The sequence below is a fragment of the Glycine max genome, chromosome 3 (genome assembly GCF_000004515.6).
Source record: "Glycine max cultivar Williams 82 chromosome 3, Glycine_max_v4.0, whole genome shotgun sequence".
NCBI classification, from domain to species: domain Eukaryota; kingdom Viridiplantae; phylum Streptophyta; class Magnoliopsida; order Fabales; family Fabaceae; genus Glycine; species Glycine max.
In genome coordinates, this window is record NC_016090.4 from 13,859,650 (window position 1) to 13,922,440 (window position 62,791).

A 62,791-nucleotide genomic window follows, 5' to 3' on the forward strand; every position below is an offset into this window, starting at 1 on the left:
CTGGACTGATCCATTTGCTTCCAAAGTTTCATGGCCTTGTAGGTGAAGACCCGCACAAACATCTGAAAGAATTTCATATTGTCTGCACCACCATGAAACCCCCAGATGTCCAGGAGGATCACATATTTCTGAAGGCTTTTCCTCATTCTTTAGAGGGAGTGGCAAAGGACTGACTATATTACCTTGCTCCAAGGTCCATCACGAGCTAGGATGACCTCAAGAGAGTATTCTTAGAAAACAATTTCCCTGCTTCTAGGACCACGACCATCAAAAAGGATATTTCAGGCATTAGGCAACTCAGTGGAGAGAGCCTATATGAATACTGGGAGAGATTTAAAAAACTATGTGCCAGTTGCCCTCACCACCAGATTTCTGAGCAACTTCTCCTCTAATATTTTTATGAAGGACTCAGTAACATGGAGAGAAATATGATAGATGCTGCCAATGGTGGAGCCCTTGGAGACATGACCCCTGCTGAAGCCAGAAATTTAATTGAGAAGATGGCTTCCAACTCCCAACAATTTAGTGCCAGAAATGATGCTATTGTCATTAGAGGAGTGCATGAAGTAGCCACGAATTTATCTTCATCAGCCGAGGCTAAGAAGCTTGAAGGTAAACTAGATGCCTTGGTTAACTTGGTAACCCAGCTGGCCTTGAATAAAAAATCTGCAACTGTCGCCAGACTCTATGGTTTATGCTCCTCTGCTGACCACCACACAGACCTTTGCCCTTTTGTGCAACCTTCTGAAGCAATTGAATAGCTTGAAGCTTATGCTGCAAACATCTACAATAGACCTCCTCAACCTCAGCAGCAAAATCAGCCACAACAGAACAATTATGACCTCTCCAACAACAGGTACAATCCCGGGTGGAGGAATCATCCCAACCTTAGATGGTTGAATCCTTCACAACAGCAGCAACAACAACAACAACAACCTTATTTTCAAAATGTTGCTGGCCCAAGCAGACCATACGTTCCTCCACCAATCCAGCATCAACAACAGCAACAGCCCCAGAAACAGCAAACAGTTAAGGCTCCTCCGCAACCTTCCCTTGAAGAACTTGTGAGGCAAATGACTATGCAAAACATGCAGTTTCAACAAAAGACCAAAGTCTCCATTCAGAGCTTAACTAATCAGATGGGACAATTGGCTACATAGTTAAATCAACAACAGTCCCATAATTCTGACAGATTACCTTCTCAATTTGTCCAGAATCCCAAAAATGTGAGTGCCATTACATTGAGGTCGGGAAAGCAGTGTGAAGGACCTCAACCAGCAACATCTTCCTCATCCGCAAATGAACCTACCCAACTTCACTCTACTCCAGAAAAAGATGATGACAAAAATTTAAAGAGTAAGTTACCTAACAATTTATATGCAGGTGAATCTTCCACTGATAATTCTGATTTACAGAAGCAACATATCCCTCTTCCATTCCCTCCAAGAGCAATTTCCAACAACAAAATGGAAGAGGCAGAGAAGGAGATATTGGAAACATTTAGAAAAGTAGAGGTAAACATACCTCTGCTGGATGCAATAAAGCAAATTCCAAGATATGCTAAATTCTTGAAGGAGCTGTGCACTAATAAGCGGAAGCTTAAAGGAAGTGAAAGAATTAGCATGGGCAGAAATGTCTCCGCATTGATTGGAAGTACACATACCTCTAACTTTCTTTACGAGGTACAAGCTAAGAAACCATCTCTTTCTACCATTATCCAGCCGCCCACACCAGAATTGAAGCCTCTGTCATCAAATTTAAAATATGCTTACTTGGATGATAGCAAAAGTTTTCCAGTAATTATATCTGCCTCCCTTGCTGATGAGCAAGAGGAGAAGCTGTTATCAGTTCTCAAGAAGCATAAGAAGGCTATAGGTTGGACCCTGACGGACATTCCTGGTATTAGCCCATCCACATGTATGCATCGAATAAATATAGAGGATGGGGCTAAACCAGTAAGACAGCCACAAAGAAGACTCAACCCGGTGATTCTTGATGTAGTGAAGAAGGAGGTAACCAAGATTTTGTAAGCCGGAATCATTTATCCTATCTCTGGCAGCCAAGGGGTGAGTCCCGTCTAGGTAGTCCTGAGAAAACCGGCCTCACCGTGATAAAAAAAATGAGAAGGAGGAGCTGATTCCTACTCGGGTGCAGAACAGTTGGAGAGTCTGCATCGACTATAGGAGGCTGAACCAGTTTACCAAAAAGGACCATTTTCCCCTGCCATTCATTGACCAGATGCTTGAACGCCTGACAGGTAAATCTCACAACTGTTTCCTTAATGGTTTTTCTGGTTATATGCAAATCACTATTGCTCATGAGGATCAGGAAAAAACCACATTCACCTGCCCCTTCGACACTTTTTCCTATAGGAGGATGCCTTTCGGCTTATGCAATGCCCCTGGTACCTTCCAGCTATGCATGATTAGTATTTTTAGTGATTTTTTAGAAAATTGCATAGAGGTTTTTATGGATGATTTCACTGTATATGGATCCTCTTTTGATGATTGTTTGGATAGTCTGGAAAAGGTTTTGAATAGATGCATTGAAACTAACCTTGTTCTAAATTTAAAAAAAATGTAATTTTATGGTTGAGCAAGGTATAGTTTTAGGCCACATTATTTCCAATAAGGGCATTGAAGTAGATCCTAAAAAAATTCTGTTATTTCACAATTGCCTTACCCCTCTTGCGTGCGAGAGGTGCTATCTTTTCTTGGTCATGCAGGATTCTACAGGTGCTTTATAAGAGATTTTAGCAAAGTAGCCCTTCCACTATCTAACTTGTTGCAAAAGGAGGTGGAGTTTTACTTTAATTATAAATGCAAAGAGGCTTTTGATTGCCTCAAAAGAGCAATGACTACTGTCGCAACCTACCCTTCGGCGGGAGGGCGACGCGAGACTCGCGGGATGCGTGTTCCACGAAAGGAATACGCGCGGAGTCGCCACCAACGTTTATTTGAGGAAAACGTCGGAAAAACCGGAAAAGACGCGATCTACGAACTTTTAAGTGAAAAGGTTCGGGAGTTGTATTTACGCACGGGGAAGGTATTAGCACCCCACACGTCCGTCCCAAGGGACGGCAGCCTTTAATCGAAGGTGCAAACATGACTTTGATTTTTATGTTCCCTTTTATGTCCTTATATCCTTTATATCCTTTTTATATTTTTTTTTTCTTTTTGTGATCGACAAGGGTGTTTCCCTTTGCTCCTACGTATTCCTCAATTTGCGATGAGAAAATCAGACCTACGTAGTTCTTTCGGAACAAAGTGTTTGGTTAAGTTATTTTTGTCTTTTTTGTAAAATATGTTTTTATTGAACAAAAGATCATTTAAGGTGTTGGACCATTAAACGGTCTTTTGATTTTGAAAGGAGAGAAACGTTAAGGCGTTGGACCATTAACGATCTCTTGTTTTTGAAAGGAGAGAAACGTTAAGGCATTGGACCATTAACGATCTTTTGGGGCGGTCGACAAAAGCGGGGCTTTTGCTCCTACGTATCCTCAATTGCGATGAGGAAATCAGACCTACGTAGTTCTTGCAAAAGCGGTAAAGTTACATGTTGATTTTATGCTTTTGAACGGTCCATGTTAACCGATAAAAGCAAAGAGGACCGTTTAAGGCGTTGGACCTTAAAACGGTTTTTAGTGATTTTCGGACAAAACTTGATTTGTGAGTCTATTTTAGTCTTAGTTTCACTTTGGTTATTAATCAATTCATTCAAGGAAACTTCCAAAGAAAAACGTCCGATTGATTTTTTTAATTTATTTTATTCAAAGATATTTTGATTATTTTATTATTATTTTTCAAGATATTTTGATTATTTTATTATTATTTTACTTTTTTTGGTTTAACCGAGGTTATAGCGTGAACGATCGGTTAGATTTCATTTTAAAAGTGATTAAATGAGATTACAACACAAATGATCGGTTGAAATTCATTTTATCATTTATTAGATGAGAAAACGGCTTAAATAAACGGTAAAAGCGCGTTAAAGACGGAAGAAAAGAAATCGAAAATAAAGATGAAAGCTTAAAAAAAAACAAGAAATGAATTGAAAGTCTCAGATTCGAAAACTTACCCGTTGAAGAACGAAGAACGGATGAAGAACGATGAAGAACGGACGAAAACCTTCACGGATTTGCTTACGGAAACATCTCAGAAGCGTTACGGAAGCACCTCGGCTTGGATTTTCTTCACGGAAACAATTTTTTTCACCCAAAACAGCTGAAATACATAGCCAGGGGGCTCAAGGATCCTTAGAACAGCCCCCTTCAGCCTTTTTATAGGAAAAAGGGGGAGGAGGTTGCCGCCCAGCTCGCCCAGGAAGCAACCCAGCTTCAAAAAACGTTCTGGAAGGCCCAATTCAAAATTTCGAAATTGCTATTTGCACCCCCAAATTTTGATAAGTTCACCCCCCTTCTTTCATAATTTACGGAAAAGTTACGGAAGCCTTACGGAAGCATATAGGACTTGATTTTCTTCTTTTTTTCTCTTCCGTCTCACCCGTATTAAGTTAATTATGCTTATTTAGAGTTATGGGAATTTTACGGAAGCATTACGGGTGTCCCGGAAGCCCCGGAATCCCATTTTTCAACAAAACGGGGGGTGTGGTGGCCATCTAGCTCGCCCAGGCGAGCTCAGCTCACCCAGGCGAGCTAGGTTACTTCAACCTTAAGCAAGAAATTGCCCAGAAACCTCTAGAAGGGCCCTGATTCGAAAATTACTGTTTGCACCCCCCATTTTACTAAATACACCCCCTTTGGTTTTTTTTTGTGATTCTTTTTTCGTAAAGTTACGAAAACTTACGAATTTCGTAACGATACTTGTTTTCTTTCCGTAATGTTACGGAACCTTGCGGATTACATAATCATCCCCTTTTTGACTTACGGAATGTTACGGAACCTCACTAACTACGCAACGATGCTTCCATTTGATTTCCGGTGTGTCACGGAACCTTACGAATTGTGCATCAATATTTTCTTTTCTTTTTCGGCATGTCCCGGAATTTCACAAATTGCCTAATGATGGGTGCCAAGCACCTCACAAGGACCAAAGAAAAGTCGCATGTCATCAAGCAAAGGTCCCCGGACGAAATTAGGGTATGACAACTACCACCCCCATCATCCAGGCACCCGACTGGACAACCCCTTTTGAGCTTATGTGTGATGCATCAAAGTATGTATTGGGGGCTGTCCTTGCTCAGAAAATTGATAAATTGCCTAGGGTGATATATTATGCTTCTAAGACTTTAGATGTTGCCCAAGCAAATTATACTACTACTGAGAAAGAGCTACTAGCCATAGTTTTTGCTCTCGAAAAATTTCGTTCTTATCTGTTTGGTACTCGCATTATTGTTTATACTGACCGTGTAGCTTTAAAGTACTTGTTGAAGAAGGCTGATTCAAAGCCTAGGTTGATCCGATGGATGCTCTGGTTCCAAGAATTTGACTTAGAGATCCGTGATAGGAGCGGAGCACAAAATGTAGTTGCTGATCATTTGAGTCGGATCGAACGTGTGTCTGATGAGGACTCACCCATTCGGGATGATTTCTCGGATGATCATTTATATATACTGTCTAGTATTTCTGATTCTCTTTCTACTCCTTGGTTTGCTAACATTGTCAATTATTTAGTTGCTTTTGTTTTTCCTCCCTTAGCATCTAAAGCTCAAAAAGATAAAATTAAAAGTGATGCTAAGCATTTTATTTGGGATGACCCCTACTTGTGGAAATTGTGCAGTGATCAGGTCATTAGACGATGCATTCCAGATCATGAGACTGACTCAGTCCTGCAATTCTGTCATTCTTCCGCACCGGGAGGTCATCTGGGTGTTCAAAGGACAGCTCGCTAAGTGCTTGACTGTGGCTTTTATTGGCCCACCATCTTTAAAGATGCGTGGAAGATCTGTAGCACTTGTGAGCAGTGTGAGAGAGCAGGAAGTGCACTTACATGGCGACAACAAATGCCTCAGCAACCTATGCTATTCTGTTAGGTGTTTGATGTATGGGGCATAGATTTCATAGGCCCTTTTCTTGTCTCTTTTGGTTATGTTTACATTCTCCTTGCAGTTGATTATGTTTCAAAATGGGTGGAAGCCAAGCCCACTAGAACTAATGATGCTAAGGTTTTTGTAGATTTTGTCATATCTAATCTGTTTTGCAGGTTTAGAGTACCTAAAGCAATCGTTGGTGATCAAGGAACCCATTTTTGCAACAAATCAATGCATGTCTTGCTTAAAAAGTATAGGGTTGTACACAGGGTATCCACACCATACCACCCCCAAACCAATGGACAGGCAAAAATTTCTAACAGGGAGATCAAGAGAATTTTAGAGAAGATTGTGCAGCCAAGCAGGAAAGATTAGAGTACCAGGCTTGATGATGCTCTTTGGGCACATAGGACTGCCTACAAAGCACCCATAGGAATGTTTCCTTATCGGGTTGTCTTTGGAAAGGCATGTCATCTTCCAGTGGAGATTGAGCATAAAACATACTGGGCAGTGAAGACCTGTAACTTCTCTATGGATCAAGCTGGTGAGGAAAGAAAGTTGCAACTGAGTGAGTTAGATGAGATCCGCCTAGTAGCGTATGAGAATGCCAAGTTCTACAAAGAAAAGACCAAGAAGTTCCATGATAGCATGATAATTAAGAAGGACTTCAGGGTTGGGCAAAAAGTGTTATTGTATAATTCTAAGCTCGGACTCATGAGTGGTAAGTTGAGGTCTAAGTGGATTGGTCCTTTTGTTGTTACTAATGCTTTTCCTTATGGTATAGTTGAGATCAAAAGCGACTCCACAAACAAGAGCTTCAAGGTCAATGGACACCGACTTAAACCATTCCTCACAAACCCTTCTTTAGTGGACGTAGTGGTGGAAGAGACTTCCTTACTCCACCCTACTCTTCCTCCACCATGACTTAGGGAGTCTTTCTTTTCCTATCTCCTTCTTTACTTTTATTACATTTGTCTGACTCTATTTGATGGTTTAATTGCTTTTAATCTTTTAATTGTTCTACATTGTGGACAATGTGTTGTTTAAGTGTGGGGGGGGGGGGGGGGGGGGTTCTTTGATTTTTCTAGTTTTGTTAAATTTGTAAATTTTGTTAGTTTTGTTGGGTTTCTAGTTTCATATTTTAGGTCAATTTTGTTTGCATGTACAACTTTGCATATTTTTCTTTGAATTATAGGATATGTTCAAGAAATGGGTAATTGTTCTGAAAATAAAAGTCTCTTGACATTTTGTGATTTGAAATCCTTATTTTTCCTCTACATGTCATGATAGTTTTGAAAGCTCAATTTGGAAGTGATAAGTTTACCTTTGTGAGAATTTGAGCCATCCATCATCATAATCTATTGGTGTGTTTTTCCCCATTGATTGCTTGCACAATAGCCTTGGCTTGATTCTTGTTGATGCTTCCTAATTCACATGCATATTTGGAAATGATTTAGGCAATTTTGTTCTTATAAGCCTCTAGCCAAATGGACTTACCTTGAATTAATTCCTTTGATAGCCCTTTTGAGCCTTGTTTCCCTTTCCTTGTTTTGAAGCTCATTACAAGCCTTAAGTGAAAAACTATGATCTCACCTTAACCTTAAGGAATTTTGGAGCTTTGGAATTGTTTTGGGAATAAGTGTGGGGGGTTAATCACCTTAACCTTTCCTTGTGAGGCTTTATCACTTTTCATTCTTGAGCTGATTAACTATTTTGCCATGATTGGGTTGCTTGGATGATTTTCACAAATGTCTTGACTCTTTGGATCTCTTCATGTTAGATGTTACCCATTCCTTTCATTCCTTGATGTTCATTGAGAAATATGTAAATGTTTTTGTTTGTCTCTCTTTGATATTCTTGGATTTTGTTCTTTGTTTCATTTTGCCTAGGAGTGCAAAAGGCTAAGTATGGGGGGTTTTGATGTGCCATTATTTTCTCATATTTCTTAACCCTTTTTGCACCATTTTAATTACTGATTAGACTTAATTGTCAAATTAATTATGCAGTTTTATCATTTGGGCCTATTGGACTAATTTTGTGTTTTTAATTTAATTTCAGGAGAATTATAAGCAATTGGGCTTGAATCCAGAATTGTGTTTGGACTTGAAGAGAGCAGACAATTTTATCAAATCTTATCTTATCTAGATCAAATCTTATCTTATCTAGATTTTATCTAATCTAGATATTATTTCATCTAGATCTTATCTTATCTTATTTAGATTTTATTTCATCTAGATTTTATTTTATCTTATCTTATCTTGTCTAGATTTTATTTTATTTATGGGCTAGGACTTAAAACAAATTTGTAAGCTTTGGGGCTGAAAACTATATAACAGCACCAAGGTTCTAGTTTAGGCTCTCTCCTCTTTTGTTTTTAGTTTTAGGCTTCTCTTTTTCTTTTAGACACTTTTTCGTTTTGCAATTCTAGTTTTAGTGACTTTTCGTTTTAGCAATAAAATTTCATTCTTCAATCTATAATTTCGTTCTCTATTGATTAATGGAAGGCTAAGTCTCTAGCGTTGTTTTCTCTTAAGGATCAAGCACAGTTCTCTTTGAGGTTCTATTACTACTATTAAATTCTGATAAGTTTTTCCTCTTCACTAATTACTCTGTATTTATTGCTATTAATTCATGCATGCTTAGTGCTTGATTAATTGTCTCTGCGCTTAATTTACGTTCATGCTTAATGATCGTTTATGATTAATTGGTGTATGTGTTGCTTAATCACATAATGAATGTCTTATGTTAAATTTCACTTAGTAATTTAATTTAGGGTTGGATTAAGTGGTTGAACTAATAAAGGACAAACTCTCGTAACCTAGGATAAGAGACTTTCTTGTAAATCAAGGGGAAGCAACGTGTTTTAATTATGATATTTTCTAATTCACATCTATTCGCTGTTTAATTTACAAAAGCAAACACCCCCCCCATTTGTTACTATTTTCCTACTATCTATTATGAACATTTGGTTTATCATTGCTCGTTGGGAAATGGCCTAGGATCACTTCCTAGTTACTGCATTTTAATGTTTATTTGATTCCGGTACAGCCTCAATCATGGCATAAACTTGAAAATCCTGATGAGTCATTAGAGACATCTAACAACAGCTTTCAAAATTGCCCCATGTGTGGTGTCGCTTGTCAATGTTAGGATTCACAAGCGATTCTCCTCATGTTTCAGCCAGCCCGCATCAATTAGACCTTGCACCTTATGCTTCAGGGCCCTACAATGCTCAATGGAATGCCCCGAGGCTCCTCCATGATAATCACACGTTGCGTTCGAGTCGTATCCTCGGAGAAATAGAGGTTGAGGAACCTTGGCTGGGGTTATGGCTACCATTGAATTATCGAGTAGATATGGGAGCAAGTCAGCATAGGACACCGGAATTGAGATGAATTCTACAGGCTTTTTCGCTACAAAATTCATTTCTTGGTTGGTGTTTTGGTTTGTGCTAAAGGTGGTGTTCATCATTGGAAGTGCGGTAGATAGGCTTTGTGGTTCATTTTGGGATGGCCTTTGTGGATGACTGGGTGATGGGTAATGAGAAGGGTCGATATTGGCTGAGTAATGATGTTTGTTGAGTTGGTGGGGGATTTTCCATTTAGGAACGGCAGTCGCAGCATGGGTTTCTCCTTCATTCTCACCCTCTTCATTTGCCCCAGTTTTCTCATTCGTCCAAGCAGGATGATTAAATTTGCCTCTTTTTAGACCCATTTCGATCCTTTCGTCAGTGAAAACTAAATCAGCAAAGCTTGAAGGTGTGTAGCCCACCATCTTTTCATAGTAGAACACTGGTAATGTGTCTACTATCACGGTTATCATCTCCCTTTTCGTTATTGGGGGTGCCACCTAGGCTGCCAGATCCCTCCACCTTTGGGTGTATTTTTTGAAGGATTCATGCTCCTTTTTGCACATGTTCTATAGTTGCATCCTATCTAGAGCCATATCAGAATTGTACTGACACTGCCTAACGAAGTCAACCATTAGGTCCTTCCAAGAATGGACTCGGGAAGGATCCAAGTTAGTGTACCAGGTAACAACTACCCCAGTAAGACTTTCTTGGAAGAAATGTATTAGCAGTTCCTCATCTTTTGCATATGCCCCCCCATCTTCCGACAATACATCTTTAGATGGTTCTTGGGGCAAGTAGTCCCCTTGTACTTGTCAAAGTCCAGCACCTTGAACTTGGGAGGGATGATGATATTGGGTACTAGGAACAACTCTTCTAGGTTAGCAAAGGCATAATCTTCGCCTCCTTCAATGGCCCTGAGCCTTTCCTCTAGATGATCCAACTTTCCCATTTCTGCCATAGCATGAGGGTTTTTACCTGCTGTGGAATGCAAGAGTTGTTGTTGGGGGCGAAATTGAGGGCCCTCCAAAGTGTTTTGCAGGGGTATACCACCAACTGCTTGCCCTTCGGTGGCATATCCGAGGCAAGGCTCAAAGTCGGCTAGATTGTGGTAGGGAATTTCATGTGTCTCCCCCATGGTTTTAGAGCTATGTGCATGATCAGTTTGAGGTTGTCGGCTTTCAATGAGTATGGGAGTGGAGTTATTGACATCCTCACTGGGAGTGTATGCCACATTGGGTGGTGTATAGTTGGGAGGCAAGCCATATGGTGGGAATGCATGCTTGTTTTTCGCATTAAATGAGGGCCGCCCGTACCTCCCAACTCTTTGCCTTCCAAACCTACCATATATGAGGTTGGATGACTTATTTGATTGAGGCCAGATGGGTGATTCGGGTCCACCTCAGCAATGCAGCCGCATTGACCTCCATTATCTCCTTCATGCTCATATTGGCCTCCATCATTGTGGCCATTTTCTCTTTCATGGCCTCCATGTCAGCCTTGATTTGTTCTTGTACCTCCTCTACTTCACCCATTACTCTAGCTCTAGCACGCATTTGGTAAGGGCGTCGTAAAGCGCATTCTTTCGGTTTGATTACAATGATTACTGTTTGGTTTTCAAGGAAAGAATGCAATGAACAATGCAATGAATGAAAAGCATGGATGTATGTGAATGATGCATTGTTGAAGTATTGCGATTTTAGACAGGACATGGGGTTGAATCAATTTAGATTTTCATTAAAACAACACGGTCCATTGCGTCTTGTCAAAGTGAAATTGGAAAAACATTGACATCAATAGTCCTCAAGTTTTTTTAATTGGCATAACCATGTGTTGGCAGTAGACAAAGAACTGATGTAACCCGATCCATTTTTTTCCCCAATTTGCAAGTTGGTTACTTCCATACTTCAACTTGACTTGATGAACCTTTTCGTAAAAGCATGAGCCTGGTTCAACCCTATAATCCAAGGAATGGCAATTCTGATCGCCAATACTTCGACAACATTTCATAGAGATAAAAGACTCGGGAATACGTATGCTATGCATGGAAAATGTAATTATGAAATTGAGATGCCCGAAGAAACATCTTTTCTTAGTTAACCATGCATTAGGTACCATGTTCAATCATTTTGTTTTTAAGCGAAACGGGTTTATGATCCCAACATGGTTGGCTCATGGTACCGAACATATGCAACTAAGAATGCAACGTGAATTTTCATGCTTCCTTTTTTTGTTTTTGTTTTGTAGAGGAAAATGCAAGGATCATGCATGAGTAAACATGAAAACAAATGGTATGCAAAAAACATGTTAGATGCAGATGCATGGTGATGAAACGACTTATGCAAAATGCAATGCATGAATATGGTAAGTGACAAATGCAGGAACGATATGTCCATTACGATGCCATGAAGAGATGCTTATGTGATGCATGATATGAATGCATTTACAGACACGAGAGCCTGGAAAATCATCTCTTCTTACTTGCGCATTCGGGGGCGCAATGCCCCATGTGTGCAGTTAAGAATGTGATATGGACCTTTCGGCTTCCCATGAAAAAAGACGAGACCAACATACAACGCATGCATGACGACATGATGCAGATGCGCAAAAGCGCAACAAGGGGATGTACACAGCATGGCAATATCCTTAGATAATCATACAACAAAGGCGTACATGACATTTAGGTTATATGCATGGCAGTGTTTAAAAGGCACGCAACGTGTTCGCTTTGTGCCCCTATTTTAGGGACCTAAACGGGAGGAACTAAAAGGCTTTTAGTGATAATTCCCAAGGTGGTCATATCTTTCTTGATGGTTTCTAGAGGTATCATCCCCTTCGAAAAAAACATATTGCGGCAGTAGGGACTACAAACAACAACATGTTATCAAAGAGAAAAACTCTAGAAGAGGGTTCACTATTATCAAGCAAGTCGGAGACCCAGCATGACCACAGATTCACCTCCACTCCTTATTTTCCCATGGACCTGGGTATAGGGCCCCCCTTTTCAACTCAATGTGTGTATAAATAGTGTTGGTGTTTTTGTGCATCAAATGAATAAATATCTATCTCATGCATACATTTCAAAAACACTCTAAAAGCATCAAAGAGTTATATACAAGAACGTAAGAGAAATAAAAGGAAACTGACAAAAAAGGAAGTCATGATATTGCACGAGATTAGAAGGCCTAACTCTCTAAAAACAATCCCCAGTGGAGTCGCCAACTATCGCAACCTACCCTTCGGCGGGAAGGCGACGCGAGGCTCACAGGTGCATCTTCCAAGGGAGGAAGGCGCGCAGAGTCGCCACCAACGTTTATTTGAGAAAAACGTCAGAAAAACCGGAAAGGTGTGGTCTACGAACTTTAATCGTGAAAGATTCTGAAGTTGTTTTTACGCACGGGGAAGGTATTAGCACCCCACGTGTCCGTCACAAGGGACGGCAGCCTTTAACCAAGTGTGCAATATCATGTCTTCGATTTGTTTTATTTTCCCTTTTTTATGTTTTTATGTCTTTTTATGCTTTTTGTATTTTTTATCTTTTTGTGGTCGACAAGGGTGTTTCCCTCGCTCCTGCGTACCCTCAATTACGATGAGGAAATTAGACCTACATAGTTCTTTGAGAACTAAACGTTGGTTAAGTTGTTTTGATCTTTTTCCGCAAGATCGATTTTAACCACACAAAAGTCGTTTAAGGCGTTGGACCATTAAACGATCTTTTGATTATTTTAAAAGGAGAGAAACGTTAAGGTGTTGGACCATTAACGATCTCTTGTTTTTGAAAGGAGAGAAACGTTAAGGCGTTGGACCATTAACGATCTCTTGGTTTTTTGAAAGGAGAGAAACGTTAAGGCGTTGGACCATTAACGATTGATCGAGGCCATACCCGAATCAAATAAACATTAAAATGCAGTAACTAGGAAGTGATCCTAGGTCGTATCCCAACGAGCAATGATAAACCTATTGTTCATAATATACTAGCAGTAACAGTAACAATGGGGGGGTTGTTTGTTGTTTGTATGTGATTAAGCAACACATACACCAATTAACCCCTTGTTCATTAAGCACGAACGTAATTTAAGCACAGAGGCAATTAATCAAACATGAAGCGTGCACAGATTAACAGAACGCATGTGGGTTAATTGGTGAAGGAAAAACTGCCAGGAAGCCACATTATAAACAGAACCTCGAAGAGAGTTAAGCTTCGTCATCAAAAGGAAACAACACCAGAAAATTTAGCCTTCCATAATTTCAACCAAAAACAGAAAATGCAATTGAAGCTAAAGGCAGAAATGTAAATGAAATTGGAAATAGAAACGGGAATGAAACTAAAGCAGAAACGTAAATGAAACTAAAGGCAGAAGAAGAAATAAAAACAAAATTGCAATTAGAAGCAGAGAATGGAAAAGTGCATTACGTGAACAGTATCAATAAGCTCAGAAAATGTAAAACCCTAAACCCTATGCTCTGAATAATAGCCTAACAGAATAGCCTTTACACGAATCGCAAGGCTACTATTTATAAGGGTCACTCAGAGTCATTGGGCTCTATTACATTATTCTGGCCCAAAACGAAATAAACATTGAACAACATAAAATAAAATTGCAATCTCCTAATTAAAAATTAACTAAGGTAAACGTTGCTTTATTTTCCCTCTTTAAGTCCACGACCAAAATCCGGATTAAACCCAATGCTTCATTAATTCCTGAAATTAGATTGAAAACATCAAATTAGCTGAATGAGCCCAAGTAATAAAACTGCCTAATTAATTTGACAATTAAGACTAATCAGTAATTAAAATGGTGCAAAAAAGGTTAAGAATTAGGAGAAAATAATGGCACATCAAAACCCCCCATACTTAGCCTTTTGCACTCCTGGGCAAAATGAAACAAAGAACAAAATCCAAGGATATCAAAGAAAGACAAACAAAAACATTCACATATTTCTCAATGACCATCAAGGAATAGGTAACATCTAACATCTAACATGAAGAGATCCGAAAAGTCAAGACATTCATGAAAATCATCCAAGCAACCCAATCATGGCAAAATAATTAATCAGCTCAAGAATGAAAAGTGATAAAGCCTCACAAGATATCCACTTTATCTCTCAAGTGTCTAGGCTACTATTTACCCTCAAAACACCCATGAAAACCAACACCACATAAACTTGGCATGATTCTAAAATTGACAATCAACCCATAAACACAAGCGCATGAGGATCAAAAGGTCTTTTAAGGTTGTAATGGGGCCAAGGACAAGGTAGGGAAAAATATGGAATAAGTGGCTAAATCCCAAAGGAATAAAGGACCAATGGGGAATAAGTGCATATTAGGAAAAAATAAGAAGACCTAAAGATAAAATTTAAACATAAAGAGTAGAACCAAGAGTCTCGTCATTCTTTTTCCATTTAAGATATTATTCACTCAACTTTATTGCTTTTCTTTTTCTTTTTCGAATTGATTCAAATAAGTTTTTTTTTTTTTGCTCTATAGCATTTGAGAAACAACATCTCATTCAGCACGTCCAACATTTAACCAATATACAATGTACCTCAAGTATGGCCCAAAATACATTATGAAGCATAGCCAACAAAACATGTTATCCAATGAAACAAAACCCCCCACACTTATTCCCAAAACAATTTCAAAGCTCCAAAATTCCTTAAGGGTAAGGTGATATCATGGTTTTTCACTTAAGGCTTGTAATGAGCTTCAAAACAAGGAACGGGAAACAAGGCTCAAAAGGGCTAACAAAGGAATTAATTCAAGGTAAGTCCATTTGGCTAGAGGCTTATAAGAACAAAATTGCCTAAATCATTTCCAAATATGCATGTGAATTAAGAAGCATCAACAAGAATCAAGCCAAGGCTATTGTGCAAACAATCAATGGGGCAAAACACACCAAATGATTATGATGAGGGATGGCTCAAATTCTCACAAATGTAAACTTATCACTTTCGAATTGAGCTTTCAAAACTATCATGACATGTAGAGGAAAATCAAGGATTTCAAATCACAAAATGTCAAGAGACTCTTATTTTCAAAACAATTACCCATTTCTTAAACATATCCTATAGTTCAAAGAAAAACATGCAAAGTTGTACATGCAAAAAGAATTGACCTAAAATATAAAACTAGAAACCCAACAAAACTAACAAAATTAACAAATTTAACACAACTAACAAAATTAACAAAACCGACAAAACTAGCAAAACCAAAGAACACGCCCCCCCCCCCATACTTAAACGACACATTGTCCTCAATGTAGCACAATTAAAAGATTAAAAGCAATTAAACCATCAAATAGAATCGGACAAGTGTAATAAAAGCAAAGAAGGAGATAGGAAAAGAAGAACTCCCTAAGTCATGGTGGAGGAAGAGTAGGGTGGAGTTTGGAAGTCTCTTCCACCACTACGTCCACTAAAGAAGGGTTTGTGAGGAATGGCTTAAGTCGGTGTCTGTTGACCTTGAAGCTCTTGATTGTGGAGTCGCTTTTGATCTCAACTGTACCATAAGGAAAAACATTAGTAACAACAAAAGGACCAATCCACTTAGACCTCAACTTACCACTCATGAGTCCAAGCCTAGAATTATACAATAACACTTTTTGCCCAACCGTGAAGTCTTTCTTAATTATCATGCTATCATGGAACTTCCTGGTCTATTCTTTGTAGAACTTGGCATTCTCGTAGGCTTCTAGGCGGATCTCATCTAACTCACTCAGTTGCAACTTTCTTTCCTCACCAGCTTGATCCATAGATAAGTTGCAGGTCTTTACTGCCCATTATACTTTGTGCTCAATCTCCACTGGAAGATGACATGCCTTTCCAAAGACAACCCGATAAGGAGACATTCCTATGGGTGCTTTGTAGGCAGTCCGATGTGCCCAAAGAGCATCATCAAGCCTGGTACTCCAATCTTTCCTGGTTGGCTGCACAATCTTCTCTAAAATTCTCTTGATCTCCCTGTTAGAAATTTCTACCTGTCCATTGGTTTGGGGGTGGTATGGTGTGGATACTCTGTGTACAACCCCGTACTTTTTAAGCAAGGCATGCATTGATTTGATGCAAAAATGGGTTCCTTGATCACTAACGATTGCTTTAGGAACTCCAAACCTGCAAAACAGATTAGATCTAACAAAATCTGCAACAGCCTTAGCATCATTAGTTCTAGTGGGCATGGCTTCCACCCATTTTGAAACATAATCAACTACAAGGAGAATGTAAACATAACCAAAAGAGACAAAAAAAGGGCCCATGAAATCTATGCCCCAGACATCAAACACCTCACAGAATAGCATAGGTTGTTGAGGCATTTGTTGTCGCCATGTAAGTGCACTTCCTGCTCTCTGACACTGCTCACAAGTGCTACAAATCTTCCACGCATCTTTAAAGATGGTGGGCCAATAAAAGCCATAGTCAAGCACTTTGTGAGCTATCCTTTGAACACCCAGATGACCTCCCGGTGAGGAAGAATGATAGAACTGCAAGACTGAGTCAGTCTCATGATCTGGAATGCATCGTCTAATGGCCTGATCACTGCACAATTTCCACAAGTAGGGGTCATCCCAAATAAAATGCTTAGCATCACTTTTAATTTTATCTTTTTGAGCCTTAGATGATAAGGGAGGAAAAATAGAAGCAACTAAATAATTGACAATGTTAGCAAACCAGGGAGTAGAAGAAGAATCAGAAATACTATACAATATATATAAATTATCATCCGGGAAATCATCCCGAATGGGTGAATCCTCATCATACACACGTTCGATCTGACTCAAATGATCAGCAACTAAATTTTGTGCTCCACTCCTATCACGGATCTCCTAGTCAAACTCTTGGAGCCAGAGCATCCATCGGATCAACCTAGGCTTAGAATCAGCCTTCTTTAACAAGTACTTTAGAGCTGCATGGTCAGTATAAACAATAATGCGAGTACCAAGCAAATAAGAACGGAATTTTTCAAGAGCAAAAACTATGGCTAGTAGCTCTTTCTCAGTAGTAGTATAATACGCTTGGGCAACATCTAAAGTCCTAGAAGCATAATATATCACCCTGGGCAATTTATCAATTTTCTGAGCAAGGACAGCCCCTAATGCATAATTTGATGCATCACACATAAGCTCAAAAGGGGTCCAGTTAGGTGCCTGGATGATGGGGGTGGTAGTCAGTGCTCTTTTGAGGCAATCAAAAGCCTCTTTGCATTTATCATTAAAGTCAAACTCCACCTCCTTTTGCAACAAGTTGGACAGTGGAAGGGCTACTTTGCTAAAATCTCTTATATAGTGCCTGTAGAATCCTACATGACCAAGAAAAGATCGTACCTCTCGCACACAAGAGGGGTAAGGAAATTGTGATATAACATAAATTTTTGCAGGATCTACTTCAATGCCCTTATTGGAAATAATGTGGCCTAAAACTATACCTTGCTCAACCATAAAATGACATTTTTCAAAATTTAGAACAAGTTAGTTTCAATGCATCCATTCAAAACCTTTTACAGACTATCCAAACAAACATCAAAAGAGGATCCATATACAGTGAAATCATCCATAAACACCTCTATGCAATTTTCTAAAAAATCACTGAAAATACTGATCATGCACCGCTGGAAGGTACTAGGGGCATTGCACAGGCCGAAAGGCATCCTCTTATAGGCAAAAGTGCCGAAGGCGCAGGTGAATGTGGTTTTTTCCTGATCCTCAGGAGCAATAGTGATTTGCATATAACCAGAAAAACCATCAAGGAAATAGTAGTGAGATTTACCTGCCAGGCGTTCAAGCATCTGGTCAATGAATGGCAGGGGAAAATGGTCCTTTTTGGTAACCTGGTTCAGCCTCCTATAGTCGATGCAGACTCTCCAACTGTTCTGCACCCGAGTAGGAATAAGCTCCTCCTTCTCATTTTTTATCACGGTGAGGTCAGTTTTCTTCGGGACTACCTGGACGGGACTCACCCATTGGCTGTCAGAGATAGGATAAATGATTCCAGCTTGCAAAAGCTTGGTTATCTCCTTCTTCACTACATCAAGAATTACCGGGTTGAGTCTTCTCTGTGGTTGTCTTACTGGTTTAGCCCCATCCTCTAAATTTATTCGATGCATACATGTGGATGGGCTAATACCAGGAATGTCTGCCTGGGTCCAGCCTATAGCCTTCTTATGCTTCCTGAGAACAAATAACAGCTTCTCATCTTGCTCTTCAGCAAGGGAGGTAGATATAATTACTGGAAAACTTTTGCTATCATCCAAGTAAGCATATTTTAAATTTGATGGTAGAGGCTTCAATTCTGGTGTGGCCGACTGATAGTGGTAGAAAGAGATGGTTTCTCAGCCTGTACCTCATAAAGAAAGTCAGAGGTATGTGTACTTCCTGAAACATGGTTAGTTCTATCTGACTCTATAAAATCAATCTCAAGAGGTAAAACATCACCAGACATGTAATCAACATCAATTTCAGATTCACTCTCAGCATCAAATTCAGACATATGATCAAGTACAATTTCAAACTCAATGCATGAAGAGTGATAGGCATCCAGATTAGAATAAAGATCAGTCATGTATTCATCAACAACATGGTCAATTAGTTTAGCACGAAATATAGAAAGATCTTCAAATGGGTGTTTCATAGCATCAAGAATATTAAAATGAACAGTTATATCACCAAACTCCATAGATAGTTCACCTGCATATACATCTATCTTAGTTCTAGCAGTTTTCATAAAGGATCTGCCTAGAATGATGGGAACTGATCCTTGAGAAAATCCCTCCTCCATATTCAAAATATAAAAATCAACAGGGAAAATCAGTTCACCAACTCTAACTAAGACATCCTCTATGAAACCAGCAGGATAGGCAACACTTCTATTAGCTAAATGAATCACCACATCAGTTGACTGCAAAGGACCAAGAGATAGAGAATTTAAAATAGACAGAGGCATAACACTAACAGAAGCTCCTAAATCTAGCATGGCATTGTCAAACTTATTGTTCCCTATAATACAAGGTATGCTGAATGTAACTGGATCTTTACATTTTTCAGCGATTTAGTGGACAGATTTACCAATCAATGTGGAGACATTTCTGCCCATGCTAATTCTTTCACTTCCTTTAAGCTTCCGCTTATTAGTGCATAGCTCCTTCAAGAATTTAGCATATCTTGGAATTTGCTTTATTGCATCCAACAGAGGTATGTTTACCTCTACTTTTCTAAATATTTCCAAGATCTCCTTCTCTGCCTCTTCCATTTTTTTGTTAGGAACTGCTCTTGGAGGGAATGGAAGAGGGATATGCTACTTCTGCAAATCAGAATTACCAGTGGAAGATTCACCTGCACATAAATTGTTAGGTAACTTACTCTTTAAATTTTTGTCATCATCTTTTTCTGGAGTAGAGTGAAGTTGGGCAGGTTCATTTGCGGATGAGGAAGGTGCTACTGGTTGAGGTCCTTGACACTGCTTTCTCGACCTCAATGAAATGGCACTCACATTTTTGGGATTCTGAATAGATTGAGAAGGCAGGTTGTCAGAATTTTGGGACTGTTGTTGATTTAACTGTGTAGCCAATTGTCCCATCTGATTAGTAAAGCTCTGAATGGAGGCTCTGGCCTCTTGTTGAAACTGCATGTTTTGCATAGTCATTTGCCTCACAAGTTCTTCAAGGGAAGGTTGCGGAGGAGCCTCAACTATTTGTTGTTTCTGGGGCTGTTGCTGTTGTTGGATTGGTGGAGGAATGTATGGTCTACTTGGGCCAGCAACATTTTGGAAGGAAGGAGCAGGTTGTTGTTGTTGTTGTTGTTGTTGTTGTTGTTGTTGTTGAGGGCTAGACCATCTAAGATTAGGGTGATTCCTCCATCCAGGATTGTATCTGTTGCTGGAGAGGTCATAATTGTTCTGTTGTGGTTGATTTTGCTGCTGAGCTTGAGGAGGTCTATTGTAAATGTTTGCAGCATAAGCTTCAGGCTGCTCAATTGCTCCAGGTTGCTGCATAGAAGGGCAAAGGTCTGTATTTTGGTCAGCAGATGAGCATAAATCACAGACTCTTGCGACAGGTACAGATTTTTGATTCAAGGCCAGCTGGGTTACCAGGTTAACCAAGGCATCTAGTTTACCTTCAAGCTTCTTAGTTTCAGCTGATGAAGATGAATTCGTGGCTACTTCATGCACTCCTCTAATGACAATAGCATCATTTCTAGTACTAAATTGTTGGGAGTTGGAAGTCATCTTCTCAATTAAATTCTTGGCTTCAGTAGGGGTCATGTCTCCTAGGGCTCCACCACTGGCAGCATCTATCATGCTTCTCTCCATGTTACCAAGTCCTTCATAAAAATATTGGAGAAAAAGCTGCTCCGAAATCTGGTGGTGAGGGCAACTGGCACATAGTTTTTTTGAATCTCTCCCAGTATTCATATAGGCTCTCTCCACTGAGTTTCCTAATGCTTGAAATATCCTTTCTGATGGTCGTGGTCCTAGAAGCAGGAAAGAATTTTTCTAAGAATACTCTCTTGAGGTCATCCCAGCTGGTGATGGACCGTGGAGCAAGGTAATAAAGCCAGTCCTTTGCCACTCCCTCTAAAGAATGAGGAAAGGCCTTTAGAAATATGTGATCCTCTTGGACATCTGGGGGTTTCATGGTGGAGTAGACAATATGGAATTCTTTCAAATGTTTGTGTGGGTCTTCACCTGCAAGGCCATGAAACTTTGGAAGCAAATGGATCAGTTCAGTTTTAAGAACATATGGGACATCCTCATCAGGGTACTAGATGCACAGGCTTTCATAGGTGAAATTAGGTGCAGCCATTTCCCTTAGAGTCCTCTCACGGGGTGGAGGTTGTGCCATGTTCTCAGAATGTTCATAATCAAAATGTTCAAAATTATAATGCTCAAAATCAGGATGTTCAAAATCACCGATAACAGAATGCACAGACTCTCCAGTAACAGAATGCTCAGGATGCTCAAAAGGTATAAAATGATGTCTAACTAAGGGTTGTAAGTCAGAAGGATTGCCTCTAGTCATACACTACATTCAACATGCACACAACTAGTTGCCTTCTTATGCAAGTAACAGTGTAGGTTTGAACTACAACTACCATTAAATGATATCCAAATGACTTGAAATTTTGAGAGCAACCTTATAAAATGATGAGAAGATAGCACAAAAAAATTCAAACGAAAATTCAAAGTCTAACTATAGAAGCTAAAAATGATAAGTTAAGAAAAATACGGGAATAATACTTGGAAAATAAAAAACTTTTGACAGAATCACAATTTTTGGAAGAAGGAGACCTCAACCAGCCTATGGCAGGCTTCCACAGCATGGGAAATTTTTTTCTACCCCAAATACGTATATAGTAATAGCAATTCTGATAATCGGAGCAAAAGTTATGGCCGTTTGATGTTTTGACAAAAATCAAATTTGCTACTTTTTCGGAACTTTCAAATCTAACCAAACTAAGGGCTCCAGCTATTTTTCCCACAAAATATGGATAAAAAGAAGTGACCGCAAGAAAATTCAGCCAAAAATAACAACAATAGCTACCAAAACAAAAAATCCCAATTAATTCAGCAAGGGTGGTCTCTAAAATTTGTCGCTAAAGGATTTCCACTACTACCCTATTTCCCAATTCAACAAAAGTGGTCGCTAAATCCGTCGCAAAGCACTATTCATAGCAAAACACAAAAATTGAAACAGGGGAAGCGCTGAACAGAAAAACTAAAACAAAACACCACACTAAACAAAATAACGAGACTCTAAACAACACTGACACAACACTAACACAACACGAAAGCATAAAACAACTAAACATAAAGCACGAATTATGAAACTTTGGACACTGCTCTCCGGCAACGGCGCCAAATTTGATCGAGGTCGTACCCGAATCAAATAAACATTAAAATGCAGTAACTAGGAAGTGATCTTAGGTCGTATCCCAACGAGCAATGATAAACCAATTGTTCATAATATACTAGCAGTAACAGTAACAATGGGGGGTTGTTTGTTGTGTGAATTAAAGAACAAGCGAACTGAAATACGAAATTAATAATAGTAAAAACGTGTTGTTTCCTCTGATTCAGAAGCCATTCTCTTGTCCTAGGTTATGAAGAATTCGTCCCTAACAGTTAACCACTTAATCCAATCCTATTTTAATTTACTAAGAAAAGATCAATTTAGGGCTGTCAATATGTGATTAAGCAACACATACACCAATTAACCCCTTGTTCATTAAGCACGAACGTAATTTAAGCACAGAGGCAATTAATCAAACACGAAGCGTGCACAGATCAATAGAACGCATGTGGGTTAATTGGTGAAGGGAAAACTGCCAGGAAGCCACATTATAAACAGAACCTCGAAGAGAGTTAAGCTTCGTCCTCAGAAGGAAACAACACCAGAAAATTTAGCCTTCCATAATTTCAACCAAAAATAGAAAACGCAATTGAAGCTAAAGGCAGAAATGTAAATGAAACTGGAAATAGGAACGAGAATGAAACTAAAGCAGAAACGTAAATGAAACTAAAGGCAGAAGAAGAAATAAAAACGAAATTGCAATTAGAAGCAGAGAATGGAAAAGTGCATTATGTGAACAGTAACAATAAGCTCAGAAAACGTAAAACCCTAAACCCAATGCTCTGAATAACAGCCTAACAGAATAGCCTTTACACGAATCCCAAGGCTACTATTTATAAGGGTCACTCAGAGTCACTGGGCCCTATTACATTATTCTGTCCCAAAACAAAATAAACACTGAACAACATAAAATAAAATTGCAATCTCCTAATTAAAAATTAACTAAGGTAAACGTTGCTTTATTTGCCCTCTTTAAGTCCACGACCAAAATCCGGATTAAGCCCAATGCTTCATTAATTCCTGAAATTAGATTGAAAACATCAAAATAGATGAATGAGCCCAAGTAATAAAACTGCCTAATTAATTTGACAATTAAGACTAATCAGTAATTAAAATGGTGCAAAAAGGGTTAAGAATTAGGAGAAAATAATGGCACATCAACGATCTCTTGGGGTGGTCGACAAAAGCGGAGCTTTTGCTCCTACTTATCCTCAATTGCGATGTGGAAATCAGACCTACGTAATTCTTGCAAAAGTGGTAAAGTTACATGTTAATTTTATGCTTTTGAACGGTCCATGTTAACCGATAAAAGCAAAGAGGATCGTTTAAGGCGTTAGACCTTAAAACAGTTTTTAGTGATTTTGCGGACAAAGCTTGATTTGTGAGTTGATTTCAGCCTTAGTTTCACTTTGATTATTAGTCAATCTATTCAAGGAAAATTCCAAAGAAAAACGTCCGATTGATTTTTTTGATTATTGTATTCACAGATATTTTGATTATTTTATTATTATTTTGCCTTTTTTTGGTTTAACCGTGGTTACAGTGTGACCGATCGGTTAGATTTTGCTATAACAGTGATTAAACGAGATTACAATGCAAATGATCGGTTGAAATTCATTTTATCACTTATTAGGCGAGATAACGACTTAAACGATCGGTTAAAGCTCGTTAAAAACGGAAGAAAAGAAAACCGAAAGTGAACGAAATAAAGATGAAAGCCAACAAAACATGAAATGAATTGAAAGTCTCGGATTCGAAAACTTACCGGTTGAAGAACGAAGAACGGATGAAGAACGGTGAAGAACGACGGAAAATCTTCACGAAATTGCTCACGGAAACGTCTCAGAAGCGTTACGGAAGCGGCTTGGATTTTCTTCACGGAAACAATTTTTTTCACCCAAAACAACAGAAATGCATAGCCAAGGGGGTTAGGGACCCTTTGGAACAACCCCTCTTCACCTATTTATAGGAAAAGGGGGAAGAGGTTGCCGCCCAGCTCGCCCAGGCGAGCTAGGTTGCTTCCTCCATAAGCAACCCCGCTTCCAAAATGTTCTGGAAGGGCCTAGTGGCACCCCCAATGATGGAAAAGGAGATGATAACCATGATAGTAGACACATTGTCAGTGTTTTACTATGAAAAAAATGGTGGGGTACGCACCTTCAAGCTTTGCGAATTTGGTCTTCGCCGGTGAAAGGATCGAAGCGGGTCTGGAAAGAGACAAATTTGATCATCCTGCTTTGATGAATGAGAAAACTGTGGCAAATGAAGAGTATGAGAATGAGGGAGAAACCCTTGCTGTGACTGTCATTCCTACATGGCCAAATTTCCCATCAATCCAACAATGTCATTACTCAGCCAATAACACCCTCTCTCATTACCCACCACCCAATCATCCATAAAGACCATCCGCAAATCAGCCGCAAGGCCTACCTGTCGCATGACCAATGCCAAACACCACCTTTAGCACAAACCAAAACTTCAACCAAGAAATGAATTTTGCAGCGAAAAAGCCTGTAGAATTCACCCCAATTTTGGTGTCCTATGCTAACTTGCTCCTATATCTACTCGATAATTCAATGGTTGCCTGAACCCCAGCCAAGGTTCCTCAACCTCCATTTTTCCGAGGATATGACTCTAACGCAACATGTGCTTATCATGGAGGGGCCCCGGGGCATTCCATTGAGCATTATAGGACCCTGAAGCATAAGGTGCAAGGTCTAATTGATGTGGGTTGGCTGAAATTTGAGGAGAATCGCTTCTGAATCCTAACATTGACAAGAAATGCCACACATGGGGCAATTTGAAGGTTGTTGCTAGATGTCTCTAATGACTAATTAGGATTATCAAGTTTATGCCATTATTGTAAACCACAATTACAATGCTAAATAATATGGATAAATTTGACATCCTTGTCTCTCTCATCCTCTCACAATTATATCTTTGCTTATTCAACTTCCACCGGAATGTGAGTGTAAGCCATTGGTTTGTTTGCTCAAGCGACCTGCGCTCCTGAGTTTTTGACTTCCAAGACCATTCAATCAGAGATTACTCGTCCTGCACATTGGTGGGGGTGCCATAAAAGGACGAGTAAAGTTCAAAACAATAAGTTTCAGAATAAGAAAAGAGAAAAAAACATTTGATTGACTATGTTTTCAAGTAAAAATTCATATGACCTCATTTTATCATTCCTAAAAGTTGTTGGATCAAGTGGCCTCAGAATAATTAAGAAGGGGGGTTCAATTAATTATTAATGAACCTTGGTTAATTAAAACATATCCTTCTTAATGTTACTATATTTAATTAGGCTTTTACTACCAAGTTAAGAAAGTAAAGAACAGTAATTGAAACTTAACCACAAGTAAAAGCGATAATTAAAAGTGCACAGCGGAAATTAAAAGTGTAGGGAAGAAGAAGACAAACACAAGAGTTTTATACTGGTTCGGCAACAACCCGTGCCTACATCCAATCCCCAAGCAACCTACGGTCCTTGAGATTTCTTTTCAACCTTGTAAAAACCTTTACAAGCAAAGATCCACAAGGGATGTACCCTCCCTTGTTCTCTTTGAACAACCAAGTGGATGTACCCTCCACTTGAACTGATCCACAAGAGATGTACCCTCTCTTGTTCTCAGTTACAACAACCCAAGTAGATGTACCCTCTACTTGTATCACAAAGGATGTACCCTCCAATGTGTTAAGACAAAGTTCTCAGGCGATTAGTCCTTTGAAACTTTGTAAAGGGGAAACAAAAGATATCTCAGGCGGTTAGTCCTTTGAAATCTTTTGTTTAAGGGAAAGGGAAGAATCAAAATAATTCTCAGACTGTGTCTTATTGAATTCTTTGAAAAGGGAAAAGGGAGACACAAAATAATTCTGGCGGTTAGTCCTTTGTTCTTTTGGAAAAGGGAGAAGAGAGACACAAAAAGAATTCAGGCGATTAGTCCTTGTCGAATTCTTTTTGGCAAAGGGAGAAGATAATGAAAAGATATAGCACACTTTTGTTTTCGGTGGAAGAACAAGGTTTGGAAACCAGAAAACTCATAAAGTTTTTGGCAAAGGAAGAAGAAGAAGAAGAAGTTCAAAAAGATGTTCAAAAGTTGTGTGAAAAAGTTAAAAACATTATTGAAATGCAAGAAAAGGTCTTGCTTTTATAGACTCTTCATGTCTGGTCAAGAAAACCATTGGAAGAGTTATAACCTTGAGAAAAACCTGAAAACCATTGGAAGAGTTACATCTCTTGACTTTTTATTCAAAACTTGTCATTGGTAATCGATTACCAAAACCATATAATCGATTACACAAAGCATTTTATGAAAAGATGTGACTCTTCACAATTGAATTTGAATTTCAACGTTCAGATACACTGGTAATTGATTACCAATATATTGTAATCGATTACACCATTTAAAAATCAATTGGAACGTTGCAAATTCAGTTAAAAGCTTTTGAAATCAAACTTTGCCACTGGTAATCGATTACAGGTAATTGGTAATCGATTACCAGAGAGTAAAAACTCTGGTAACTTAGAAAATTTTGAGAAAAACTCTTTTGAAAAACAAAACTGTGCTATGTTTGATTTTTGAAAAATCTTTTCAATACTTCCCTTGTGAAGTCTTCTTGATTTCTTCTCTTGAATCTTGAATTCATCTTCTCTTGAATCTTGAAATCAAACTTCTCTTGATTCTTGAATCTTGTTGACTCAATCTTGAAATCATTCTCTTGGGCTTTTGTCATCATCTTTGTTATCATCAAAACTACTTGAATCAACTTGATTCATCATCATGAAACTTGCTTCTACAAAAGTTTGTCTTTTTGAGAGAGAAGTGAGTTATCAAGAATAGGAGTCATTTGACTAAATCCATCAACTGAAAAAATCCTTCAACTATTTCTCATCCTTGAAAAATTCTTTTTGCAAGAATCAACCGCTTCTTTCATTCTTCCTTGCTACAAGGTTGTGAAAACAAAACAACGATGGATACCTCAGAGCCCTACACTTGGGCAATGAAAGGCACCATGCATAAACCTCAAGCGAACCTAGGGGCAGATTAAAAGTTCTCACCCAATAGGTTCCCTGCTACAAGATCATGATGAAAGACAACGATTAGTACCTTAAAGCCCTACACTAGGGCAATGAGGGGCACCGTGCATGAGCCTCAAGCGAACCTAGGGGCAGATCAAAAGTTCTCACCCGTCGATGTTTTTAAACAAAAAAAAAGGGCGACAAATGTGACACCCTCTACCCCGACATATATATAAATAAACAAAATATATAAACATATCGGTAACCAAATTCACACGGGTAAAAGGTTCACATTCACTTCACTATTATCAATTAAAACTTATTAAAACATATTCGACTCAAAATAAGACCGTCAGAATTTACATAGATATTTTATTAAATCAGTGAAATAAAATAAAATAGACTAACATCATGCAATTAATATAAAAACTTATGTCCCACTGTCACATTCTATCAGAGCATTCTGTCTCGACGTCCTTCAGCATAATGTTCCTTAAAGCAATTCACCTAGTCATCTGCTCCCCCAAACACAAAGTTCAAGATCATCACAGGATCCAAACACAAACAACACACGGGGAGTGAGTTATCACATTCCTAACTAATAGAGAAACAAGACAACTAGATATACATATCATATAAACCAAATAAAACTTACTTACACGTAATTCACGTAATTCCACCACTTTGTCATTCAAAGTTCACTTTTCATCCATCAATCACACTTTTCAGTCATCAATCACATTACACAAGAATCACACGCTCTGATCAAGACATAATAACACATCAATTTCATAATAAACAATTAGCAAGCGCATGAAACAGTTATGCTAAGACTCAAGCCTATATGCAATGTGGTACCATGTCAGTGAAAAACCTCGTCGGGCGCCTAGGAGTACATGACAAGACAAACCACACACTAGCAAGTCAAGTCACTCTCACTAGGTAATATCATAGGGAGACCAGTCAGGGTCACAGTGTTTTGCGAGAATGCTCCAACCATATGGGATCAACATAGGCTTAAAGGAGCACTCAAACCGTGTGACCCCCAAGGCCTATACTCTGAAGAGTCCGTCAGGGCCTCTCCCTCCTGATTCAGGTCCAACCCAGAAAATATTTTAGCATACAAACTCTATCTATGAACTGTACAAAATACACGACTCCTCAATTGTTCTCAAAATAATTTTAACTCGTCGCCCTTTAAGGGTCTTATCATTAACTCGTCGCCCTTAAAGGAACTTAACATTAATTCGTCGCCCAAAAAGGGACTTAGCATCAACTCGTTGCCCTAAAAGGAACTTAGCATCAACTCGTCGCCCTAAAAGGGACTTAGCATCAACTCGTCGCCCTAAAAGGGACTTAGCATTAACTCGTCGCCCTTGAAGGGACTTATGATCGTGTGATTGTACAATTCATAGTTCACAACTCAATGCACATATATATCTCAATCATATACCATACTCAATTTATCACATACACTTAATCCCAATCACAATGGTATAATCTCAATTTAACATGTTATCACACCTCATGAATCATATACACTTTACCTATGAACTATGCAATACACACATTTACTCAATTGTTTTCAAAATCATTTTAACTCGTCGGGTTCCCACAGTGGATCCCATCACAATACTCGTCGCCCTTAAAGGGTCTTACAATTGTGTGATTGCACAGTTCATAGTTCACAACTCAATACACACATCTCATCTCAATACACATGTATTTCATCATCCGTCACATATTCAATTTATCACATACTCACAGTTTGAATCATCATTTCATAACCTCAACATAACAATTTATACAAAAGATTTTATCACAACATGGGATGTAAAACCTCTGAAATAGTTTATCACAATTGTATCAAAATCAATTAATCAAAATCATGGGTCAAACACAAAGACATCAAGAACACTCAAGTTTATCAATCAATTCTCATCAGGACATCAATTGGTACATAGAACACAATAATATTGTATTCATAATCATAAAGAAAAATTTTAATTCAATAAAATCCCAAAATAAACCCAAATTTAGTTCTCTAAGGATCCCTACACATGTTCTCACTAATCCCCAATTGTGAATAACTCATCCCTTACCTCTAAGCGGACTCGCGTGTTTTCCGACAACGATAGCGGCATCTCTAGCGGTTCCCTGAGATTCCTCCAGTTTTTCCTCCGACTGCTCCAATAGAATTCTCGAACGTCAGAGAGACGGAGAAGAGATTGAAGCCTCCACTTGTACTGTCTTCATGCGATTCCTTTTTCTCCCTCCGCAAATATTATCTCGCAAATCCCAACGGTGAAAGTGTGCGAAACTAAATTTCGAACAACATATCCCAATTTCATGAAAATCCAACGGTTAGCGAAACCGAGATCATAGTTTTACCGAGACAGTTTTGGGTTTCTGCGGGAAAATAAAAGGCTACAATGCAAAGGGTTTTCCTCTAAGCTCACACATGATTTTAGAATTCCCAACGGTGAGAATGTTCGGAATTGGATTGCGAACTCGCTGCTAAAATTTCACAATGATCCAACGGGAAATGAGTCCGAGATTGTCGCTTTTCTGAGACAAGTTTGGTGGACTGCGGGAAAAAGAAAGGGTTTTGAGTGGAGAAAAGAGAAAAACGAAAATGAGGGGAAGAGGAGGCACCTGACTTAACATAACTATTTATACCTAGGGTACTCAGCCTATTATTTGCTCTATATTTATTTATTTATTTACTAAAAAGCTTTTTAAATTTATTTATGAAAAATTGGGATGTTACAACAAACCCTGGGATTTAAATGGATTGATTAAACGTCAAACGACTCCATTGTTGTCACTCCAAAATGGTCAAGTGACTAAATCAAACAGAACATACACTCTGAGGGAGTTCCCGGAGAGATTTGCAAAAGATAGGATAAGGTTGCATGAATTATCACCTCTTTCAAAAGGACAATCAATCTGTGTTTTCCAAAAAAACTCAAATCAAAATCACAAAATAGGGAAAGAATGTCATGAACATTGTACAACATTCCATTACATTCAATTGCTGCATACGAAGTCCGCATTTCAAGACAAAGGTTGCATGCATCTGCATCCCTAAAAATCATGTTAACTGCATAGATTTCCTTCATCTAATGTCCAATCTTTTGAATTTGGGATGACCGACCCTCTCAATGCGTCGTCTCTTGCTTTCTCATAAGGGTGGACCCTTGGGTACTAGTACCATCACCTTTAAAGGACTGCACGTCCTCGCCTTCAGAGGACTACACGTTCTCACCTTCAGAGAACAACACGTCCTCGTCTTTAGAGGGCTACACGCACTCGCCTTCAGAGGACTACATGTCCTCACCTTCAGAGGACTACACGTACTCACCTTTAGAGGACTACACGTCCTCTCCTTTAGAGGGCTACACACCCTCGCCTTCATAGGGATGCACGCCCTCGCCTTCATAGGGCTACACGCCCTCACCTTCAGAGGACTATACATCATCACCTTCAGAGGACTACACGTCCTCACCTTCAAAAGGATACACGCCCCTACCTTCATAGGGCTACACGCCCTCGCCTTCATAGGGCTACATGCCCTCACCTTCAGAGGACTACATGTCCTCGCCTTCAGAGGACTACATGTCCTCGCCTTCAGAGGACTACATGTCCTCGCCTTCAGAGGGCTACATGTCCTCGCTTTCATAGGGCTACACGCCCTTGCTTTCATAGGGCTGCATGCCCTCGTCTTCATAGGGCTACATGCCCTCACCTTTAGAGGACTACACGTCCTCGCCTTCAGAGGACTACACGTCCTTGCCTTCAGAGGACTAGGATAAGAGCCTAGGATTTTCTTCATCAATGGATTCCTTTGCTTCTTGGACTAGGATAAATTTATTTCCAACGACACACATCAAATATTAACTTAGTGCATGTGAAATTACAAAACTACCCCTAATACAAAAACTAGTCTAGGTGCCCTAAAATACAAGGGCTGAAAAATCCTATATTTCTAGGGTAGCTTACCTACATTATGGAGCCCTAAATACAAAGACCAAAATTAATGAAACCTTAATCTAATATGTACAAAGATAAGTGGGCTCATACTTAGCCTATGGGCCCGAAATCTACCCTAAGGCTCATGAGAACCCTAGGGCCTTCTCTTGCATCTTTGGCTCAATCTTCTTGGAGTCTTCTATCCAATGTCCTTGAGGGGTAGGATTTCCTCGCCTTCATAGGACTACACGCCCTCACATTCAGAGGGTTGCACGTCCTCGCCTTCAGAGGGTTGCACGTCCTCGCCTTCAGAGGGTTACACACCCTCGTCTTCAGAGGGCTACACGCCCTCGCTTTCAAAGGGCTACACGGCCTCACCTTCATAAAGCTACACGCCCTCACCTTAAGAGGACTACACGTCCTCACCTTCAGAGGACTACCCGTCCTCGCCTTCAAAGGGCTACACGTCCTCGCCTTCAGAGGGTTGCACGCCCTTGTCTTCATACGGATACACATTCTCACCTTCAGAGGGCTACATGTTCTCACCTTCAAAGGACTACACGTCCTCACCTTCACAGGACTACATGTCCTCGCCCTCAAAGGGCTACACACCCTCGCCTTCATAGGGTTGCACACCCTCGCATTCATAGGGCTACACGCCCTCACCTTCAAAGGACTACAGGTCATCACCTTTAGATGACTACACGTCCTCGCCTTTAGAGAGATACAAACCCCTACCTTCATAGGTCTACACATCGTCACTTTCATGGGTTGCACGCCCTCACCTTCATAGGGCTACACGCCCTCACCTTAAGAGGACTACACGTCCTTGCCTGGAGAGGACTACATGTCCTCGCCTTTAAAGGACTACACGTCCTCACCTTCGGAGGACTACACTTCCTCACCTTCAAAGGGCTACACGTCATCGCCTTCAGAGGGTTGCACGCCCTCGCCTTCGTAGGGCTACACGTTCTCACCTTCAGAGGGCTACACGCCCTCGTCTTCAGAGGGCTAGATGTCCTCGCCTTCAGAGGGCTACACATCCTCACTTTCAGAGGGTTATACGTCCTCGCCTTCAAAGGGCTACACGTCCTCGCCTTCAAAGGGCGACACGTCCTTGCCTTTAGAGAGCCACACGTCCTCGCCTTCAGAGGGCTGCATGCCCTCACCTTTAGAGGATTACATGTGCTCGCCTTCAGAGGACTACCCATGAAAGCAAACACCACATAAACTTGGCAAGATTCTAAAATTGACAATCAACCCATAAACACAAGCACATGAGGATCAAAAGGTCTTTTAAGGTTGTAATGGGGCCAAGGACAAGGTATGGAGAAATATGGAATAAGTGGCTAAATCCCAAAGGAATAGAGGAGCAAAGGGGAATAAGTGCATATTAAGAAAAAAATAAAAAGAAGTAAAGATAAAAATTAAACATGAAGAGTAGAACCAAGAGTTTCATCATTCTTGTGCCATTTAAGATCTTATTCACTCAACTTTATTGCTTTTCTTTTTTTTTTCGAATTTTTTTTTTTTCGAATTTTTTTTTTTTTTTACTCTTTAGCCTTTGAGAAACAACATTTCATTCAGCATGTCCAACATTTAACCAATATACAATGTACATCAAGTATGGCCCAAAATACATCATGAAGCATAGCCAACAAAACAAGTTGTCCAATGAAACAAAAACCCCCCACACTTATTCCCAAAACAATTCCAAAGCTCCAAAATTCCTTAAGGATATGGTAATATCATGGTTTTTCACTTAAGGCTTGTAGTGAGTTTCAAAACAAGGAAAGGGAAACAAGGCTCAAAAGGGCTATCAAAGGAATTAATTCAAGGTAAGTCCATTTGGCTAGAAGCTTTTAAGAACAAAATTGTCTTAATCATTTCCAAATATGCATGTGAATTAGGACGCATCAACAAGAATCAAGCCAAGGCTATTGTGCAAGCAATCAATGGGGCAAAACACACCAAATGATTATAATGATGGATGGCTCAAATTCTCACAAAGGTAAAATCATCACTTTCAAATTGAGCTTTCAAAACTATCATGACATGTAGAGAAGAATCAAGGATTTCAAGTCACAAAATGTCAAGAACTTTTATTTTCAAAACAATTACCCATTTCTTGAACATATCCTATAATTCAAAGAAAAACATGCAAAGTCGTACGTGCACATGAAATTGACCCAAAATATTAAACTGAAAATCCGATGAAACTAACAACATTAACAAATTAACACAACTAACAAATTAACAAAACCAACAAAACTAGCAAAACCAAAGAACACTCCCCCCCCCCCATACTTAAACAACACATTGTCCTCAATGTAGCACAATTAAAAGATTAAAAACAATTAAATCATCAAAGAGAATCAGACAAGTGTAATAAAAGCAAAGAAGGAGATAGGAAAAGAAAAACTCCCTAAGTCATGGTGGAGGAAGAGTAGGGTGGAGTAAGGCAGTCTCTTCCACCACTACGTCCACTAAAGAAGGGTTCGTGAGGAATGGCTTAAGTCGATGTCCATTGACCTTGAAGCTCTTGTTTGTGGAGTCGCTTTTGATCTCAACTATACCATAAGGAAAAACATTAGTAACAACAAAAGGACCAATCCACTTAGACCTCAACTTACCACTCATGAGTCCAAGCCTAGAATTATACAATAACACTTTTTGCCCAACCACGAAGTCTTTTTTAACTATCATGCTATCATGGAACTTCTTGGTCTTTTCTTTGTAGAACTTGGCATTCTCGTAGGCTTCTAGGCGGATTTCATCTAACTCACTCAGTTGCAACTTCCTTTCCTCGCCAGCTTGATTCATAGAGAAGTTGCAAGTCTTCACTGTCCAGTATGCTTTGTGCTCAATTTCCACTGGAAGATGACATGCCTTTCCAAAGACAACCCGATAAGGAGACATTCCTATGGGTGCTTTGTAGGCAGTCCGATGTGCCCAGAGAGCATCATCAAGCCTGGTACTCCAATCTTTCCTGCTTGGCTGCACAATCTTCTCTAGAATTCTCTTGATTTCCCTGTTAGAAATTTCTGCCTGTCCATTAGTCTGGGGGTGGTATGGTGTGGATACCCTGTGTACCACCCCGTACTTTTTAAGCAGGGCATGCATTGTCCTGTTGCAAAAATGGGTTCCTTGATCACTAACAATTGCTTTAGGTACTCCAAACCTGCAAAACAGATTAGACCTGACAAAGTCTGCGACAACTTTAGCATCATTAGTTCTAGTGGGCTTGGCTTCCACCCATTTTGAAACATAATCAACTGCAAGGAGAATATAAACATAACCAAAAGAGACAAGAAAAGGACCCATGAAATCTATACCCCAGACATCAAACACCTCACAGAATAGCATAGGTTGCTGAGGCATTTGTTGTTGCCATGTAAGTGTATTTCCTGCTCTCTGACACTGCTCACAAGTGCTGCAGATCTTCCACGCATCTTTAAAGATGGTGGGCCAATAAAAACCACAATCAAGCACTTTGCGAGCTGTCCTTTGAACACCCAGATGACCTCCCGGTGTGGAAGAATGACAGAACTGCAGGACTGAGTCAGTCACATGATCTGGAATGCACCGTCTAATGACCTGATCACTGCATAATTTCCACAAGTAGGGGTCATCCCAAATAAAATGCTTAGCATCACTTTTAATCTTATCTTTTTGGGCCTTAGATGCTAAGGGAGGAAAAACAGAGGCAACTAAATAATTAACAATGTTAGCAAACCAGGGAGTAGAAAGAGAGTCAGAAATACTGTACAATATATACAAATGATCATCCGGGAAATCATCCCGAATAGGTGAATCTGCATCAGAGACACGTTCGATCCGACTCAAATGATCAACAACTAGAATTTGTGCTCCGCTCCTATCACGGATCTCCAAGTCAAACTCTTGGAGCCAGAGCATCCATCGGATCAACCTAGGCTTAGAATCAGCCTTCTTCAACAAGTACTTTAGAGCTGCATGGTCAGTATAAACAATAATGCGAGTACCAAGCAAATAAGATCGAAATTTTTCAAGAGCAAAAACTATGGCTAGAAGCTCTTTGTCAGTAGTAGTATAATTTGCTTGGGCAGCATCTAAAGTCCTAGAAGCATAATATATCACCCTGGGCAATTTATCAATTTTATGAGCAAGGACAGCCCCCAATGCATAATTTGATGCATCACACATAAGCTCAAAAGGGGCTGTCCAATCGGGTGCCTGGATGATGGGGGTGGTAGTCAACGCTCTTTTGAGGCAATCAAAAGCCTCTTTGCATCTGTCATTAAAGTCAAACTCCACCTCCTTTTGCAACAAGTTGGACAGTGGAAAGGCTACTTTGCTAAAATCCCTTATAAAGCGCCTGTAGAATCCTGCATGACCAAGAAAAGATCGCACCTCTCGCACACAAGAGGGGTAAGGCAATTGTGAAATAACAGAAATTTTTGCAGGATCTACTTCAATGCCCTTATTGGAAATCATGTGGCCTAAAACTATACCTTGCTCAACCATAAAATGACATTTTTCAAAATTTAGAACAAGGTTAGTTTCAATGCATCTATTCAAAACTTTTTCCAAACTATTCAAACAACCATCAAAAGAGGATCCATATACAGTGAAATCATCCATAAACACCTCTATGCAATTTTCTAAAAAATCACTGAAAATACTAATCATGCACCGCTGGAAGGTACCAGGGGCATTGCACAGGCCGAAAGGCATCCTCCTATAAGCAAAAGTGCCGAAGGGGCAGGTGAATGTGGTCTTTTCCTGATCCTCATGAGCAATAGTAATTTGCATATAACCAGAAAAACCATCAAGGAAACAGTAGTGGGATTTACCTGCCAGGCATTCAAGCATCTGGTCAATAAATGGCAGGGGAAAATGGTCCTTTTTGGTAACCTGGTTCAGCCTCCTATAGTCAATGCAGACTCTCCAACTGTTCTGCACCCGAGTAGGAATCAGCTCCTCCTTCTCATTTCTGATCACTGTGAGGCCAGTCTTTTTCGGGACTACCTGGACGGGACTCACCCATTGGCTGTCGGAGATAGGATAAATGATTCCAGCTTGCAAAAGCTTGGTTATCTCCTTCTTCACTACATCAAGAATCACCGGGTTGAGTCTTCTCTGTGGCTGTCTTACTGGTTTAGCTCCATCCTCTAAATTTATTCGATGCATACATGTGGATGGGCTAATACCAGGAATGTCTGCCAGGGTCCAGCCTATAGCCTTCTTATGCTTCTTGAGAACTGACAACAACTTCTCCTCTTGCTCATCAGCAAGGGAGGCAGATATAATCACTGGAAAACTCTTGCTATCATCCAAGTAAGCGTATTTTAAATTTGATGACAGAGGCTTCAATTCTGGTGTTGTCGGCTGGACAGTGGTAGAAGGAGATGGTTTCTCAGCCTTTACCTCATAAAGAAAGTCAGAGGTATGTGTACTTCCTGAAACATGGTTAGTCCTATCTGACTCTATAAAATCAATCTCAAGAGGTAAAACACCACCACCAGGCATGCAATCAATATCACTCTCAGATTCACTCTCAGCATCAAATTCAGACATATGATCAAGTACAATTTCAGACTCAATGCATGAAGAGTGAGAGGCATGCAGATTAGAATAAAGATCAGTCATGTATTCATCAACAACATGGTCAATTATTTCAGCACGAAATACAGACAGATCTTCAGATGGGTATTTCATAGCATCCAGAATATTAAAATGAACAGTTATATCACCAAACTCCATGGACAGTGTGCCTGCATAAACATCTATCTTAGTTCTAGCAGTTTTCATAAAGGGTCTGCCTAGAATGATGGGAACTGAGCCTTGAGAAAATCCATCTTCCATATTCAAGATATAAAAATCAACAGGGAAAATCAGTTCACCAACTCTAACTAAGACATCTTCTATGAAACCAACAGGATAGGCAACACTTCTATTAGCTAAATGAATTACCACATCAATTGACTGCAAGGGACCTAGAGATAGAGAATTAAAAATCGACAGAGGCATAACACTAACAGAGGCTCCTAAATCTAGCATGGCATTGTCAAACTTACTATTCCCTATAATACAAGGTATGCTGAATGTACCTGGATCTTTGCATTTTTCAGGAATTTGAGGAACAGATTTACCAATCAATGCGGAGACATTTCTGCCCATGCTAATTCGTTCACTTCCTTTAAGCTTCCGCTTATTAGTGCACAGCTCCTTCAAGAATTTGGCATATCTTGGAATTTGCTTTATTGCATCCAACAAAGGTATGTTTACCTCTACTTTTCTAAACGTTTCCAAGATCTCTTTCTCTGCCTCTTCCATTTTTTTGTTGGAAACTGCTCTTGGAGGGAATGGAAGAGGGGGAATGTGCTGCTTCAGCAAATCAGAATTACCTGTGGAAGAAGATTCACCTGCACAGAAATTGTTAGGTAGATTTTTGTCATCACCTTTTTCTGGAATAGAGTGAAGTTTGGCAGGTTCATTTGCAGATGAGGAAGGTGCTACGGGTTGAGGTCCTTGACACTGCTTTCCCGACCTCAATGAAATGGCACTGACATTTTTGGGGTTTTGGACAGCTTGAGAAGGCAGCTTGTCAGAATTCTGGGACTGTTGTTGATTCAATTGAGTAGCTAATTGTCCCATCTGATTGGTTAAGCTCTAAATGGAGGCTCTGGTCTTTTGCTGAAACTGCATGTTCTGCATAGTCATTTGCCTCACAAGTTCTTCGAGGGAAGGTTGTGGAGGGGCCTCAACTGTTGGTTGTTTCTGGGGTTGTTGCTGTTGTTGGATTGGTGGAGGAATGTATGGTCTGCTTGGGCCAGCAGCATTTTGGAAGGAAGGAGCAGGCTGCTGTTGTTGTTGCTGAGGGCTGGACCATCTGAGGTTAGGGTGATTCCTCCATCCAGGGTTGTATCTGTTGCTGGAAAGGTCATAATTGCTCTGCTGTGGTTGATTTTGCTGCTGAGGTTGAGGAGGTCTATTGTAAATATTTGCAGCATAAGCTTCAGGCTGCTCAATTGCTCCAGGTTGCTGCATGGAAGGGCAAAGGTCTGTATGGTGGTCAGCAGAGGAGCACAAACCACAAACCCTTGCGACAGGTACAGATTTCTGATTCAAGGCCAGCTGGGTTACCAAGTTGACCAACGCATCCAGTTTGCCTTCAAGCTTCTTAGTTTCAGATGATGCAGATGGGTTTGTAGCTACCTCATGCACTCCTCTAATGACTATGGCATCATTTCTGGCGCTAAACTGCTGGGAGTTGAAGGCCATCTTCTCAATTAAATTTTTGGCTTCAGCAGGAGTCATGTCTCCAAGGGCTCCACCACTGGCAGCATCTATTATACTTCTCTCCATATTACTGAGTCCTTCATAAAAATATTGGAGAAGAAGTTGTTCTGAAATCTGATGGTGGGGGCAACTGGCACATAGTTTCTTAAATCTCTCCCAGTACTCATACAGGCTCTCTCCACTGAGTTGTCTAATACCTGAGATATCCTTCCTGATGGCTGTGGTCCTGGAAGCAGGGAAAAATTTTTCTAAGAATACTCTCTTAAGGTCATCCCAGCTCGTGATGGACCTTGGAGCAAGGTAATACAGCCAGTCCTTTGCCACTCCCTCTAATGAATGAGGAAAAGCCTTCAGAAATATGTGATCCTCTTGGACATCTGGGGGTTTCATGGTGGAGCAGACAATGTGAAATTCTTTCAAATGTTTGTGCGGGTCTTCACCTGCAAGGCCATGAAACTTTGGAAGCAAATGAATCAGTCCAGTCTTAAGAACATATGGGACATCCTCATCAGGGTATTGGATGCACAAGCTTTCATAGGTGAAATCAGGTGCAGCCATTTCCCTTAGAGTCCTCTCACGAGGTGGAGGTTGTGCCATATTCTCAGAATGTGCAAAATCAGAATGCTCAGAATCAGAATGCTCAAAATTATAATGCTCAAGATCAGGATGTTCAAAATCACCAATAACAGAATGCACAGATTCACCAGTTATGGAATGCTCAGAATGATCAAAAGGTATAAAATAATGCCTAACTAATCTATGAAATGTCCTATCTATCTCAGGATCAAAGGGTTGTAAGTCAGATGGATTGCCTCTAGTCATACACTACATTCAGCATGCACACAACTAGTTGCCTTGTCATGTAAATAAAGGTGTAGGTTTGAACTACAGCTACCCTCAAATGATATCCAAATGACTTGAAATTTTGTGAGCAACCTTATAAAATGATGAGAAGTTAGCACAAAAAATTTCAGACAAAAATTCAAAGTCTAACTATGAAGCTAAAATTGGTAGGTTAAGAAAAATAAGTGAATAAAACTTGAAAAATAAAAAACTTTTGACAGAATCGCTTTTTTTGGATGATGGAGACCTCAGCTGGCCTACGGCAGGCTGCCACGGCGTAGGAAATTTTTTTCTACCCCAAATGCATATATAATAATTGTGATTCTGATAACCGAAGCAAAAGTTATGGCCGTTTGAAGTTTTGACAAACACAAAATTTGCTAGTTTTTTGGAACTTTCAAATCTGACCAAACTAAAGGCTCTAGCTATTTTTCCCACAAAATATGGATTAAAAGAAGTTACCACAAAAAAATTCAGCCAAAAATAACAACCCTAGCTACTAAAACAAAAAATCCCAATTAATTCAGCATGGGTGGTCGCTAAAAACCGTCTCTAATTGATTTCTACTACTACTCTGTTTTTCCGCAAGCTGATTTCTACTACTACTCTGTTTTTCCGCAAGCTGATTTCTACTACTACTCTGTTTTCAAGCACAATCTTCACATCAAAACACCCAAGACTGAAACAGGGGAAACGCTTAATGGTAAAACTGAAACAGAACACACATTAAACAAAATACCAGGACACTAATCAATACTAACACACATACTAACACAATACTAACAATTAAACATAAAACATGAAAGGATTAAACACACAACACTAGCTAGCTATTATAAACCTTTGGACACTGCTCCCCGGCAACGGCGCCAAATTTGATCGAGGTCGTACCCGAATCAAATAAACATGAAAATGCAGTAACTAGGAAGTGATCCTAGGTCGTTTCCCAACGAGCAGTGACAAGCCAAATGTTCATAATATACTTGCAGTAACAGTAACGATGGGGGGGGGGGGGGTTTGGTTGTTTGGTAATTAAAGAGCAGAACAAATAAAATGGAATACGAAACTACTAATATTAAAAACGGGTTGTTTCCTCTGATTCAGAAGCCACTCTCTTATCCTGGGCTGTGGAGAATTCGTCCCTAACAGTCAACCACTTAATCCAACCCTATTTCAATTTACTAAGCGAAAATCAACTTAGGGTTTTCAATACGTGATTAGGCACCACATACACCAGTTAGCCCTTCGTCCATTAAGCATGAACGCAAGTTAGGCTCAGAGGCAATTAATCGAACACGAAGCGTGCACTGATTAATATTCACGAAATTGGGATAACTGGTGAAGGGAAAACTGCCAGGAAACCACATTACAAACGAAACCTCAAAGAGAGTTGGGCTTCGTCCTCAAAAGGAAACAACACCAGAAAATCTAGCCTTCCATGGATTCAAACAGAAAACGCAAATGAAACATGAAACAGAAACGTAAATGAACAGAAACGTAAATGAACAGAAACGTAAATGAATAGAAACGTAAATGAAAGTAGAAGAAGAAGCAAGAATGAACTCGTAATTAGAAGCAGAAAATGGAAATTTGCATTAAGAACGAAAACTGTAACAAGGGCACAGAAAAACGTGAAAACCTAAAACCAAAGCTCTGAATAATGAAAATAGCATAGCAGAATAGAATGCCCTGCACGAATCCCAATGCAGCTATTTAAAAAGAGTCACTCAAAGTCACTGGGCCCTATTACAATACTCTGGCCCAAAACGAAATAAACACTGAACAACATAAAATAAAATTGCGAAATTTCCTAATTAGAAATTAACTAAGGTAAGCGCTGCTTTATTTGCCCTCTTCAAGTCCACAACCAAAATCCGGATTAAGCCCAATGTTTCATTAATTCCTGAAATTAGATTAAAAACATCAAATTAGCTAAATGAGCCCAAATAATAAAACTGCCTAATTAATTGACAATTAAGACCAATCAATAATTAAAATGGTGCAAAAAGGGTTTAGAAAATAGAAGAAAATGATGGCACATCACACGCCGTCGCCTTCGTAGGGCTACACGTTCTCGCCATCAGAGGGCTACACGCCCTCGTCTTCAGAGGGCTAGACGTCCTCGCCTTCAGAGGGCTACACATCCTCACCTTCAGAGGGTTACACGTCCTCGCCTTCAAAGGGCTACACGTCCTCGCCTTCAGAGGGCGACACGTCCTTGCCTTTAGAGAGCCACACGTCCTCGCCTTCAGAGGGCTGCATGCCCTCACCTTTAGAGGACTACATGTGCTCGCCTTCAGAGGACTACACGTCCTCACCTTTAGAGGGCTACACGCACTCGCCTTCAGATGACTACATGTCCTCACCTTCAGAGGACTACACATCCTCACCTTTAGAGGACTACACGTCCTCGCCTACAGAGGCCTACACACCCTCGCCTTCATAAGGTTGCACACCCTCGCCTTCATAGGGCTACACGCCGTCACCTTCAGTGGACTACACGTCATCACCTTCAGAGGACTACACGTCCTCGCCTTCAGAGGGATACAAACCCCTACCTTCATAGGGCTGTACGCCCTCGCCTTCATAGGGCTACACGCCCTCACCTTCAAAGGACAACATGTCCTCGCCTTCAGAGGACTACACGTCCTCGCCTTCAGAGGGCTACACGCCCTCGCTTTCATAGGGATGCACGCCCTCGCCTTCATAGGGCTACACGCCCTCACCTTTAGAGGACTACACGTCCTCGCCTTCAGAGGACTACACGTCCTCGCCTACAGAGGGCCACACGTCCTCGCCTTCAGAGGACTACATGTCCTCGCCTTCAGAGGGCCACACGTCCTCGCCTTCAGAGGACCACACGTCCTCGCCTTCAGAGGACTACACGTCCTCGCCTTCAGAGGGCCACACGTCCTCGCCTTCAGAGGGCTACACGCCCTCGCCTTCAGAGGACTACACGTCCTCATCTTCACAGGACTACACGCCCTTACCTTTAGAGGACTACACGTCCTCACCTTCATAGGACTACACGTCCTCGCCTTCGTAGGGGTACACGCCATCACCTTCATAGGACTGCACGCCCTCACCTTCATAGGGCTATACACCCTCACCTTCATAGGGCTGCACTTCCTCACCTTCAGAGGGTTGCACGTCCTCGCCTTCAGAGGATTACACACCCTCGCCTTTAGAGGGCAAAACGCCCTCGCTTTTATAGGGCTGCACGCCCTCACCTTAATAGGGCTACACGCCCTCACCTTAAGAGGACGACACGTCCTCTCCTTCAAAGGACTACACGTCCTTGCCTTTAAAGGACTACACTTTCTCACCTTTAGAGGACTACACGTCCTCGCCTTCAAAGGGCTACACGTCGTCGCATTCAGGGGCTGCACGCCCTCGCCTTCATAGGGCTACACGTTCTCACCTTCAGAGGGCTGCACGCCTTCGCCTTAAGAGGACTACACATCCTCGCCTTCAGAGGGCTACACACCCTCGCCTTCAGAGGACTACACGTCCTCGCCTTCAGAGGGCTACGCCCTCGCCGTAAGATGGCTACACATCCTCGCTTTCTGAAGGCTCCACATCCGCACCTTTAGAGAACTCAAGGTCCTCTACCCTTAATGCTTAATCGAGATTTGCGCTCCCGGGTGAGGGGCCAGTAGTTTCCTTTACTAGTTCTTGGGCGACCCCCCTGATCGTGGAGGAGGGCCAAGTATGCGAGCACAACCAGAGGAGGAGGCAGGTCTCCAGCTTCGACGAGGAGGCTATCGCACAACTACTATGCATATTGGGGCAAGATTTCGCCCAGACCGTTGCATGGAGATGAGTGCGGATCATGCGTGCCACCACAACTCTGATCTCCCCCTTCCAAAGAGTCAGTTGGTTTATGCCAGCATGACATAGGTAAGTATGCACGTGGCTTAACTGATTTTTGATGCCAACTACTGTTTGCAGGGATCGTGCCCACAAGACACTCTGTGGGCCCGGAGAAGTCCAACAGGGTCCTGGGGTTTCCAGCTCTGGTGACAAGCCTCTGTCAGTTCTACAGAGTGCCCGTCGCCCCCAGCAAGGTCAGCGAGCCCATATTAACAGGGCTTTCATCTAGAAGTATTGTGCCCCCAGGTAGGCGCCGGGCGAGGCATCATAGTAGCGGGCAACAGACGCACCGCCACCACCTCCAGAGCCCCTCAACTCATCTACAAAGGCTGGAGCGTTGCCTACGACACGTGGCCAACTAGCAGGTAGCCAACCACCGGGGCAGGTACGAGCAGGTACTGGACCTGTGATCGACAAATCGTCATCACGCGTCTGGCTCAAGACGTTAAAGAAGCGCTACTAGGAGGCAACCTAGTACCTTTTAAATTTTTGCTTGTTATTTTGTTCACCTATGTTTCTTAAGTCACGGTTGAACTTGCCTAGTTGCTCGTAATCCTAGGAATTTAAATAAACAAGCACAAACCGGGAAGGTAGTCATACCTCACAAAATATATATGTGTGTGTTTAGGTAGCAAAAATACCTTGGATATGCATATATATATATATATATATATATATATATATATATATATATATATATATATATATATATATATATATATATATATATGTTTAGGTAGCAGAATACCTCATGAAAAAAAATAATATTGATTAACTAAAAAACCAACATGCTTTTGAAAAGAGATAGACTCCAGCTTTTGTTTACAAAGAGTCACCAATCAAAACGCCAGGATTTTTGAGAAAAATGTGTCTACACCTGAAGGGTGAATGCTGTGAAAATTTTCCCGAACACCCAAAATGGACTCGGATGAATGCATGAATTGATAAAAGAACATATTTTGGAAACAATGGGTTGACTTAAATAGGAAAAATGAATCCTAAGCCCTAGTGTCACATGACCATAAAAAACTTGATGCTTGAGTGTCCACATGGGTGCATTCATGACCAGTTTTGCATAAAATTCTAAATCATCATTGTTGAATGTGTGTCATGGAAATAATGTGGGACATTCCTTTATCCCTGAACCGCTGGCCAAACCAACGCCCTGACATATATCATGTCCAGCCGTTCTACAAGCCTTGAGCCAAAATCCCAACTCACCATAAACCTTGACCTAGGGTGAGAATGTCCATCCTCGCCCTTGGAAGAAAACAAAAAAAAAAGAAAAAAGAAAGTTCCCGATCAAAGATTGGAAGAAAGCAAAAAAAGAAAATTCCCAATCAAGGATTGGAAGAAACCAAAAAAGAAAAAAAAATTCTCGATCAAAGATCGGAAGAAAATAAAAGAAATATACAAAAAGGTCTTTGGACCAGACAATATTTGAACAATACAAAATTGTCACAAGCAAATAAGAAAAGAAAGGAAACCACAACTTGAAGTGGTCCTCTCCCTTTGATTACCAACAAAAATCTTGTGCATCGGCGGCTTTCTCGCCCCACACTAAACAAAAACAGAAAAGGAAAATGTCAAAACACTCAGAGCCAAATTTCCCACCAAAAACACTATTCCCAAAGAAGTCTTATTGATCCATGATCATGCATGTAATCTTTGATTTGATAGGAAATAATTTGCAAAATCAAGTCATGACATATCTATGGTTCAGAATTAGGATAAAACACTTGCCTGTGTGAGGTTTATACACTCTGAGTGATTTTCTTCTATTTTTAGTTGGACCCGGTGTTTCCTCTAAATGGTCATTTAGAAACGAAATGCTAACATCCAAAATCTCGTTTGTGGTTACAAGCAAAATTTATATGTTGCTCTGATTAGTTGGAGGTTTTGTTTCTTTACTAAAGTATGTTCGCATTTTAGTGAAAGAACACCGAGACTATTTTAGTCTCACACTAGAGCAAGAACTACATAGGTCTGAGTTCCTCATCACAAATTGAGGATATGTAGGAGCAAAAGCCCCGCTTTTGTCGACCACCCCACCTTTTGCTATCGTGACCTGTGAGTCCGGTGGCATGCAAAGACACTCGATGGTTATCTGCCCACACACTTTTGCTATCCAGCGACCTGAGAGTCCGTACAAAGACAACATCTGTTGATCCTGACCCATGCATCAGGTGGCAGGCGGAAATACCCCAAATGGTTATTTGTACAAACACAAAATCTGTTAATCCTGACCCATGCGTCAAGTGGCAGGCGGAAATACCCCAAGTGGTTATCCGTATAAACACAACATCTGCTGATCCTGACCTATGAGTCAAGTGGCAGGCGGATATACCTAGTGGTTATCCATACACACACAGTTATGCTACCCCGACCTGTGAGAAGTCAGGTAGCATGAGGAGATACCCAAGGGTTATCCGTACACACACACAAATCTGTTACCCCAACCTGTGAGAATCGGGTGACATGTAGAGACACCCAAGGGTTATCCGTACATACATTTATGCTACCCCGACTTGTAAGAAGTCAGGTAGCATGCAGAGACGCCCTATACGATAATCCGCACACATTTTGAAGACAAAAATGTCTTCAGTCATTGCATGCCTTCAAAGGCGACAATGACCCTCATTTACATTTCGAAGACGAAAATGTCTTCAGTCATTGCATGCCTTCAAAGGCGACAATGACCCTCATTTACATTTCGAAGACGACAATGTCTTCAGTCATTGCATGCCTTCAAAGGCGATAATGTCCTCATCTACATTTCGAAGACGACAATGTCTTCAGTCATTGCATGCCTTCAAAAGGCGACTATGTCTTCACCTCAAAAACTTCAATATCTTTTTCCCCTAAGCTTCGTAGGACTCAACGTCCTTTGTTTGTACGCTTTTAAAAAAAATAATAAAAAAGAGTGAAAATGAATTAAACGAGAAAAGAAGGAATTTCAATGTCTTCATGCCTTCACGGGTTTTACTGCTTGGATTTGCGCTAGTGGCCGGTCGGGTAAAGATTCATCTCGAACGAAATTAGTGTCTTATCTTTACTTCCCTTTTATCTCTAATAAAAGATAAGTAAAGAAGGGAAATTGTCATACCCTAATTTCGTTCGGGGACCATTGTTTGTCAGCATGCGACCTTCATTTGACCACTTCAAAATGTTTAACACCCATCACCGTGGAAGCCGTAAAGTTCTAGGATGTTTCGGAGAGAAATCGACCAAAAACACGAAAATGGGAGTGTATTTAGCAAAGTGGGGGTGCGTGTAAATAGATTGTTACACTCTAATTTCATTCAGAGACCATTGTTGATCGCTTCGAAAGGCTTAACACCCATCACCATGGAATCTGTAAAGTTCCGTGAAGTTTCAGAAAGAAAACAGTCAAAAACACAAAAACAGGAGGGTGAATGATCGAGGCCGTACCCGAATCAAATAAACATGAAAATGCAGTAACTAGGAAGTGATCCTAGGTCGTTTCCCAACGAGCAGTGACAAACCAAATGTTCATAATATACTTACAGTAACAGTAACGATTGGGGGGAGGGGGGTTTGTTTGTTTTGTGATTAAAGAGTAGAACAAGTAAACTGAAATACGAAATTACTAATATTAAAAACGGGTTGTTTCCTCTGATTCAGAAGCCACTCTCTTATCCTGGGCTGTGGAGAATTCGTCCCTAACAGTCAACCACTTAATCCAACCCTATTTCAATTTACTAAGCGAAAATCAACTTAGGGTTTTCAATACGTGATTAGGCACCACATACACCAGTTAGCCCTTCGTCCATTAAGCATGAACACAAGTTAGGCTCAGAGGCAATTAATCGAACACGAAGCGTGCACTGATTAATATTCACGAATTTGGGATAACTGGTGAAGGGAAAACTGCCAGGGAACCACATTACAAGCGAAACCTCAAAGAGAGTTGGGCTTCGTCCTCAAAAGGAAACAACACCAGAAAATCTAGCCTTCCATGGATTCAAACAGAAAATGCAAATGAAACATGAAGCAGAAACGTAAATGAACAGAAACGTAGATGAAACAGAAATGTAAATGAGAGTAGAAGAAGAAGCAAGAACGAAATCGTAATTAGAAACAGAAAACGTAAAATTGCATTACGTGAACAGTAGCATTAAACAGAAAAACGAAAACCCTAAAACAAAAGCTCTGAATAATGAATAGCATAACAGAATGCCTTGCACGAATCCCAAGGCTACTATTTAAAAAGAGTCACTTAAAGTCACTGGGCCCTATTACAATACTCTAGCCCAAAACGAAATAAACACTGAACAACATAAAATAAAATTACGAAATTTCCTAATTAACTAAGGTAAGTGCTGCTTAATTTGCCCTCTTCAAGTCCATAACCAAAATCCGGATTAAGCCCAATGTTTCATTAATTCCTGAAATTAGATTAAAAACATCAAATTAGCTAAATGAGCCCAAATAATAAAACTGCCTGATTAATTGACAATTAAGACCAATCAGTGATTAAAATGGTGCAAAAAGGGTTTAGAAAATAGAAGAAAATGATGGCACATCAGTGAACTTATCAAGATAGGGTGTAAATAGCATTTTCAAATCTAGGTCCTTTCAGAACATTTTGGCAGGAGGAAGCAACCTAGCTCGCCTGGGAAAGCTAGACGGCAATCTCCTCCCCCATTTTGTTGAAAAATGGCTTTTGAGGCTTTCGTAATGCTTCCGTAAAATTCCCGTAACCCTAAATAAGCATATTTCACTTAAGATAGGTGAGAAGGAAGAGAAAAAAAAGAAGAAAATCAAGTCTGATATGCTTCCGTAAGGCTTCCATAACTTTTCCATAAATTATGAAAAATTGGGGGTGAACTTAGTAAAAAGGGAGGTGCCTCAGGAAGCTTCTTGAGGAAGCCACCTGCTCCCCTGGGCGAGCTGGGTGGCAAGCACCACCCCCTTTTTTCTATAAATAGGCCGAGGGGTGCTGTTCTAAAGTGTTCCTGACCCCTATGCTATGCATTTCAGTTGTTTTTGGTGAAAAAACGTGTTTCTGTGAAGAAAATCCAAGCCGAGGTGCTTCCGTAACGCTTCCGAGACGTTTCAGTGAGCAATTTCGAGAAGATTTTCCGTCGTTCTTCATCCGTTCTTCGTGTGTTCTTCGTTCTTCAACCGGTAAGTTTTCGAATCCGAGACTTTCAATTCATTTCTTGTTTTGTTGGCCTTCATCTTCATTTCGTTCACTTTCAATTTTCTTTTCTTCCATTTTTAACGAGCTTCAACCGATTGTTTAAGCCGTTATCTCGCCTAATAAATGATAAAATGAATTTAACCGATCATTTGTATTGTAATGTCGTTTAATCACTATTAAAGCAAAATCTAACCGATTGTTCACTCGGTTAAATAAAAAAAGGAAAATAATAATAAAATAATCAAAATATCTTGAAAAAATAATAAATAATCAAAATATCTTTGAAAAATAATCAAAAAAAAAAATCAATCAGACGTTTTTCTTTGAAAGTTTCCTTGGATGAGTTGACTAATAACCAAAGTGAAACTAAGGCTAAAATCAACCCACAAATCAAGCTTTGTTCGCAAAAGTCACTTAAAACCGTTTTAAGGTCCAACGTCTGAAACGGTCCTCTTTGCTTTTATCGGTTAACATGGACCGTTCAAAAGCATAAAATCAACACATAACTTTACCGCTTTTGCAAGAACTATGTAGGTCTGAGTTCCTCATCGCAATTGAGGATACGTAGGAGCAAAAGTCCCGCTTTTGTCGACCACCCCAAGAGATCGTTAATGGTCCAACGCCTTAACGTTTCTCTCCTTTCAAAAACCAAGAGATCGCTAATGGTCCAACGCCTTAACGTTTCTCTCCTTTCAAAAAAACCAAGAGATAGTTAATGGTCCAACGCCTTAACGTTTCTCTCCTTTCAAAAACCAGGAGATTGTTAAAGGTCCAACGCCTTAATGTTTCTCTTCTTTCACAACCAAGAGATTGTTAATGGTCCAATTCCTTAACGTTTCTCTCCTTTCAAAAGAATCAAAAGATCGTTTAATGGTCCAACGCCTTAAATGACTTTTGTTCGGTTAAAATCGATCTTGCGAAAAAAGATCAAAACAACTTAACCAACGTTTAGTTATGAAAGAACTACGTAGGTCTGATTTCCTCATCACAATTGAGGATACGTAGGAGCGAAGGAAACACCCTTGTCGACCACAAAAAGATAAAAAATACGAAAAGGCCCATAAAAAGATAAAAAACATAAAAAAGGGAAAAATACATAATTTTGAAGTCATATTTGCACACTTGATTGAAGGTTGTTGTCCCTTGTGATGGACGCGTGGGATGCTAATACCTTCCCCATGCGTAAAAATAACTCCCGAACCTTTGACGATTAAAGTTCGTAGACCACACGTTCCACTTTTTCCGACATTTTCCTCGAATAAACGTTGGTGGCGACTCCGCGCACCTTCCTCCCTTGGAAGACGCACCCGTGAGCCTCGCGTTGCCCTCCCGCCGAAGGGTAGGTTGCGACAGCATCCCACGTGCCCGTCACAAGGGACGACAGCCTCTAATCGAGTGTGCAAATCATGACTTCAAAACTATGTATTTTCCCTTTTTATGTTATCTTTTTCCCTTTTATGTTTTTTTACTTTTGTTCCTTTTTATGTTTTTTACTTTTTTGGGTCGACAAGGGTGTTTCCCTCGCTCCTACGTATTCCTCAATTGTGATGAGGAAATCAAACCTACGTAGTTCTTTGAGAACTGAACGTTGTTTAAGTTATTTTTATCTTTTTTGAAAGATTGGTTTTAACCGAACAAAAGTCATTTTAAGGCGTTGGACCTTAAACGATCTTCTCAATTTTGACAGGCGAGAATCGTTAAGGCATTGGACCTTGAAACGACCTCTTGATTTTTGAAAGGAGAGAATCGTTAAGGTGTTGGACCTTGAAACAATCTCTTTGTTTTTTTATGAAATGAAGAAGTTTATGAGTTGGTTTTATTTGGTTTTGGCTCATTAATCTTCAATCCTTTTTTAAAGATAACTTACAGCGTTATTGACCGATTAAAAACTTATTTTACATTGATGAAAAGAGTTTACGACACAAACGATCGGTCAAAACTTATTTAAATAGTGGTTAAATGAGATTGCAACACAAATGATCAGTTGAAATTGATTAAGTGAGATTACGGCTTAAACGATCGGTCGAAACTCGCTTAAAACAAAGAAAAAGAATACCGACGACAGAAGAACAAAGATGAAGACATACAAAGCAAGAATGGACCCCTAAGGGTGCATAGAATGAATTCAAAGCTTCGAAATCAAAAACTAACTGGTCGAAGAACGATGAACAATGAAGAATGGCGAAGAACATTCACGGAATTGGTCACAGAAACGTTACGGAAGTGTCTCGGCCTTGATTTTCTTCTTCTTTCTCCTTCTTTTCACTAATTTTAAGTGAAATATGCTTGCCAAGGGTGCTGAACCCATTCCCCTCAACCTCTCACTCCCTTTTATAGTCAAAATAGGGGAGGAGCTTGCCGCCCAGTTCGCCCAGGCGAGCTGGTTGCTTCCTGTTGAAGCTTCCTGATGGGCCTAGATGGGCCCAGTGCTGAAGAACACCCCCTAAATTGATCTTTTCACCCCCATTTTGAGTTTTTTTGCTCATTTCCTTCCGAAACATCGCGAAATCTTACGGATCGCGCGGCAATTGGCTTTAAGCAGCTCAACGTGACTGACAAAAATCCGCACGTCGACAAACAATTGTCCCCGGACGAAATTAGGGTATGACAACTAGTATAAACTCTTGTGTGTTTTTCTTTACTTCTTATCTTTGTGTTAACTAACAAGGGCTTGAATTTGTTTTTAGATCTTACCTTAGGTTTTGATTTGTCAAGAAAATTGTTTTGCTCATTGTCTAATAAAGTTTTTCTTAAACTTCCATTATCTTTTTTTTTAGTTAAATCTGCATCAAAAGATAAATGGTTTTTCAATCTAAGAAAAAGTTTAAAATTTTCAAAAACATAATTCAACCTCCTTTCTTGTGTTATTTGCTTCTAGAGGCATAAGCATCATTTGTGTATAGTTTTATGTTATGTTTTGGTTAGGTTGTAAGCTCTAATTGATTGTGACACTAGAGCTAGTTTTTGGGTCGTTTCTTTAAATTAAAATTTATATGATGAACCTTTTGTGAAAAAATTAATCTGGATTTTATATTTCCTTTAGAGAGCAAAACAACATTTACGAACTTATGTATAATTATGGTTTTGTTATTTAGTTTTTAATTATGTATGAAACACGGAGTTAGTACAATATGTGATATCTTTCACCATGAATAAGGTTTTCAAGAAATACACTTATTCATTTTACTTGTTAATAACATAGTTGAGGTAAAGAGTGTTACATATGTCAAACACAAGCAATTACTAAATACAACAACTTATAAATTAGCATCTCAAAACATGTATACTATATGAATTAATTAGGCATTAAAAGTCATTAATTAAATGATTAAAAGGTAGTTTATGGAAAAGAGATTCAAATGCACTTATTATTTTTTTATTGAAAAATGTTAATCATTAGTTTGTTAGTTTTTGTTTTAAACACTCTTATTATGATAATGATACCAATTAGTTATGGCAAACCAAACATGTCCTCTAAAGTATAGGATTTGCAATCTTTATATATCATTGGTCCAACATAATAGCTAATACCATTAATTATTATTATATTCTAAGTCATTACCAAGTAAATATGTTTGACCAAGGGAATCTAACTAAGTTGGTTGAACAAAGTGTGTGAGTATTGTAATTTCCCTTGTATCATGTTCAATTCCTACATATATAAAAAAAAAGCATGTTTGACTCTCTTTCTCGTAAGCTATATTTGTTTTAAAGAATTTTATTAATTCACATAGCATGACAACCTAATTCTCAAAATATAATCAAAATGAATGAATTTTTTTAATACAAATTATCTTTATTTTTTTTATACAAATGACTTTCCTTTCATATATTAAGATTATAATAAGTTCATAATTGTTTCATAATTAATTTTTGGAAAAAGATTCAAACGCCCTTATTATAATAATGACTCAAAATATCATGATAATTAATGATGTCAATTAATTATGTCAAATCAAATTTAACCTCTAAAACATAGGATTTATCACCTTTTCATTGGTCAAACATAATTAATTGGTATGATTGTCATTACCAAGTAAACATATTTGACCTTCTTTTTCCATAGACGACATTTGTTTTAAAGAATTTTATTTAAAAAAAATTCACAAAGGATGACAACCTAATTCTCAAAATACCAATCAAAATGAATGAAAAATTTGTTAATACAAACAAACTTCTTTTTATATATTATTATTTTTTTTGTGAATTCATAGGCTACTTTTGTTTTAAAGAATTTTATTAATTCATAGCATGACAACTTAATTCTCAAAATATCAGTTAAAATGAATGGAAAATTTATTAATATAAAGACCTTTCTTTTATTTATATATATTACTAATATAAGAAAATACTTATTTATGGTGTAAAACTACTACAATTTACAAATTTTACTTAAAAACCAATCACATTAATTTTTAATTAGGAGAAAACATTTCTTGTCTTTTTAAATTTTTTAAATAATAAAAAATAGAAATTAAATATAATTAATAAAAAATAATAAAATAAAAAATAATAATATAAAAATAATGAAAATTTAATATAAGTTAAAAAAATTAAAATTTAAAAAGTTATTTAAAAGTAAAATTAGGATAATTTCCATTATTAATATTAATAGTCATTGATTAAAAACAGTTAAGAACCATTATCTCCAAATCTAATTAACACCACCGAAGTTATGCTTCTGTGTATATATTGCCGTTGGCGTTTCCCATCGTTCATTCAAAGAGTAAAATTAAAGCCAACGGCAGCTTCTGGATTTATCTAACGAACCCTCCGTAGTTCAGCATCATCGTCCGTCATCATATCATAATCATCACCGAATCAAACCAAACCTATCTTTTAATTCAAAACTTTTATTTTGGGAGACGCCGTCGTTTCGGCAACGCCGGCGGCGCCTCCTCCTCCAGCCATGGCCGCCGCAGACAAAGCGAAGCCCTCGAAGACGATGCTCTCGCTCCCCGTGAGCGTCGTTGTTTTGGCCATCGCCTACATTTACTTCTCCACCGTGTTCGTCTTCATCGACCGCTGGCTCGGCCTATTCTCCTCGCCAGGGATCATGAACGCCGCCGTGTTCTCCGCCCTCGCCGCTGCCTGCGCCCTCACCTACCGCGCCGCTATTTCCACGGATCCGGGTCGGGTTCCCGCAACCTACATGCCCGACGTCGAAGACGCTGAGAGCCCCATCCACGAGATCAAACGCAAGGTCATTCTGTCTTTTATTTGTTACTTTTTATTTTTTTTCAAAAAATGAAAAGCTTTTGCGTTTTGGGTGTTTCGTTTGTCGTTCAATCGTTCATTGCTTGCTATTGTTCTGTGTTCTGCGTGCTTTTTTTTTCTGCTGTGTTTTTAGGAGCTTGAATTGTTTGAATGGATTCTCTTGCGGTTGAAACTTAGCTTGATTTCGTAAGGGTTTATATTGTTGTTGTCGTTTCGTGACCTGGGGGTGGCGGAGATAGTGGCATTTCGCAGTTTGTGCTGTTTTAGTGTCGTTTTGTTCTGAAATATTTAGACCTGGTGGTGTTTGGTGGTGTTACAAGGCTAGGGTTTTTGGACATTCGTTTTTGATTGGAGAGTTAGGACCAAGACTGATCCAAGGTTAAAACATCTAAAACACAAGATTTAGCCCCGCCAACAAAATATATTTTCTTTTAGTTTTTTTATAAAGCAAACAAGCCACATTTATTAGAAAAATTGTCACATATGTTGACAAAAAGGCCCAATATATAGTTTTCTCATTTAAAGTAAAACATATATCTTAAAATTTGCTTTAGGCCTCAATTGTCATTTAGGCTGGCCCTGGTTTGGACACATAAAGAAGGCTTCGGTAGGTGCTGCGAGTAGAGTAGATTGTATGGTATGTAGTCCCGTGAAAAGGAAGAAAGGGAGGCCAAAAAGGACATTGGAGGAAGTGGTCCAGAGACTCATACTAAAGAATTGAAATTGAAACTTTGATATTTAATTGAGTTGAATGATGTCATATGATCTATATAGCTAACCTCAGACCTAGTGGGATAAAACCTTGTTTTTTTAGTCGGAGAGTTGAATGATTTTCCAAAACTGTAGCTTCTGTTGTGTTTTGTGAGCGTTTTGATGGATGTGGTTGATAAGGTGAGGGATTATCTGATAGAGGTTACATTTTGGTTGTTATGGATTAAAAGTGGAAGGTTTTTGTAAACTTCAATTTACTCATTGTTTTGTTTGTATTGCATGAAAGGTTGGTGTTGTGTCATGTCATTGTAGTAATGTTTTCTGTATGAAAAAGCTTACAAGTGCAGTTGCGATGGTTTATTGATGTCTAGAATGAATGAATATTCCTAATCAACTGTGACTATTAAGATGGAATCAAAATGGATTTCAAGATTGTTGGATTGGCTAGGAAGTAAAATTTTTGAGTCTTCTGGTTCTATTTATCTCTAGCTTGAGTAGTTTGGAGCTCTTATCTCTTGGGTTGTTGAATTCGTGTTATACAATTATCCTGCTTAAGAATTTAAAATATGCACCCCCACCACTTTAAGCTGAGGTTGTGGACCAGAACAGTCACAATTCACTCACATCAACCTGCAAGCAACAGCTGCAATGCAACCACAACGTCAGTTTAATACCCTGATCATGATTATGTGCAAGTTGCTTAATGGCCCTTTTCAGATACCTACTTTCTCTTCACTTTCGAATTTAGAAAAGGGGTTTTCTGGATTAAGTTGATAGTTTTGCTACCATGCTATGCCTGGTTAAGAAAAAGACCACTTGTATCCTTTATTCAGTATGATGTAAATACAGAATTTCTCTGTTTTGTATGTGGATATTGCTTTGGTATTTGGACTAGCGTTTTTGAGTTGTTGTTGTCCTATCTCTCTTCTCTTCTATGATCAATGCATTTATGAACTGTATGGGACTTGTGGAGTTGTTGAAGTTACGTTCTTCTGGGTTCTTAAGTGAATTTGTATGCTCAAATTGTTGTATGTCATATTATAGTGAGATGACATCTTTTATTTAACAATTTATTTGAATTAATCACTTGGCATAAAAGGATGTATCTGTGATCTGCAAAAGATTCCCATAAATATTTGGTTTATATTAATATTAAGCATCATGGAAATTAACTTTCAAGTAATGTTTTTTGGATCTGCAAGCAGGGTGGAGATTTGCGATATTGCCAAAAGTGTTCTCACTATAAGCCTCCCCGTGCACATCATTGCCGGGTTTGTAAAAGATGTGTTCTACGAATGGTATGCATGATCTAAATTATAATTCAAGGTTTATCTCTAGGATTTTCATGATAATGACAATCTGTTGTCTCTTGGTTGTCAGGATCATCATTGCATTTGGATAAATAACTGCGTCGGTCATGCAAACTATAAAGTATTCTTCATTTTTGTCTTATATGCTGTAATTGCCTGCATCTACTCCCTGGTATGTTCGAATCTTTTTCATTATCAGCATGATTTGATTTTTATTGTGATTTTTCTGGTAGTGCAAGTTTGGAGACTGATTCATTTTTAGTAATAGTCACTTTTTTTTTCTTTTTCAGAAGCTCTCTTTAACAGCTTCAAAAGAAGCAATTATTTCTCTAAATCCAGACATTTGCTAAGCTGTATTTTCATGAATGAAATCTGTTGTCTGATTTAATTTTATCTTTCTTTCTGTATTTGTTATAGCATGATGCTAGATTTGATGGTTCTAATTGCGCTGACAATCCTTTTTTGTTTTCTGTATTGCTTAACTTTGTAGGTCTTACTTGTGGGTAGTCTAGCTTCTGACAGCATACAGGATGAAGAGAAAAATGGAAGAAGCTCTTTCCGAACTGTATATGTAAGTTCTGCTAAAAACGACTGCATGCTTTGCTTAAGCAGACTCAACAATTTGTTTTTCATGATTTTTCCCCCTTATTTTTGCAGGTTGTTTCTGGGCTCTTGCTGGTCCCCTTATCAATAGCCTTATGTGTGCTTTTAGGTTGGCATATCTATCTCATTCTACATAACAAGACCACGATAGAGGTTATTACTTAGTAAAATTTTAGTTCAAAACTATTAGTTTATTTGACCAGATTGATGTCAACTTTCTGAATTAAGCAATTGTGTTAGCAGTATCATGAAGGAGTGAGAGCTTTGTGGCTTGCAGAGAAAGGTGGGAGTATCTATAAACATCCATATGACCTTGGCCCGTATGAGAATTTGACATTTGTAAGAACTCAAGACTATAATGCAGCATCCTTGTTTTTTTTAGAAATGTCATCCTTGTTTTTTTTTAGAAATGTCTCCCCTTGTTTTCTTCCCACCTTCGTGCATTTTTTCAGTTTGTTCATTTTTTTTTCTCCACTTGCTTCATCTTATATGAGATGAAATGGGTTTATGGTGTGTTTGGATCAGATTTAATTTTTTGAAATAAGCACGTATTGTTTAAAAACTCTACTAAAAGCTTGTGAAGATAAGCAATTATTTCTTTAAAATAAGTTGAACCATTGAATTATGGTTTAGTATGTTTTACTGATTACCCAAGCCATTTTGGGGTAGGGTTGAATATATGGCAATAATTGACACCTGGTGCCTTCCACATTTTGAAATATGACAGAATCGTAACTATAAGTGTCACAATTATCCTGTGTAGTACGTTATTTTGATTGGCATAAAGGAACATGTGATATGATATTTTTTAGTATTTACATTTACTTATCACTATGTATTTCTTTCAGGTTAATAAGAAATGTATGTTTTAAATTTTTCCTTATATAGTGTTAACTGTTAAGGAAGCTAAGCTATCTTATTTTTATATAGATCTAAAAATTCTAGCACTGATATCCAGAATTCATTATGGTTTGAGCTGTTTTTTTTTCTTTTTCCTAACAGTTGTTTCCTAATATATTGTTTTTGAAATATATAATGTTTCTCGTTCTTTTTGTGTGTGGGGGTTAGTCATCATGGATTTCGGTTTATCAACCTCTACTAACAACGTACAATTATTCTTTGGTTTGTGGCCAAAGTTAACTTGACTAAATGGTTCATAAATTGTTTTTGTAGCCCCAGTTGTTACATTTAAAAATTATTGTAATGATGGGCCCTGGCTATGCTTCAATGACAATGCAAATACACAACTCCATTCTTACCATATTCTGAAATTTAGCTTTTTAATAGAAGAATAGTGGCAGTAATGATCAAAATCTTGACCTTTTGGTTATTGAGGCTATAAAACAATCCCAATGACCCATTCCCCCTAAATCTTAGGCTGTTTGGTGAAGACTCATGAAGGGTTTTAAGTTGCATTCCTCAACTGCATTTGTGATGTTTTGTATCAAGTGTTTTAAATTGCATTCCTCAACTGCATTTGCAACTGCCACATGGTTTGTGATGTTTTGTATCAAGTGTTTTAAATTACATCCCCCCTAAATCTTAGGCTGTTTGGTGAAGACTCATGAAGGGTTTTAAGTTGCATTCCTCAACTGCATTTGTGATGTTTTGTATCAAGTGTTTTAAATTGCATTCCTCAACTGCATTTGCAGCTGCCACATTGCGGTTTGTGATGTTTTGTATCAAGTGTTTTAAATTGCATTCCTCAACTGCATTTGCAGCTCTGCCACATTGTGGTTTGTGATGTTTCCGCAACTGATATTTTAATTGCAATTGTGGCCACTTTTTTTTAGCAACTATTTTCCACAATTTCAATACCGTTTAGGTTTTGGGTTATTTTTAAGTTTAGACAACTTAATTGCAATTGATAATGTGGAACTGTAGATTATACTCTCTGATACTCTAAATCAAAGGTGAAAATGATAGATGATACAGTTTGTGTTTATTGGTGAAAAAATGTTTGATTGTCTTCATGGATGAATTCTTATTCATCAATTATAGAAATTCGCAATGCCCCAACCGCCACCTCTCTTCCCCTTTTATTGTTTTTTATTTTTTCATTGAAACAAAATTAGAAGCTGCATGTATAAAGTATGTGATTGAGTTTCTGTTTAATTGCTGCAGGTTTTGGGACCGAATATCCTTAGCTGGCTGTGGCCTACTGCAAACCATATAGGTTCTGGACTTAGGTACCGCACCATCTACGATCTCCCTAAAGGTGCTTCAACGTCCAAATGAGATTTAGACATTGCTTTGCAGTGGTCATTTGCAATATTATTCATATTAACCCTTTTGATGAATGGTTGAGTGATGACAATGCTGAATGATCGGTAATCTGCCATCTTTTAGTCCACTATAAAGTATAGCTTTTTTAATGTCAATCACCCAAAATTGCTGAAGCGTAGGTGGTCACGAGCGTTTCGCTTCATATACCAGAAGAAATTGACTAAATAATGTGTATGCCCATGTGGATATTGATAATAGTCACTTATTCTCTGCCTCCTTTTTCTTTCCTTTTTTCGCCCATTTCTTAGGCACAAAATAGGCCTTCTTTCTTGCTTTCCCCTTCTTCCGGTCTTGTTAGGGTTTGGATGATGTGGGGTTACAGCTGTAGAGTTCTGCTGATAAACCTATGTACAAATAGAAATTCTGAAACCGGCTCATCAAGGAAGTATCCTCAAGGGATTGATTAACCCTATGTGAAAAGTTGTACTTTTGTATTCTAGAATTGTATTTTCTGTATCTTGGATAATATTTGTATCATCCATTTTTTTATTTCATGTATTATACATTTTTTTTTGCTTATTTATAGTTGCACAATTTTTCATAGTAATTTATCTCAGCTAGTTTGTACCACGTGGGGAGGATATGAACTGGATTTAATCCTTACATTCTTACCGGTAGTTACAACAGGTGTATCAAAGAATACAACCTGGTGTAAGACAACCTTAGCACATGTTGGTTGGATAGTCATTGTTAGTTGTATAGTCATTGTTCGGCATTAAGTTTAGTAATCAAAACATTAAATTCTGTAGTCACAGTAAAAGAGACAATAATAATTCATAATCTGTGTTAGATTCAATGTTAATGCTACTAGAAAAAGAATGTTAATATTTTTAAGAATGGATTAGAAAAATATAAAAATGTAAAAAATATATCAATATAAAATCAGATCCAAAAAATGGTTTATCAACATGTTCGTCTAACTGAAACTAAACTAAACTTGTCTTTTGAAGTAAGATTTCGAGTTCAAAATTTGTATGAATTTATGATTTGATATTTGGTGGTTGCTTATTCCTAGAAATTGATATTTCAAGAACTATGAATTGGATGTATCATTGAAAATAAATTATGGAATGGATTAACTCTATATGTAATTGTGGTTTTTGATACCTTTTCTCTCGAATTTGAATAAGTACATTCTCATTATATTGTTAATATACATTGATTTGATATGTCAATATGCATATTTGGAATTAATTTTTAGTTTTATGGTTGAGCAAAATAATGTACTCTTGATTAAATATCATGAGGACCACATTATGCTTCATTCCCAAAAGTGAATGCGACAATACCTAATTATTATACTTAGTAATTAATATTTTTCCACTTCTGGTGAAAAAAAATCCTTAAAACTTCTTGACCGCAACCTCGACTATAAGATTGTTCATAACAATAAATATTTTAATTATGACATTGATTCCCTTTAAATATGTTTTTCCAAATAGTTGTTGCATTGATTATTTATACTCCTAGTTTCTCTGAAGAATAATAAAATTTTCTTTTGTTTGGTAATGCAATAAGTTAATGTTAGTATTATTTTTGGTACTACAATTATAATTGAAGGCTCCGGAAGAGCTAGTTATGTATTGTGAAGTACTTGAAACACACTAGAAGGGGGTTGAATAGTGTGATGGATCAAAACTTAAGTTTTCAAAAACTTTTTTAAAACTTTTCTCAAATAGATATTAATAGACGTTGGGTTTCGTCCAAGGGGTTTGAAATCATTATGTGCTTAGAAAATCAGTTCACAAAACTTGGATAGAGTAGTGTAGGAGTAACATATGGAAAAGAACTAGTTATATAGAAGCAGTAAAGAAAACACAAGTTTTATATTGGTTCATCCCAACTCTTGGGCTACGTCCAGTTTTCCTTCAAACTTTGAAGGATTTCACTAATTAATTCTTTGATTACAATCAAGTATTCTCTATGCCACTTCTAGCTACAATGAGTACTCTATAGGTCACTCCTGGCACTACACTTAATCTTCCCCTAAGATTAAGACCCAAATATTCTTTATCACTAAGTCACTTTTGTCCTTCACAAACAATATATTCAAGCTTTATATAGAATTTAGAGCTTCGATCTATTGAGAGATCCCAACTGATGTTGTCTAATAGCTTTGGCGCTTAACATGAGGTTGCTACTGTGCAAAGAGAGAGAGTGGGGACCAAAAACACTTTTTGCAGCAAATCTTCAGAGAAGTACAATCTGCTAGTGTCGTCTACTGCTCAAAGCTGACTTTTAGTGTACAAATCAAAAGAAAAGTTAACAACATAAGACAAAAGGATTTAAGAATGTCGAGACAAGACAATTTAAATCTTCTTTCTTGTGCGCTATGGCACGAGTTTCTTACTGAACTTATGGACATTACTTCCTAATGATTGTTTTTAGTACTTGAGGATCATGTAATTGTTCCATTGCTTTTGGATTGTGAGCCAAGTGCTAAAGCACTTGTCTTCTTAAGACTGGAGGATGAAGTAGTATCGTCCAATGATTGATACTTTGACTATTGTCTAGAGCTTTTCCATTCATGCTTTTCTTCTTGTATATGAACCTATAGCTTAAGCATGAAAGGTTAATACATAAAATTTATACTTTGTTAGCATCAAAACCTTAGGGATTTAATTGTTTGGTATAGTCCAATGTGACTTGGACACTACCAAACTTAACAATCTCCCCCTTTTTGATGAGACAAACAATATAAATTTTGATACCAAAAAGGATTAGATGGGAAAATTTAAGATCAAAGTATTAGAGCAGTTTAGAATGTATTGTCGCACACCACTTGCTCTTTGTTTAGGTCTCTTAAGAATACATCTTTAACGTACAACAAACACGTTAATTATAAGAGTATAAAGAGATCTTTCAAAACCATAATTAGAACATATATTGCATAATTTAGAGCAATTATGTTATTAAAATGAGTGACTAGACTATGTGAGGATAAATGAGACTCTCTTTGAGTTCATTATATTATGCATGAAAATCATGAAAGACACACATATGTGACCACCAGAACACTTGTTTTTATTAAAAAGCAGATGAGTACAAGTGTGCTATAAATCAAAATTCATATTCTACTTTCTCCCCCTTCGTCATTTATCAAAAGACACAAGTTTAAAGAGAAAAAGGAAATGACTTTGGACATCATAGACAACCCTCAGTGGCAAGAGGTGGAGGGTTTGATGGTGGTGATTTTGGTGGTGAAGGCGGAGGCATAGGCACATGATTTGTAGTGGTTGCAGGTGCAGAGGTAGTAATTGGTGATGGCGGAGGAGGTTCAACGGAGGGAGGCAGCCTTTGTTGCATTAATAAGTTCATGTTTCAGAGCATTGAGTTGTTGAAAGACTTGAGAGATGACTCTAAAGTATTCTTTATCAGCAAGTTGGTTTCCATGCATTCAACAAGGAACCTTTTTTCCATAGTTTCTTCTAGATTGACCTGTTGAAGGCGCAACAATTCTTGAAAGCATTCCTCAGATACATCAGTTGGAGCAACGATGGTCGAGGGGGTTATCTCACGTTGAGTACTAGAAGTGTTGATTATTCTGGGTGCATTGTCCAAGAGGGGTTGAGGCTGGGAAGTGGCTTCAACCAGTGGAGGTTCAACTGCATCGACCTAGGGTCCAAGATGAGCATGTAAGTTGTTGAACAGCTCTTTCGACTCAAGCTTCTCCTGTTGTTGTTTAGCTTCAACTTCCTTTTGCATCTTCGTTAATTGATGATTGTGCTTGTCTTGTTTTCGTTGTAGTTCAATAGTCATTCCTTGTCCTAGAACCCAAGGGTTATGATAAGGAGAGAATGGATGCTCTGAGTACAAGATGCCTATCCCTAGCAATGACAATTGCCCTTCGCATTACAACTTCGAGGTACTTGTGTAAGTTGAAGATGAACCAAGAGCAAAAAGAAGGAGTGTCATGAATGAGGCCCTGATAGAACTCGTTATCTCCCTCTTACCTCAGGAAGCATATATGCCAATCATTGAATCTATAAATCTTTGTTGGACGCAAGATTTGCACCATGCACATATAATTGGAGATGTCTTCCTTGTTGTACTCGGATGTGGATGCGAGACGAGGAGGAACCTTGCATTTCTTCTTCCTGAGGTCTAATGGAGGCCACCTCAGAGCAACTCTATCCGACATGAACTTGATGGTGGTGGTTGGTTTGATGTAAATTCCAGGGGGGTAGCTTGGCCATTGGTTAGTCAGTCCACATTGCATCATTATCATCCCAACATTGAAGATGTCGTCCTTAGTCAGAGGGATGACTTGATGACCATTGACTAAAGGACTAAACCTAGACATTGGAGTGAATAGTTGAATATGCTT

At 39.0% G+C, this 62,791-nt stretch overlaps 1 protein-coding gene and 2 non-coding genes across 3 annotated transcripts; 2 read left to right on the forward strand and 1 right to left on the reverse strand.

Moving 5' to 3' along the window:
- Positions 1–263: 263 nt before the first annotated feature.
- On the reverse strand, positions 264–370 carry LOC113001289 (small nucleolar RNA R71). The gene has a single exon (XR_003266608.1). It is a non-coding gene; the product is annotated as a small nucleolar RNA R71 (small nucleolar RNA).
- A 38,196-nt stretch (positions 371–38,566) lies between these two features.
- Positions 38,567–38,673, forward strand: LOC113001363 (small nucleolar RNA R71). Its single transcript, XR_003266681.1, has one exon. It is a non-coding gene; the product is annotated as a small nucleolar RNA R71 (small nucleolar RNA).
- Positions 38,674–53,008: 14,335 nt separating this feature from the next.
- On the forward strand, positions 53,009–58,983 carry LOC100798478 (probable protein S-acyltransferase 16). The gene is made up of 7 exons (XM_003520868.5): positions 53,009–53,540; positions 55,471–55,563; positions 55,646–55,747; positions 56,066–56,146; positions 56,233–56,331; positions 56,422–56,517; positions 58,303–58,983. The coding sequence occupies exons 1-7, from the start codon at positions 53,247–53,249 to the stop codon at positions 58,414–58,416; spliced, it is 879 nt and encodes a 292-aa protein (XP_003520916.1). The 5' UTR covers positions 53,009–53,246; the 3' UTR covers positions 58,417–58,983.
- The last annotated feature ends 3,808 nt before the right edge of the window (positions 58,984–62,791 follow it).

Coding starts and splice junctions, on each gene's coding strand:
- LOC100798478 (XM_003520868.5), top strand. CDS start 53,247: ATGGCCGCCGCAGACAAAGCGAAGCCCTCGAAGACGATGCTCTCGCTC. Junction 55,748..56,065: donor TTGCCTGCATCTACTCCCTG/GTATGTTCGAAT, acceptor TTAACTTTGTAG/GTCTTACTTGTGGGTAGTCT. Junction 56,147..56,232: donor GCTCTTTCCGAACTGTATAT/GTAAGTTCTGCT, acceptor TTATTTTTGCAG/GTTGTTTCTGGGCTCTTGCT.